This window comes from Mauremys reevesii, linkage group 1 (genome assembly GCF_016161935.1).
Source record: "Mauremys reevesii isolate NIE-2019 linkage group 1, ASM1616193v1, whole genome shotgun sequence".
NCBI lineage: Eukaryota > Metazoa > Chordata > Testudines > Geoemydidae > Mauremys > Mauremys reevesii.
Genome location: NC_052623.1, coordinates 255,104,976 through 255,177,064, shown reverse-complemented (window position 1 = coordinate 255,177,064; position 72,089 = coordinate 255,104,976). Strand labels below are relative to the sequence as shown.

Here is a 72,089-nt window from a genome sequence, read left to right as displayed (position 1 = left end):
GATGAAAATTCAAAGTAGAGTAGTGGTGGGAAATTGAATTTAGATGTCTAAGGTGAACTTTAGTTATAAGCTGGGGACGCACTAGTAAGGAGAATGGAGGGGGAGAAGGGACCTGGAGGAGGGGTTGGAGGAGGGATGAGACTATGAGGTGGCAATGAGGATGACTTGGAAAAGTGCTGTGGCAGTGCTGTGCAAATAAAGGCGCAGGTGCTAGGGCATTAGGGGTGGGTATAGTAGGGATAAGGAAGGGCGAGTGTGAGACCTCAAGTATTAGTATTGTAGTGTTTTGGTCCCATGTTTAAGAAGGAGTGCTCCCATGTTTAAGAGGTACAAAGAAGGGAAAGAAAATTGGGGATGAAGGAAGGAAAGAAATGAAGGAGAAAGGAATGGAAGGGAAGGGAAAGGAGAGAGGAGGAGGGAGGAGAGAAGGATAAGAGGAAGGATAAGAAGAAGGATATAGATAGGAGATATATAAATAATATAGGAGAATAGGATAGGAAGGAGAGAAGGAGAGGAGAAATTATTGTTCAGGGAAGGAGGACACAGGATATAAATTCAGGAAATTAAAATTCAGTCAGGGAAATTAAAAAAGGACCAGGAGGACATCAGGAGAAGGAGTGGGAAGAAAGGAAGGAGGGGGGGAGGGAGGAGGGAGGGACTAAAGGTAGATGGAGATATAATTTTATGATGTTATGGGAGGAGATAAGTGTTAGGCTGGTTAAAATAGTCAAATAAATGTCACAATACACTGGTAAATAGGTATATGGGTCAATGGTATAGATATTTCCAGAGGGGAGGGCTGGAGTTGAGTCTTTTGCGCATGGGCGGGGGTTGTCAGCTGGAATTGAATTTGGAAGGGGGGGGAGGAATTGGGAAGATTCTGGGGGCGGGGGGCCTGTCGCTCTTCTGTCGTGGGGGGCCTGGGGCAGGGGTCGGTGGGGCAGTGGTGGTGTGGATCGCTGGCCTGCATCTTGTCTTGTGGTCAGGCAGTATAGATGATCTCTGATTCTATGATCAGCTAGCACTGTCTACCCTGGGGGTTAGCTTGGTGTGGCTACATCTCTCAAGGGTGTGGATTTTTCACACCACTGAGCAATGTAGCTATACCGATGTAAGTTTCTAGTGTAGACCAGACCTTAGTTCATAGCTAGCTGGGGTGTAAACCTACCCTGCATTGGCCTGCTGCATACTAAGTGGATCCTGCTGCCATACATGAAAAGTTACATAGTGCGCTTTGAACTACTCTACTTTGAAAGGGGCATAGATCAAAGTGCACCACAGAACTTTTAGTGCATGGCAGCAAGGACTTTTAGCAAATGGCAGTCTACCGTGGGGTAAACTTACATCCCAGCTTGCTATGAACTAAGTTGTGTAGACAAGCCCTTATCTGTGTTATAGTAGCACCTACAGGTACCAACCAAGATCAGGATTCCACTGTGTTAAGCTCCGTACAAACACACAATGAGATAGAATAGGGGTCAGCAACCTTTCAGAAGCGGTGTGCCGAGTCTTCATTTATTCACTCTAATTGAAGGTTTTGTGTGCCAGTAATACATTTTAATGTTTTTAGAAGGTGTCTTTCTATAAGTCTACAATATATAACTAAACTATTGTTGTATATAAAGTAAATAAGGTTTCTAAAATGTTTAAGAAGCTTCATTTAAAATTAAATTAAAATGCAGAGCCCCCCAGAATGGAGGCCAGGACCCGGGCAGTGTGAGTGCCACTGAAATCAGCTCGCGTGCCGCCTTTGTCACGCGTGCCATAGGTTGCCTACCCCTGAGATAGAATCTCTGTGCTGAAAAACTTATGATCTAAATTGAAAAGACACACAAAGGGTAAGAGGGGAAATAGAAGCACGGAGAAGTGACGTGACCTCTCCAAACAGGGCTGGCTCTAGGCACCAGGGCAGCAAGCAGGTGCTTGGGGCAGCCAACGGAGAGGGGCAGCATGTCCGGCATTTTGGCAGCTGGTCCGAAAAATGAAGTGGCAGCGGTAGAGCTGCCGTCGAAGTGCCGCCGATTGCGCTTTTTTTTTTTTTTTTTTTTTTTTTTTTTTTTTGCAGCTTGGGGTGGCAAAAATGCTCGAGCCGGCCCTGTTTCCAAAGTAAAACAACAGGTCAATGGCAGAGCCAGGAATAAAATCCAGATCTCTTCGACTCCCTACCCACTAGACCACCATGCTTCCCCACAGAAATCAATGGAGCTATACCACTTTCACCAGCTGAGAATCTAACCCTGACTCTTGAAGTCCAAAACTATAACATTCATTGATCACCTCTGCACTGCAACCTGGTCTAAGGTTACATAGGAAATTTCCAGTAGAGCAGAGGATTGATCCCAGGTCTTTAGAGTCCCAGACTAGTTGAATCCAACATCAGTTTTGTGAGCACAGATAATGGCCATTAGGAAGTTCAAAGAGCAAATTTCTAGCCAATGTCAACACTTTTATAGCCTTAAAAACAAACAAACAAACAACAACAAAAACAGTAGACCCAATATAAATTTGCCAATTACTGGCAATCAACCTTACAAGTACAGGTAGGGCATAATTTGATCACAAGAGCTTGAACCAATGAGTAATCATCCCACTGCATTCTGAACAAGCTGCAAGTAATGAAGCAGCCGTACAGAGAGCCCTATGAAGAGAGAAATGCAATAATAAAGCTTCTTGGACACAAGGGCATGTGATGAAATTTTGAGGTCAACCAGCTAGAAAAAAATGAAAGCTTTCATACCACTTCCAATTCAGACTCACGATTTTCCATTGAAAAGACAAGTTTAAGGGGGATGCTATGACTCTTATTCTGATTAAATATTTCCAAATGAATCCCCTGAGTAAACAAAGAAGGTATCACCTTGTATAAACAACTTCTCCCCAGCAGCAAAACATATGGCTTCACAGGACTCTAACACATCCAGCCATCAGTATCATTCATTTAACTAATCTCTCAGCAACACTTTTTTTTTTCTGATGAATTCAAAAAGTTTATATCCAGGTTTCCGATTTAGAATGCAGACACATTTGATAAAGGGATAGTAGTAATTACTGATGTATATTGCACCCTTGCAAACTGTGAGGGTTTCAAGCTGAGATTTTCAAAAGAACTGAAAATCTTAGTTAGGTGTCCAACTAATTAGGCACCTATCTCTCTTTGGCTCCTTTGAAAGTCCCAGGCTTAATAACCTTTTAAAAAACAGCCATGTACAATTTTCTTTTCAATTGGTTTGTGTTATACCCTACATAGGTGCTTAATAACAATAATAAATAAGTGAATTATGGCAGTGCATAGGGGCCCCAACTAAGATCAAGGTACTATTGTGATGGGCACTGTCCGTAAACATAGTAAAAGAAAGATCCTGGTCAGGAGTAAGGCCCTGCAGCTGTGCCTTCTCAGCCTCTGACAGCCTAACAGGTCAGCTATGCTGCCTGATTGGCTAAGGAAGCTAGCAGGCCAGTTCTTAAGCCCAGCAGCAGCAGTAGCTTGCTGACTGCTCAACGCACATGATTGTGGATTCTCTACCTCCCTGTGCTCACTTCACGCCAAGTCCTGCTCCTCCTTTGCTCCTCCACTGCTCCAGCCTAAACCCTGCCCTGCACCCAGCCTTATTCTAGTCCTGTCCCAGACCTGCTTCTGCCTTGAAACCAGCTTTACTCTCAACTCCAGGTAATCCAATGTGATCGTTGGCTCTGATTCCTGACTCTGCCTCTGTCTCAACCCTTAGCTCTAGCATTAGGACACTGACCTCAGATTTGACCCCCGCCTCTGACTCTGCTTTGACCTTGGGCTCTGGCATTCATATTCTGGCCACTAGGCCTTGTGACATTGCACTCCATATGTTTTATGGAAATATGCTTATGAGTGTGAATATGATGCAACTGGAATATGCTTTATGCAAAAGGTCTCTTGTAAGGTATCATAACAAAGGCTATAACCTACTGAATATATTCCTCCTATTTGTATGTCTGTATCATTCTTGTATCTGAAGCTAGAAATATGAAGTATAACTCTGAAGTCCTATTGTAATTATGGAAAGTGTGGCCTATTAATGGTGGTTTAGAGTCTTGATGACTCCCTTTGACTAGGACAATTGGTGGTAAATGGCTCTGTTTACTTACAAACCTTCCTGTGTGCGTGTGGGCCAGCCCAGGAAGAATAGAGGCTGGGGTCTCATAGGACATGTGATCATGTCACCTGATACTGGAATCCATCTTAAATCTGGTTCTTTTACATTGGGGGGGACCCAGAGAGCCAAAAGATTTCTGCCTTGTGCCAAAGCTATAAAATGGGGTGGAACAGAACAAAGGGGGTTTCCAGTCATGAGAGCCCCTGTTTTCCACCTAAGATGTCCCCTGTTCCAGGGGAAAGGATTGGGCCCAGACTAGGAAGGAGTCTAGTCTGTGAAAGAAGCTTATTGGACCATCTCTGAGGGTGAGATATTATCTGTAATCAGTTTCTTAATGTATTAGCCTTAGACTTGCGTAGTTTTGCTTTATTTCGCTTTGTGACTTACTTTGTTCTGTCTCTTATTACTTGAAACCACTTAAATCCTACTTTTTATACTTAATAAAATCACTTTTGTTTATTAATTAACCCAGAGTAAGTTATCAATACCTGGGGGAGCAACCAGCTGTGCATCTCTCTCTGTCAGTGTTTTAGAGGGCGGACAATTTATGAGATTACCCTGTATAAGCTTTATTCAGAGTAAAATGGATGTATTTGGGGTTTGGCTCCCATTGGGAACTGGGTGTCTGGACACTGGAGATAAGTGACCTGCTGAACAGTTTTGGGTTAAAGTCTGCAGCTTTGGGGGCATGGACCAGACTTGGGTCTGCGCTGCAGCAGGCTAGCGTGTCTGGCTCAACACGGCAGGGTTCTGGAGTCCCAGGCTGGCAGGGAAAACGGGCTCAGAGGTAATTCCAGCACATCAGATGATAGTCCCAAAGGGGATCTCTGTGACCGAACCTGTCACAGGCCTAAATGTCTATGACCCAGTCCCCTGACACCCTGCCCCAAAAAGCTTATAATCTAAATAGACAAGTCATACAACAGGTAGGAGAAGGGAAATATTTTTATTTCTATCTTACATGTGATGAAATGTTGACTCTGTTGCAGTGGTGCTGGAACAATTTTTAGTGGGGGTGCTGAGGGCCACTGAACCCACTGTATATGATGGAAACCACTTCAAGCCAGGAGGTGCTGCAGCCCCTTTAGATCCCCTAGTTCAAGAATCTATGCTCTGTTGAATTCAGTGGCAAAACACTCAATGACATCAATGGGGCACGATTTCACCCCCGAATCATGCCACACAGGAAGTGTGTGGCAGACCTCAGAACTGAATGTGGACTTCCTGAGTGTAAGACAAAGTTAAGTTTCAGTCTTTACTTCTATTAACACTAGGAGTTCTAGACAGATTTCTCATCTTCCCTCTAGGCATATTCTTACCTCCCATTAACTTCAGTAAGAGCTATGCATATGGCTTTAGGCTATGTTTACATTGCATTGTAAGCCTGGGCTCAGACTCCAGCTCAAGCCCAACCCCCCTTTCCATCTGTCTGACTTGGGCCAGTAAGCCCTCAGGAGCTGGGACCTGGGGGCAGGATCCAAGCCCAAATCCCACTGGGTCCAAACTGCATAACTTTGCAGGGTGGATTCAGCCTGGGCCTAGGTGCCCAGACTCATATCCTGAGAGTCTCCCAAGACTATCCCACAATCCCATGGGTCAGTGTTCCTTGGCCTTTCTATCCCAAGAATAGCCAATCAGCTCTCAGGAAAGGGAAGCAAACCCCCTGGTTCTAGTACAGCTGTTTGGCATTTATCTCTTCCATTTCATTCTGACCACTGAACTGCAAACAAAATGAATCATCCCCTGCATTAGCTATGGCCACCAACAAGAAGTAGTCCTTTGCCAAGCATGCTGCTACCTGGTCACAGCACCACAGTCAGATTCTCATAAATCTCTGGTGCTAGGTGAGCAAGATGCTCAACTTCAGTAAGAGCACCAGAAATGATCACATGTACCAAAAAATAATGGACAATCTGAAAGCACTGGGGATTAAATGGAACAGTGACCAGAGCTGGGAGCCGATTAAGCAGACCAAGAGCAACTACTGGAAAGCCAGGGGTGAGAACCGTACCTTTGTGAACTCCCCATCATCCTGCCTCTTTTACAAGGACTTTGACTAAGTGTTGGATACAATAGCCCAGTCAACCAGGATGCCAACCTTCTGACCCCCAAGATCTAGTATAGCACTAGAGGGGCGCCAGCAGCTTCCAAATCAAGTGACTCTGGTGTCCCGTGTAGGTCCCCCAGCGGGCTTTGGCTTTTGCAGCTCATCCTGGGCCCATACCCAAAGGAGCTGTTTGATGACCCCCATCCTGGAGGATCAGCTTGCCTCAGAACTGCCAGCAGAAGATACAGAAGGAGCCTGGTATGTGGTTGGTTTCATGTCTGTTGTTTAATATATGCAGGGGAGGGATTTCTGAGTTATGACCCAATGTATTGTTATTACAAGCCATGGGTAGCAGTTAAACAAGCATTTAACATTAAACTTTTTACTAGATACTTGCACATTAGTACAAAGATTTGGTGGGGTGTTACTCTTTTAGTACACCACATCGTGCAAATTGGCCATCCCACAGCATAATGAATCATCTGCTGTATGCAGGGTGTGGGAAAATGTAGCACATGGGTGACTAAAGTACAGCAAAGATTTAGCGAATTGGGGTTATGCAGTCCAGAAATGTGCCAGGGAGGAGAGAGGCTGGCTATGCAGCTCTTTGAGAGTCCATATTGTCATGTGTGTTTGCATGTAGTCCATAGGTAGACGTAGTCAGAGCAGGCTGTATCATAAGCTGTAGCTGTACCCAGTAACTGCAGGAGTGCAGAGTTTTCAGCAGCTTACACAGAGGCAGTAATCCATGTGGACTTTAGCGCAGCATCCTGTTGATTTTTCCCTATGAATTTTGACCCAATCACAGCTCATAGCTGCAAACTTCTCCTGTAGCAGGAACTTCAGATAGAGGTAGTCACACCCTTCCAAGAAATGTATTTTTTAAGCTCCCCTCTGTAGGACATCAGCCCACTCCACTAATGGATGTGTTGCTCAGTCATCATAAACTTGAAAACCTCTGTGGCATACACAGCTGGTTTCCAATCAGTAGCTTGGAACAGAACGTTCCTTTGACATTCAGGAACCTCTAACATTGTCATCCTCCAGAAGGTGGAATGCCTGAAAAGACTGAGAAAGCTTAGGAAGTAAACACTCACACACACCAAGGCTAAAATGGTCTGATTTTTAAACACATAGCATTTGTAAATTTCACCTTACCATTCTATGCTCCGGCTTTTCACTCTGCTTAACTGTTATGTGCATAGAGCACCTGGGATCGTAAGCACTGCTCTGAGAATATATTGAAGCTGAGTTTTTTGAAAGCTTTTTTTTTTTTTGCCTAGCGATTCCAAATGCAACTTTTTCTGAGAATGTACTTAACCTTTTTTGAAGTACTGAGACAATAATGAATTGTTTGTCTATTTTCAGGCCTCTCCAGCTCTGCAGCCCAGCCACAATCCAGCAAGAGCCAGGGATTTTGAACAGTCATGAAGCAGTCCAAAAGGATGCCTGTCCATGATGAACTTATGGTGGCTATCTTGGATAGGGCCAACAAGCAGGTACAATACCAAAGGGAAAAGGATTCACGGCCAGGGAAAAGGCACAGCCAGGCTGCAGAGTGCAGGAGACACTTGCAGTGCAGTTTCTAGACCAGGAATGGTGACTGAAGGAGGAAGATAGAGCAGAACGACATGTTTGCTGCCTGCACTAATGGCCACGGTCAGGCTCCTGCACCACACCCTGAGTCCCCTCCACAGTTCCTCTCCACAGACCAGGAATGCATTGGCAAATACTATGGTTGGGTGGCCCCTAAAAGCAGGATTTAATGCTAATTGGACAGGGCACACATACCCGCTGCAGTCTTCCACTCTCATTTAGCACCAAGTGCATGCTAAACATGGTAGAAAGGGAAAGTATAATATGTGCTTTGTTTCATTACTAGTTTTGGTGTTTTAATGGCAGCTGGCCTGCCTGACAATTCTTTAATATTGTTTCATTTTCTTTGTTTTTTGTAATACAGCCATGTTAACATTTGTCATTAAGAAAGTTCATTACCTTCACTGTATCATATCATAGTTGGAAGGGATCTCAGGGGGTCATCTAGTCCAACCCCCTGCTCAAAGCAAGTCCAATCCCCAGACAGATTTTTGCCCAGATCCCTACATGGCCCTCTCAAGGATTGAACTCACAACCCTGGGTTTAAGCAGGCCAGTGCTCAAACCACTGAGCTATCCCTCCCCCCATAAAATATAGATAATAAGGCACATCTAGAAAGCTGTATCCAAACACAATTTCTCAATACATCTTTTCAGATCAATCCATAATGAAAATCCACAGTTCGTGTCACACAAGGCAATGTTCCCCCTACATTACCTAAGCAATCATCTAAACCATGACTAAAAATTCATGACAATCACATTCCCTCCCCCCACATTAACACTGTATGCAGAGAGTACTTCATTTACTGTTAATGTTGCTGTACAAATAGATTCAGCAACATACCATTCTCCCTCTTCCATTGTTCATGCAGGGCCAGAATGTGGGTGTACAAAGCCTCCTGATTCTATGACAGAGGCTCTTTTTGGCTGAGTGTACAGTTCAGGACTCCATTACTGTCACAGGCCCACTCAAGGGCAAATGGCTCACCTTTGGAGTCACAAAAATTGTGAAGACTGCAGCAAGCCACAATAATGCAGACAACATTGATGACAATGAAATCCAACTATTCCATCAACAGTGCCAGCAGGCTTTCAATCTGACAAAAGCACAACCACTATTCTACACCTACTGAGAATGTGATTAAACCCTCTTTCGCCAAGGCCTCTGATATCAGAGTATGCTTTCATAAGCAAAAGGGCGTACCCGGGGTCCCCCAGCACAAAGGTGGGGACAGTAACTCCATTTATGACCATGTCATGTGGTGGCGATAGTGTCCCAGTCTGTCTAGGAATGTATACTCCTCATCAGCAGAGAACCCTGGCATCAGAAATTTTTCAGTTCAGCCCATTCTGGCATCCAAAAACTGGCCTCTGTGGTCAACAAGGTACTGCATAACAATGGAGTGTAGTATCACTTACAGTTTATGTACTCATGTGCTCCTTGAGAAGGATAAACTATGGGCACATGGGTCCCATCAGTGACCCTGGTGCAATTAGGAAACCCCATTCCCTCAAAACCAGCAGTGACTTCAGGGACATTGTTTATGCCCACCACCTCTGGGTATATCACACATCTCAGAAATCTCCACCACTACAGCTGACTTGCTAACACCAAACTGTTTAGAAATGGACCTGTTGCAGTCTGGGGTAGCCAGCTTCCAAATTGCTATAGCAACCCGTTTCTGGACCAGCATGGCCACCCTCGTGGAAGTGTCCTCCCACTGGAGGATCAGGGCAAGCTGCTCACAAAACTCCATAAATGTCACTTTCTTCGTGCAAAAGTTCTGTAGCCATTGCTGCTCATCCCAGGTCCACACAGTGATGTGATCCCACCAGTCTGTGCTTGTGGCCCTGCTACAGAAGGACCGGTCTTCATCAGGGGCACCAGCAGCTATACTAAGAGTCTTGAGCAGCATCAGCCAGTTCAAGTCTGCTATGTTTGTTTTGTCATCATCCTTGTCCTCTTCTGACAGCTGCCTTTGGTAGGTTAGAAAACGCTGTCAAAATGTCCACCACAGTCTCATGCTTGCTATACCAATTTCCTGACAGAAGAGTGAAAGCACAAGCAGGACAAGTTCTTCAAATGGTATTGCCTCCATGTTGCTGGCTTTGGCTGCTTGGAGCATAAAGACCCAAAAGACAGGTTCAGCTGGATGTGTTGGCAGGCTGTGACAACTTCCTATAAAGTGCCACAGGATGGACAGACAAGTTGTCCCACCGTGCATAAAGGGCTAAAGTGGCTACAGCTGGAGAGGGCACTAGGAAGCCTGGGATAGGCTGGTTTGACTCAGGTTTGTGTGGTGCAGTGTGGACATGTGCGTGTGAGGTCCAGAAATTCTAACCTTAGGGTCAATATTCAGGGTGGACATTCAAGCACAGGCTTACAAACACTGAGTCTGTGGGCTCCAGTCCCACAGACCTGGGATTCCATTGCAGCAGAGACATACCCTTAGAGGTGAACAGACTCCTTAATTATTAACCAGTGATGTGTGATATTTTGAGTACTGAGCTCTAAATCTAACAAAGAATAATTATTCATATTTTCAAATCTGAAGGGTATAGTTTTCTTCACTCTTAATGAAAGATGTACATAAAGTTTGTATCCCTACAATATATTTTAATAAATCATGTATATTTGTCTGTATAAAGATTAAATGGAGCTTCGTCTAAGATTGTACAGTTCTTTGACTGGATGTGCTGTGCTATGCTAGGAATCTTAACACTGTATGTAGTGCCCAGAAAATTATCTGGACATAGAAAAGTAAAGAAATTATTAAAAAAAACTGACATTTTTTCTTGTATTACAGTGTACTAAGTCCTACACAAGTTTGCTAAGGAAACAGAAAAAGTAAATGTATATGAATTAATATGCATAAATGTATATGCCTTCATTTAACAACTTCTTCTTACACACACATGAATATCCTCTATATTAAAAATTCATAACATTAACAATTTGTTCTTGTCTATTCATAAAAAAATTGCAGGAGGAACACTATCCGTTTTTGCATTTTATTAGAAATCAATTATAAATTAACTTGACAGTGAGAGATTAAAAATTCCGTACTGGAAAAAAGTTCAATAATGAACAAGTTAACTGTTCTTTTTCATGAAGCACAAGAATCCAAGTAGCAAACTAGAGCAGACTAGTGGCCGTTTAACTAAGCAAACTGCTACCAAAATTATTTTCAACCTGTACCTAATGAACAATGAATAGCATTGAAAAATAGATACAAGTCATGAAATAGAACATATTTCATCACTATAGAAAATGCTTTGTGGTTTTTAAGAAGTTTATTAATGTAATAGTATAAAGCCTTAATTCCCCTAAACAGTGGATTCTTTATTTAAAACGATTGAACCCTCTGAACTGAGCTGTGGAACTGTGTTGGACTTTTTAAAAAGTATCAAATATGCACAAAGTATCAAGAACATCTAAATCTATGATGAAGCACCTGTAAGAAATTAACTTGTTTAGTAATTGGACAGATTCAAGCCTAATAATATGTTTACAAGTTAATAATTAGTTAAAGCCTTTCTTTTAGAGAGACTTAGGAAACCAGAGCTCCTGTGGTGATAGGGTTAGTGAAATCCTCTGATACTGCTGCGCATGATATGTTATGCAAGATTATACTGTCCATGCCATTTGAGCAAATGAAGATTCTACGAAACTAACAAGTGTGTTTAAAAAATAATCTCAGCATGTTCTACCAAGTGTGAATTGAAAATCAAGGAGTTTCATATCAAACAAAACCGAAAAAACAATTTCCGTTCTATGTTGTGCATTCACCGTAGCCCTCTGTTGAATGTCAAAGGTTGCCTTTCATAGACTAAAGGAGCACCAGTATTAATGAAGTAAGCAACCAGGTTGTTTTTTCCCCCACCCATAGCCTGATCCAAACCCCACTGAAATCAACGGGAAGGCTCCCATTGACTGCAGTGGGCTTTGGAACAGGTCCTGTCCCTTTATAGCTACTTTTTTGCGTGTGCTTTTGTAACGTCCTCAAAATGACACACAATATTAACAAGCCTGGCTCAAGTTACCAAGTCCCCATTGCCACTTGTGGGACCGGCCGTCCCCAGGCCATGCCAGAGCTAACAATGAATTGATTCATGCCAGTGAATCGTCTCCAAACTGGAGCGTGTGCTCTTCTGCTGGAGGGGCAGTGCCCTACCCTGATAGCTGGGAGCAAGGGGGAGCCTGCGTCTGCCTCTCTGCCAGCCAACATCCCTTCTGCGGGTGCTGCGTGCCTGAGCTCAGACTGTGCATGTAAGGGGTCCCTCCCGCCCCCCAGGAAAGAAGGGGAGTGTCATATTTCAATCCCCCCCCCGCCCGGCCTCCCCAGCTCCCGCTTGGGTGGGGGGAAGGAAAGCGGGTGAAACCCTGAGGGGACTGGGATGTGCCAGGGCGCGGCACAGAGGCAAGACGCGTCCTTGGGGAGAGGCTGCTCCGCCCGCGAGCCCCTGGGAACGCGCCGGGACACTGACTCACCCGGGACCTTGCCGTCCCGCCCGGCGCGGCTGCCACCTGTATCCCTCCCAAGGCAAGCGCCCGCGCTCTGCTGCCATTGGACACAGCTGCCTACCGAAGCCTGCTAGGCACAAAAGGCGTTGCTAAGTGGATGCTTATTTTGTTTCCCTCCTTTTCTTTTTCCCTCCCCCCCCCCACCCTTGCTGATGAGAGACTTGGTTCACTTGCAACGTGTCAATTGCACCGGTTCTCTGTCTGCTCTTCCTCTCCCCTTTCCTTTTTTTTTCCCTTCCGGGGATGGTGACTTGGTAGCTTTTTAGTGCCATCCAGAAAACCCGTCCCAGGCAAGCAATGGCTTAGAGGAGAGGGAAGGAGGCAGGAGAAGAAGAAGGAGGAGGAGAAGATGAGTTTCCACAAGGAGGATGGTGTGGGGAGCCTGTGTCACAAGGCGCTGCAGATCATCTCAGAGCTGTGCCTGGGGGGCCAGGTGGAGCGGGAGAAATGTTCAGGCATCTTCTTCCCCTTGGAGACCACCAAGCAAGGTATAGGCAGCACAGGTACAGTGGACTCTCTGCTGAGCTCTCCTCTCCTGCTCGTCTCTAGTCTTCTGCTGCTTCCCCCCCCCCACTTCTTTCCACCACTCTCTTTTTCCCCTTATCCCCCTCACTCTGCTCCTTGCCTCAACTTCGCTTCCTTAGCGCAAAGGGGGGAACACGCGTGTGGGACGGTTATCTACTAATAGCAGCGGCAGCAGGTTGTGTGGGCGTTTGGAAAGTTGAACTTTTTCTTTGCTTTGCCTATGTAGTGGTGGGGGGGGGCGGGGAGAGAATCCACGTTAAAATAACAATAACCATAAGCAGTTTTTCTTCGAGTGCTCAGGACCGCACTCAGCACAAGCACAGCAAACGCTGGTGCCCAAGAGCCTCATTTGCTATGTATGGTGATGGTTATAGAGCAGAGCCCCGGGAAGGTTCCCATGCTGTGTGGAGGGGCTGCTGCTGTAGCGATGCTGCAGGGCGTGAGGACAATCACCACAAAGGAAAGAAAAATGCTTGGGGGGGGGGGGGGGAGTCAGGACCTTGGATCGGTGAACAGGGAGTGGAGGAAAGAGAGAGAGAGACTCATCCCCCAAAGTGAAAGCCCAACAGTTGGTTGGATTTGTGCAACAGGAAATATCCTGCCTTGTATCCCGTTTCCTTCCCTTTCTTTCTAGTGCTAGTCCCCCCGTTCTATCCCCCCCACACACCCACACTTGAACTTACATTGTTCTGCAACGAAATTTTTCTTTCTTAATGCTGGAGAACTATTTTCTCCTGTTGCACCCATGTAGGGAGGGGGAAGAGGCTGCTGGTTTAGTGTTATAAACAATGGTTAGTAATGTATGTTCCGGGGAAAGGAAGTGTTATTGTACATATATGATTTACCCCACGTCTCCCCTTCTCTGTTCTCCCCAGTGGCCCTTATTTTTCCTTGCACAGGGTTTCAATCAGGCAGCCACCAAATCAACAGATTGTACGAATCGGAAGCGCTTCAAACGAAGGCTTGCTCTGCATAATATTGCTCAAGATTTGGGCGGGGGGGGTATGGAGAGGAACTCTATTCCCAGAGCAGAGACACGGTGTTTAGATGCTTTTTAATGTGTATACCCGATTCCTGTTGAAGTTTTAAGTATGAAAAAGGCATATCGGGTTAGAGTTATGGGAGAAAAATATCCTGGGGGACCCCAAACCAATCCATCGATATACCTTTGTGTGCACTTTCGGCTCTTTCTGGATGACCCGCTGTTGCAGCGATCTCTTGATGATGATGCAAAGTATTGCTGCCATAAAACCTGGCAACACCAAGGCGTTTTATGAATGAACGGAACAGTTATTTTAATAAGATAGTCTCCATTTGTCCCATAGGATGAGTCCCCGTTTCAGGGAGAGCTTGTTGTTAAGGATGTGTATTTTATGGGTTTGCTGAGCATGTACAAATGGAAACCTGTAGATTCAGTGGAGTGCTTTGGGGTCAGATCTGTTCTAGGACCCATCAGGGAAGACGTGAAGAAAATTAGGGACTGATTTAAATCCTCGGAAGCAAGATAATCTATCAAAGGTGAAATTGTCTCGTTTTGCCTAGTTAACGCAGCTCAAGTGGTACCATGTTTGATCACTTACTGTTTGTACCTAGGCACATCCAGGTTAGGGAATGAGTTTCGGATTCATTTCTGGATTGTCTCGGGGTTTCTGGCTCAGTTCAGCTATTTGACCTTACTTTGTCATAGTACATGATTCCGTTGCCTTTTCTATAGTAGTGTTTTTAAAGGGAGCCTTTAAAAAATTAGCTCATTTTTGGTGCTTTATTCTTGTGCGCTCGCAGTGAGACCTGAACAACAGAGAAAAATAATAAACATGTAGTTTAAAAATCTTTATGAAAATCGATAGCAGTAGTATAAATGTACCACCTGTGTTTGTTTTGTCTTTTAATGCCCTAAGTCTTTAGTGCATATTCAGCAGTAGGGTGGAGTTTTATAGCACTCAACAATCCCACCTCAGAACAGAGCAACTCCTCACTTAAAAAGAGAGAGGAATGAGGATCTAATTTATTTCCAACTCCTGTTGACAAAAACAAAACAACCATAACAACAACCACCCTTCCAGTTCTTTCTCATAGGCTAAGGCACCGTGTGCCAAGTTTTATTCTAAGGTGCATTTACACAGCTTGAATATAGGGATCCATAAAGAAATCTCCCTGACCAAGTTAACGCTAGCTGGCGCCTCTGGATCGTTTTATGTGGTTATTTACCTGAGGCAAGAACAAAGGAAATGATTCTGCTGCTACTGGAGTTGTGGCAAAAGTCTCAAAGTTTTCAGTAGGAACAGAATCCAGCAGGAAGTTTATCTGCATCGATTGGGGGGTGGTTGTGTGTATTTCAATGTGTCTATGTGCGCGAGGAATACATACAATATATTACACGCTATAAATGGGTGGACAGATTAATAGATTGGGTATGCAGAAGTGTTCCTGGTGGATGTGATTGATTATTTTTCATTTGGTTGAACTACACAGTATTCCCACTAGCATTTTTAATTAAATATAGTACATTTTAGCATATTTGTTATAATCAAGCATATGTTAATTATCTTGATCCAGATTGAATCATATCAAATGGAGATGTAGTTGGTGTTGAGCTTCAAAATCTTCCAGTAGGGTTGCTTTACTTATAGTAAAAGAGCACCTTGTGCATTGTATATTCATTTTTGAGGGTCGTTATTAATTTTATTATAACAAACATAAATGTAATATAAAGGAATAAGATATGAAAGATACAAAGGTGCTCTCCAAGGTACTGATAAGGCAAATTATTATGTTTATACGTTTAAATTCAGCACCTGTTTAGATATTAGATTGCATACCTTAATTTTTAGCATTTCTTCAAAACCAACAATCTTATCAGTATTTTAAATTCATAATGCTTAACCAACTTGCAACTGCCAAAAGGCCTGGGATTTTAAATTTTGTATTTTGCAGCAATAACAATTTGTCATGAAGTAAAAGTGGCTGAGGTGAGAATATAAAATTGCTTGTTCATAAGATTCCTAGAAACACATCTTACATAAAAATAATGCTAGAGGATGTATTTTCTAAAATATAAGGATATTAGATTATTTGATGAATGCTTGCTAAAATTTTAACTTATCTTCAGCAAATACATTGTCTTGAGTGTATCTACATCATTTTAATAAGCTATAGAATCTTAGGGCATCTTCACATGAAAAGCAATAAAGAGTGTTTTAAAATAAAGGCATTCTTTTCTGTTGTATGACATTTTCTTCATTTCTCATAAATATGTGGATGTGTGTTTTAAAATTCACTAAAATTTTTAAACTGTTCCTTACATTAGATGAGACCACTAATGCACTGATAAAAGATGTGATCCAGCATTTCTTCTTCAGACAAAACTTCCACTAAACTCACTGGGTGCTGGAATGCAAACCCCTAACTCTCAGTGGTGAACAGTTACTCCATGAGTAGTGCTATTAAAGTCATCGGGATTACTTGTGTGAGAAGCTGCTCATTACTGTAAGGGGTTCACAATCTGCCCATGACCACAGAAGAGTTTCATTTGAAGAAAGGCAGCAGGATCAGGCCAAAAGTTAGATAGTCATACCTAAGTTCTGCCACTCTTGTCATATAGTACCATATTCAGAGAGTAGTACTTATAAATAGTCCCACTGATATCAGTGGGACTACTTGCCAAATAAGGTACTACTCAACATGAGTAAGGGTGGCAGAATCTAGTCCAAAATTATTAGAGTGTCACATAGGATGCTTAAGAGATCATATTAGTTGGCTCATATTGGTAAAATCACATCAATGAACCACCCCAAATATGGAGTAGTAGGCAGTCTACGCCAAAGAGAGATGAATGAAAAAGTTATTTCCTCCTCCTACACGTTTTTTTTATCTCTCCATTGAAGAATGGGAAGTTTTTTCTGTAGCCATGTATACTTCTACATGAATATCAGTGATCATTAAGATTACTATCAATTGTACTATAACTTAATTTGTGTTTGAAAGTAACCATGTCTCTACAGACAGAGTAGTTATATTCCTTAGCAGTGCAAGACATCATTTGTTGATACAAGACATTGCTTACACTATCTGAGCTTTTGCCTTTATTTTGTTTAATACAGTGAGTGCCATTTATGAATGACCATACAAACTAAAACCTATATTAAATGTCTGTATTCTGTATTCTATTATACTTGAAAATCAATGGTCAGTGGTGGTCTCTCTTCAATTATTGCATTTGACCATGCAATTTTATTGAGATAATATTTTCTTTCAAAGCTAGAACGTGAATGCAAATTTCAATTAATGACTGATTCTTGAAGAAGCATTTGCATTTATTTGCAAACACTTCTTCCTCTTCAAACCATTGCCATCAGATGACGCTCATCAACTGCATTTACACTCAGATTAAATTAAAAACAATCACACTAATTAAACCCCTGTTAGCAAACATAATTTAATATTTACTGACACCAGGAAAGTAATGCAAACACACATTTGTTCTTAAAATAATAACAATGTTAACATATTTAAATATATAAATACTTGAACACAGAATATTTAAACAGCAGTATGTACATCTGTGCACATGAGTATAATGTGCTGAAGGACTGAGCCCAGGGACCCTCCACCCTTTCCAGGTCCCAGGGCTCAGGGGTCCAGCCCAAACCCAAATGTCTACGCAGCAATTTTTTAGCCCCAGAGCCTGAACCCCACGAGCCTGAATCAGCTGACCCAGGCCACCCATGGTTTTTTTTTTATCCCTGTGTAGACATACCCTAGAGGACTCTCAAACTATTTAATAGGACATTACCCAGTTCCTATAGACTACACTGTATAAAGACACACTGTTAAGTAGAGTCTGAAACAGTGAAAAAGGGAAGTCTTGTGGGTGCTTAGGTTGAAGGGCAGTCTGAAAATACCAGTGATCAAATGGATATGTAACTTGTCTGCTGCTCAGGATGAAATATATTTGATGACTGGATTGTTATTCTCTCAAGAGATAATGAATCACACATTCATATATATCCCAGTGTGTCACCAAAAATATGTGCAACCATCAGGTCCATTAGCAGTGAGCAATAACGTAAAAGTACTTATTGAGCAAATTCAGATGCCAACAGAGTGGGTTAACAATATGGCCACTGGAATAAAAAACAAGCAAATTTGAAAAGAGTCAAAAGATTTGAGTAAGGCCATCAAATGTGGGTGTTAGTGTATTAGAACAGCTAAGGAGGTCTTGTCTAGATTTCTAAATGTAAGAGTGTTTTCAGTTTTGGATGTGAGCAAAGTATTTTGGCAGGTCTAGTTTACTAGAGAAACTACAGAACACCTTCAGTTTCCTGAGATATACTAAAGTATAATGTTTCCAATCTGTGGGGGTCTGGATGGAGTGGAAGTAATTGTTGATGATTTGCTAATTTGGGGGAGAAATAGTTAACACAATGATCAACAATACAATTGTGTAATGTTCCACAGTTTTCCAAAGGAAAATTAAACAGCAAACATGCTAGATTTAGTCTAAATGAGGTTAGTTGTATAGGACTCATGCTCAATTACAATGGAGTTTGATTGTATCCAGGCAGTTGTACAAATGGAAAATCCTACTAAGGTGATCTAATTTGTCATAATTAAGTGCTACACTCAGAGTGCTGGCTGTGGATAGTACTGAATGGCACTTGGGTGATTAGCAAAAGAGAAATTTGGGCACTTAAATAAAAGTTCTAGAAACACTGTAATTGAGATTAACAAAGACCCCTGGGTCTCAGTGGAAACTCACATGGGTTGAGCACTGTCCTTCTATAAGATAGCCACGCAGTGAGATATGTTTCGAAAGCACTGAAATATAACCAAACTGCATTCAGAATGAAAAGGAAATGCAGGCAGTATGTTTGGTAATGGATGATTTTATGAGCTGAAATCAACTGAAGTCAATATGGACCATAAATTGTTGGATGCTCTATTACAGAAATTATTGTGCAAAGCATTGCCTAGAATCCAGAAAATGATCATGAAATTTCTAGAGTACTTGTTTAATGTGAAATACTGGATGATAATGAGCTTTTCGTAGTGGATGTATTTTCAAGGGTACCTATAAACAGTGAAAGCCAGAAGCTAGAGGAAGAAGAATTTGAAGTAAATACTACTCAGGCACTCTGCATTTCCAAAAATAAATGCGACAAAGTCAAATGAGAAATACAAAATGGCCCAATGATACAACAGTTTGAAGGAGTCATTTTAATTGGAAAACCAACAGAAAAATGACAGGTACTTTCAATCTTAAACTCTTATTAGCTCGTGGAGATGAAATCATGGCAAATGATTGGATGCTGTACAAAAAATACTCTAGGTGAAATCCTGGCCCTATCCTGAAGTCAATAGGAGATTTGTGATTGACTTCAATCTGGACATGTTTTCACCCATAGTTTTAATACAGCACAATATGAGGACAGGAATACTAAATGCAATTCACAGCACTTATAAGATATTGTGAAGCATAAGAACAAAACTTGAGATGTCCTATTCTAGATACCATTGAAGATAAATGGCTGAATGCAGCTGGGCGGAGAGGACTGTCAGGGAACTGGTTACAGGTCCCTGATTTCCTGATCCATCTTCAACCCAGAGCAGGTTATAGCAGCCATCTCAGAATACAGACACCCATGACTTTTTCCATAACAGAATTAATGTACATCCATCTGCATCCAAAAATTAAATTAGGCTCTTAATTTGTCCCTATCTTTAAGTCTTAGTTAGGGACAAATAGCACACTATTGACATATAGGGAATGCAATCCATTCCTGTTGACAGATTCAGCCTTAAGTACTAAACTTCCTTGATGGGCATGCAAAGAGACTCCTGTCTGAAGAAATGTCTCTTGATATTTTCTCTTATCAAATCAAACTTTCTGTGAAAAAAAGACATTATAGGCGACATTTCCAGTCTGATACATAGGATTTGGAAAGCTCAGGTTTAGTACTATTCCACAGCTGGGCTTGAATGAATTCTGGCTTAATATGACAGCAGGGTAATTTTAATAATTGCTTAGTTGAGTGACCATCAGAACTGAGGAAATGAGCTAATACTATCTGTACTTTCTGTTATCTTCTATGATATTTAGATTTATAGCAATAATTTCAGTATTTGGGGAATGAATTTGCTGCTCAACTTCCTAGGAAATGCAAAACTGCATTGTTATTAATTAAAATATTTTATGGTACCATTACAGCATGTGAAGCCATTGAATATACTTCAAATACTCCTAAAATTACCTCTCATATAATTTTTTTTCTTTCTATTGAAGGTCTAGAAGTCTGATTTGATTCTTTTGGGTTAACATGATTGGATATATTTCCTGTGAAGTTATTAGAATTAGATAAAATCTGAAATAGATGAGAAAAACATTTAAAATATTTACAATTTAAAGCTGTTAAAACTAAAGAGGCTAGTACTAAGTTGTGAGTGGGAGCCTTGATTTAAAAAGTGTTTTCCTTCACAGAAAAGTTGAAATATTAGAAAAGCACTGCCTCTGGCTAAGACCAATAACTCACGTGTTGGATTTTATCAAGAGCCTCAAAGGAAAGGATTTGTACAATTCTGTGACTGCTTTTTATTTGTGATTCCATCCACCTATTCAAATAACTAAACTTTCTCATGTTCCTAATAAGGGAACTCAAAAAAGTAGTTACTGGGGAATTCTCATTGAATGTGGGTGTTTCTAGAGAGATTCTGCTGGGTTTAGGCTTGACAGTATTCAGCATTTTTATCAATGATTTGGAAATAAATATAACGGCTGATAAAATTGGGGGATGGCACAGACTAGTGGAATGGTAAATAGCGATGAGGACAGGACAGTCAGACAGAGCCACCTGGTTCTCCTGGTAATCTGGACATGTTCAAACAAAATGTGTTTTAGTACAGCCAAATGCAAGATCATACATCAAGGAGGAAAGGATACAGGCCATAGAATTATAGTAATGTAATACTGGAAGGGACCTCGATAGGTCATCTAGTCCAATCTCTTGCACTGAGGCAGGACTAACTATTATCTAGACCAGTGGTTCTCAAACTTTTTGTACAGGCAACCTCTTTCTCACCACAAGCCTTTGAGTGTGCCCCCCACTGCTTACAAATTAAAACACATTTTCATATTAACCCTATTTTAAATGCTACATTTATAACGCTACTGTTTAAAATGAATTTACATTTTCACATTGCTTTTAAATTAAGACCAAAACACATTTTATCAAATTAATGTTATAAACAGAATATATATTTTTTTAATAATTACTGTTTAAGACAGGAGGGGTGTTGCAAAGAAACTTTGTCAATATCACTTTTTGCAGCAAACTGTGCAGCTGGGAAGCTGGGAAAAGTGATATTAACAAACATGCAAATACCACATTTCACAGCAGACTCCCATGCCTCCCTTACTACTGTGTAACATTTGACCTTTGCAGTGGGAGAGGAGGTTATGGAGGGGAGGCTAATGCAAATTTTGGGGTGGGTTCATCACAGTCTGGGATGGGGAACCATCTCCCACCCCTCTCTACATAAAACTCAATGTGTTTAGTTTATCAAAAAGATTGAGAAACGACTTGATTACAGTGTATAACTACTTTCATGGATAGAAAATGATGGGCCTCTTTACTCTAGTGGAGAAAGGCATAACAAGAACCTATGGCTGGAAGCTGAAGCCAGACAAATTCAAATTAGTTACTGAAACTGAATGGCCTGTGAAATACCAGAGATCAGACTAGACAGAGGATCTAATGGTCCCTTCTGGCCTTACAATGAATGATTCTCATTGAAATTTCAGAGTAGCAGCCATGTTAGTCTGCAAAAACAACGAGGTGTCCTTGTGGCACATTAGAGACTAACAAATTTATTTGGGTGTAAGCTTTCGTGGGCTAAAACCCACTTCATCAGATGCATGGAGTGAAAAATACAGTAGGCAGGTATATATATTACAGCACATGAAAAGATGGGAGTTACCTTACCAAGTTAGGGGGTCAGTGATAATGAGGCCAATTCAGACAGGGTGGATGTAGCCTATCCCCAACGGTTGACAAGAAAGGGTGAATATCAACAGAGGGAAAATTACTTTTTGTAGTGCTAATGAGGGTGGATGTGGCCCATTCCCAACAGTTGACAAGAAGGTGTGAGTATCAACAGAGGGAAAATTACTTTTTGTAGTGACCTAGCCACTCCCAGTCTTTATTCAGGCCTAATTTGATGGTGTCCAGTTTGCAAATTAATTCCAGTTCTACAGTTTCTCACTGAAGTCTGTTTTTGAAGTTTTTTTTGTTGAAGAATGGCCACTTTTAAATCTGTTATTGAGTGTCTAGGGAGATTGAAGTGTTCTCCTACTGGTTTTTGAATGTTACAATTCCTGATGTCTGATTTGTGTCCATTTATTCTTTAGCGTTCACCTGCATGTCTACCAATGTGATATATGCCATCATGTGCCAGAAATGCCCCTCTGCCATGTACATTGGCCAAACTGTACAGTTCCTACGCAAAAGAATGTTCTGCTTTTTTATTTTTAAGAACCCTTTTTATCTTGATTTGGCTCAGTTTAAACCCCAAGGTTTTTCTGGGCCTTTCCAATTTTCTCAAGGCTCTAAACCTTTCTTTTTTTTCTTTTATTACTGTAATCTCTTTTCATGGTATATGGACATTGAGCTCAATATTTATTATTGAAAGATATGTATCTGGAAATCATAATTATAATCTTTAAAAAAACAAACTTCTCAAATTTCAGTTGTACTTCTAATCCCCCTAAGGAAAGAATGAGCTACGTACCATTTCATAGAACCACTGTGTAGTTCAAGGATTTTTTTCTTTCTGTGATTTTTTAGCAAACTTGTATTTAAAGTGCTCAATGTGCTTCTCAGCTGGTTCATTTTAGCTGCATGGAGCCTGAAGCTTTGGATGCAAAGTATTAGCTGTAGATCTGTCAACCCTTGTTGTAACAAGCAGTAGCAGCAATTGCTTAAGGGACAAGAATTCTCCACAAGATTTAATTGAGGCCGATTGAATAATTTTAAAACATGTGAAAGGCCCTTTTCAAAAGAAAAGGGGTTTGAGAATTTTTAAGTCTATATTTTATAATATAACATGGTACTGAAAAAAATCTAACTGAAGTGTGTCTCATATAATAATGCTCCTAATCAGGACTCCTACTGGCACTACGAAAGGTCAGCCTTCCCCTGAAATCTGAATCTGTTCACAAAGTTGAGAGAGATGAAATCTGTTTGCTTTGCTTTGGTAATGTCATTGGACATGTTCACCCATGTTGGTAGGCCAAATCAAATGCAGGATAGCAGGGCTAGGTAAAGTGCAGCACATGGTCTACAATTTGCTCTGTGGTGAGTCTCATTTTCAGTACAGAGGGATAGCCCATGGAGACTCCAGGTACCACCACACTAAATGCCATCTTGATCTGAGCAGCTTTTGGATGTTAGCCTGTGCTGGTCATATCTCCATATTTGTTAAAAAAAAGAGAGCAGCTGAATCCTGTTTCCTAACGTGACCAAAGTTTGGAAGATGCTGAACAACTGTATATATCTGCCAGGGTTCAGATGATGATCTATATTAATGTGTACTCATAGAAGATAACTTCTGTGATTTAATTTTTTGAGTCAGATACATTCTTGGTTTTACTCCACTGAAGCTCTTGCCAGGGCCTAACCCAAAGCCCACTAAAATCAATGGAAAGACAGGCGACGCTTCCTCTCAATGATTAGCACTTGACTCCTCATGTACACCCATTCATTTTAGTGTGAGTAAGACTGGCTGAAACTGGCCATTGGTTGAGCAACAAAGCAATAATTAATAGAATTTTAGTGAAATTGTTATTAGTGGATAAAACTTGAAAAATGTATATTTTTTAGATATCTGCAAGAGTGAAAATGTTCATCTGTCATATCCTGAAAGCTCTACACAAGAGAAATATCTAAAATCTTCTGCTTCCTTAGTTGTGTCATGTTTCTTTTTCTCTGTACTTGACTGTCTTGATGATCTTTGTTTTTGATTGTTTGCAGACATCTCAGTCAGTCTGCTAGCAGTAGTCGTCAGCTTCTGTGGGCTTGCCTTGCTGGTAGTCTCGCTATTTGTCTTTTGGAAGTTGTGTTGGCCATGCTGGAGAAGCAAACCTCTTATTTCTAATACCAGTAATATCCCTCAAAGCACCTGTAGTGCTCCTGCTGAGGTTTTCGAAACCAACGAGAAAAAGGAAATTAAAGAAAATGGGAAACCTTCAGTGAAGGTACTTGAGGCTGCAATGAAAATTAGCCACACTTCACCTGATATTCCAGCCGAAGTCCAGAATGCATTGAAAGAACATCTAATTAAACATGCACGCATGCAGAGACAGATCACTGAGCCTGCATCCTCATCAAGGTAAGGAAAACTCAATTTTATGGCAATTTATAGAGTAAAGATAAGAGCCAGAGCATTTCGTTGTGAATTAAGGCCTCAAAATTGGAGCATTCTCAGTCCAGTGCTTACAAGTTTTCGGTAAAACTGTCATATTAAGCCAAAGCATCAACATTTCTGCAAAGTTTTCAGTAAACAGCCATAATGAACACTCTCTTATTTCATTATTTATAAATGCAAAGATCAAGTCTATGTCTGTCACTATTGTACTTAAATATGTATTTGTACTTGTGACACATTTCCATACAAACTTTCATTTAAGGAAGGATCTTTTACGGCAATTTGCCAGAGCCAGGCAAGCATATAGGACGTCTCCAGCTTTCAGGTACAATCAGTATGCATATTTTTACAGCTCCATCAACTGAAAATTTGACTCAGAAAATAAATTACAAACATGTGGTTGATGCACATTTCTTTAAGATGTGGATTGACATTTTAAAAGGATTAAAAATTCCACACTCAACAAAATATACCTCTTTGTGAAATATTCTTAATACATTACACCTATAATACAGGGATTTTTTTTTAATAAATCTGAAGCAGCTCCGAAAGCGCTGGTACAATTTAGATAATACCAACTGTTTGTCCATCTCAGGTACTGGATTATGTCAATATGCGGTGAACTAAAGATATACTGTGACATGTAGCAGTACCTGTAGTGTCAAAGAATTTTTTGTGACTTAAGTATTTAATGCACAGGAGACATTTAAACAGTGAAATACAACATCACTCACTACATCTGAAATAATTTAGTAATGCTTTTTAGACACAGGGAAAATGAAAACGGGGAAGAGATATGCTGTGAATCATGACATAAATGAAACTAATAAATGCTAAATATAAAGTATTTCATTTTTGCTCAATAAATGATTTGTACTATGTACACTTGAAACTGAAGCAAAAACACATGAACAGTTCAGGCAAATGTTGAAGATGACATCTTGAGACAGAATCTGTTCCCCACAGTCAGGGGCGGCTCCAGGCCCCAGCACGCCAAGCCTGTGCTTGGGGCGGCATGCTGCGGGGGGCGCTCTGCCGGTCGCTGGGAGGGCGGCAGGCAGGCCGCCTTTGGCGGCTTGCCTGCGGAGGGTCTGCTGGTCCCGCGGCTCCGGTGGACCTCCCATAGGCGTGCCTGCGGAGGGTCCGCTGGTCCCGTGGCTTCGGTGGAGCCGCGGGACCAGTGGACCCTCTGCAGGCATGCCTGTGGGAGGTCCACCGAAGCCGCGGGACCAGCAGACCCTCCACAGGCACGCCTGCGGGAGGTCCACTGGAGCCGCAGGACCGGCAGAGCGCCCCCCGCGGCATGCCGCCGTGCTTGGGGCGGCGAAATGTCTAGAGCCGCCCCTGCCCACAGTGGCCTCTTTATGCCCAGTATATATGTACATAAACAACCTTATATTGACCTCCTGTGCATAGGGATTTTCTGGGGGAGTATTGTGAATGGGATGGTGAGTGGCTGGAGTGCTTTGTTCTACTACTGTTCCAGGCTGTGAAACAGCGATGTAAGGCTGTCAGAAATCGAAACATTCCTTGGGGAAGGTCTCACTCACACCAGGAACTGCACAATTGTCTTAAACATCCTTGAATTAGGAAGGTGCACAGATGGCTTAAAGCCATCTTTTTCTCCCACTTTGTCTGGGCTCCAAGTCCAGTGCTCCACTTCCTAAGTGGCGGAGCACAGAATCTGACTTGTTACATGAAACATTTTTAAAATGCTGGAGAGACATCCATGAAATCATAACTGTCATTCTGGCCAGAGAGTGACCAAAGTTGGTATCATTTAACATGATGAGAATATTACATAGAATAGTTTGATATTAAGTGGAGGGTTCTTGTCCATGCCATCACTTCTCATGCCCCAAAATCTCCATCAGGTAATGTAAACCTCCAAGAAATATCAGTCAATGAATAGATAGAAGAAATATCTAGCTGCAAAACAAACCCAAGTACTATGTGTAGTATCATATAGGAAAGGAAACAGCTCCCAGGATCCTGATCCAAAGCCCATTGAAGTCCATGGAAGTATTCCTGTAGATTTCTAATGGGCATTGGATCAGACCCTAAAACCATAAAAAGTCTTGGAGCTGGGGACAATCTTAAGGAGTATAAGCAGTGATTTCTCCTCTTCTCACTGGTATCAGCTGGTAGTGTTTCCAGGGGGTCTTTCTCTCTTGCTCATTCCAGATTATCAAGGGGAAAACTTCACTCAGATTGGCCTTTCATCTCTCCTGGCTTTGGAGCTGCCATTTGACAGTGGGATCTTTGGAGACATAGCCCTTTTAGGGTTCCCCTCAAAGCTGAGTGTCTAACATACAAAATACTTTCTTGTGTATTTTTAGAATCAGATTCCCCCATAAAAGCTTCACAGTAGCCTTCCACATGGTCCATATCTTTTCCCCATACCTACACTTGTTTCATATAGCTGTTTGTTACTGCTCCTTGAACCTCTCACATTCAGTAGTGTAATTATCATGATCCAAAACTTTATATATCAGGAGAGCAGACACAAAGGTCAATTCTCTGGATTGCTCAGTCCCTTTTGTGTCACTCTGAGAATCTGGCTACAGCTTCCTTGTTGGAATACCTGTAGTGGTAGGAGAGTCCCTAGCAGGCATAGAAGTGGTGTAGCTGGCTTCTACACCACTCTCAGCAGAAGCACTATTCAGCAAGGGCATGTCACAACAGAAAATGACCAGAATGCATTGCACTCAGACCATTTGCCAACTGAGCATAGCCAGTCAGTAAAGTTTGCCAGGTGGCTAAAGTTAGAGTAGCTCCTAGGCTTCTCTAACCTGTACTGGAGCAGAGAATTAGGGAGTGTAACCAACCCTTAATATCCCCCATTACCTATGCTGAACTTAGATTTAGAGCAGAGGATCTGGACAAGAGTCTATCATGCAAATAAGATACATTTTTGGTCTTCTCACATTAGTTAATTATTAATAAAAACAAACTGCATGATATTAACTAATTATAACTATAATCATATAATAAATTATTCAAAACCTAACAATGTATCTGATCACAATTTCCGGATAGTATTTTTAACACAGAGATATGTTCAGGAAAATGATGTTTCTCAGCTTAACTGGAACATTTTATATCATTGTCATAGTTTGTAATAATATGAAGAAGGTTGGCTTATTAAAAAAAGTCACTCTTCAGTGTCTTAATCCCAATTAAGCAGTAAAGTATAACAGGATGAACATTTCTGCACCACTGTTGCACCTCTTGGGTACGTTTTGGCTTTGTACCTTCATCCACTTGAGAACTACACTCACTAGCGGCCCAGGAACAATTTACATTTTCAGAAAGGAAAAAACAACTTTTTAAAAATCATTTTGAGCTATTTATCGTAACATAGCCATCCATTCTGGGGTTCTTAGTGGGACGTAAGTTACAAACACCCTTACCTACATTTGTTTTCTAACAAATTTCATCTAACTTCATCTTTTAAAAAAGTTCTTGAATTGTTTGGTCTCTTTCTTCCCCAGGATGCCAGAAGTCCTTTCAGAAGCAGCTTGTGGCCCTCTGGCCATTTGCAATTTTAGATTAACTACTGAAAAATCTAAACTGGGCTTATTAAACAGCCCTTGATTTAATTCCCTATAACAGCAGGTGAGAATTGAAACTATCCAGAAGTACAAGCCATAGCATCTCTAAAAGAGAAGTTGGTCTCATGGTGGAAAATATTAAGTTCCTCTTTCCTCCTTTGTGACACTCCCAAATCAATCCCACTTCAGCCCAGCTTCTTTCTTTCCTCTTCTTTTCTTCCTCCAGCTCATCCACTGAGATTAACTAAACAGGAGTTAAATTTAAAGTAGCTTTTGCAGTAGAGATTATTTACTTTTTAAGAAATTAATCAAACTAGAGAAAGGAAGGGGGCAGCTGAAATCTGCAGGAGGCAGCTGAAATCTGCAGGAGGCAGCTACTGCCTAGTGGGGTGAATGTAAGACTATGAGGAGACTCAGATTCCATTTTTAACTCTGCACTAACTCACTGTGTGACCTCGAGAAAGTCACTAAGGCCAAATCTGCAAAGGTAGCTTCTAACTTTGGATCCCTCCATTTTTGGGTGCCCAAGTTGACATGCATACAAACAGATATTCAGAGGTGTTGAGCTCAGAACTCCCACTATAGTCAACATAGAGATAGCAAAAATAGAAGAGTTCCAGAGGCAGAAACGAAAATCTTTAGTAGCATGGAGAGACTTTGCTATGAGGAGATATTGAAAAGCCTGGGACAGTTCAGTTTAGAGAGGAGAGGAATAAGAGGGGAGATAATAGAAGTACACAAAATAATTCATGGTAAATTGGGTGCATCTATTTACCCTTGCTTATAATACAAAACCAAGGGAATTTTCAACAAAACTGAAAGGCGACAAATTAAAAGCTGATCAAATGGGGAAAAAATGCAGGGCAAAATTGACCTATGGAACTAATTACCACAGTAGGATTCAGACTACGAGTCTAGGATTGAAAAAAGGACTAGACATTTATTTAGATAATTAGAACATCTTAGTTACATTAGATATGATTAAAAATAAGAGAAAGAAACCCTTATGCTTAATGGCTGGAGCAACCACTACCAGACTAACTTACTGCCTTACAAGTTCATTTCAAGTCCCCATATCCTTGTATCATACAGAAGGAGAAATAAGAGTGTCCAAACTGTCTGCTCTATACTAGTCATTATTTTATAATTAGTTTATAACGTGAATGTGCTTTCTCTGTGCAAGTTAATAATCCTATATTGGGTTAAGTAAACTCTAAGGCCAAAGGCCAAATTATTACTCTTTATTATTTGTACTACAGTAATGCCTAGAGGCCCCAACTGAAAATGAAGCCCCATTATACAAAGAGGCCCTGAAAAGCTTACAATCTAACTGGACAAGATAGATAAAGTTTGGGAGAAAAGAAGTATTATCAAAACCCACCCCAACCCCCATTTTACAGATGAGGAACTGAGTCACCATGATCTTAAAGCAGGGGCGGCCAAACATTTTGGCCTGAGGGCCGCATCGGGTTTCCAAAATTGTATGGAAGGCCGGTTAGTGGAGGCTGTGCCTCCCCAAACAGCCAGGCGTGGCCTGGCCCCCACCCCCTATCTGACCCCTCCCCTCGCTTCCCCCACACGGTACCCCCGAGGCTTCTGTCCCACCCAACCTCCTGTTCCCTGTCCCCTGACAGCCCCTGAAACCCCCATCCCTGACTGCCCCTCACTGCCCCATCCAACCCCTCTCATTCCTGACTGTTCCCCCCAGGACCCTTGCCCTATCCAACCACCCCTTCTCCCTGACCGCCCTCCGCCACCCCATCCAACCCCCTTTTTCCTTCCTGACTTCCCCCGGGGACCCCTGCCCCCATTCAACCCCCCTGTTCCTCACCCTCTGACTGCCCCGACCCCTATCCAGACCCCCGCCCACTGACTACCACCCCGAACTCCCCTGCCCTCTATCCAACACACACACACCCCCCGCTCCTTGCCCCCTTACTACGCTGCCTGGAGCACCGGTGGCTGGCAGCGCAACAGCTGCACCACCAGAGCACCAGGACAGGCAGCCGCGACGCCCAGCTGGAGCCAGCCACACCACCACACAGCACAGAGCACTGGGTCAGGCTGTGGATCTGCAGCTGCGCTGTCGGCAAGAGCTCGCAGCCCCACTGCCCAGAGCATTGCACTGGCGGTGGAGCGAGCTGGGCTGCGGGGGAGGAGGAACAGTAGGGAAGGGGCCAGGGGTGAGCTTCCCGGGGCAGGAGCTCAGGGGCTGGGCAGGAGGGGGGTCCCGCGCGGCCGTAGTTTGCCCACCTCTGTCGTAAAGCAAAGTACTTAAGCACATCCTTAGGTCCATCCATACTCAGCAAAGTACTTAAGCATGTGCTTATGTTCCATTCCAGGGATTAATTTAAGCACGTTTAAAGTTAAGCATGTACTTATATGTTTGGCTAGACAGCCGACTAAGTGATTTGCCCAAGGTCACACAGGGAGTCTGTGAAAGAGCTAATAATTGAACTCATATATTCTGACGTCCAGTCCAGTGCCTTAGTCATAGTGTCATCCATCTGTTCTTATTTCTTTGGATGTGGTTCTTACTGAGTTAACAGAAAGCATTGTCATGTTAATCATTGTTATATAATTACTATTATTATTATTACTGGAAAATATGTAGAGAGTAAACATTTATGACACAAAGTTTTTCTCATCTGATTTGAAGATATCATGCTTGTTTGAGGGATGTGGAGGCCAGTTTTAAGCACTTTCAAATCTACTGATAAAAAAATATTATATAAGAGCTAGGTATTATTATTGATGATGGTGCTTTTAGGAGCAGTAGTGAATCAGAGTGCATGGACCTGCACTCTCTTGTCACTGAAAGCCCTAGTAGAGGTGTGAGTCTGTAACTATATGGCATCTCCACAATGTGATTGGCTGAGATCCTTGCACTTCAGTATAACAGTCATTAATCCCTTTGTTATTGCAGAAAAAAGGAACATAACTATGTTGCCATGACAACAGTGAAGCACCTTAATAATTAAAAGAGTAATTAGCTGTCTTGTTGAAAAGTTGTGACTCAGAACATTCACTAGGTACTGTGTAATTAGGGCATTGGCTTAGTAGAGTAAAAGTGCTACTGAGCCTTGGTTCCCACAGAGAGCAATCTTACAGCTGTATAGTTTTATCAAGTGACACTTAAAACAGTGACTAGTTTCATTGGAGGATATTACGGAGTGTGTGTGTGTGTGTGTAAATGTTTTTAATTTTGAAAGGACTCTTGCAATGTAGAAATTACATTTGTTTGAAAAACGTTACCTATTATTTTTACAAATACTACCTCAGATGATTATAAATGCAAGAGATCAAAGAAACTTTTTTGTATGTTTCCATTTTGCTTACTTTGTTCCTCTGACAGCAGTTTGTTTCACAGTTTCTACTGCATAGTCAGATTCTCCTGTTTATGTAGATTTTTTCATACAACATGGAGGAGAAAAACTTTTTTTTTAAAATCCCTCCAAATTTGCAGGCAGAGTCGAGGACATTTGTGGCACCTTAACTTATATTTAACTTATTTTTTTAATTGGATTAGAGTTCAGTTTGAGAGTTTCTTTCTGATGCAGAAATGTGTGTGATCAGAAGTGTGTTTTATGCATATAACTTTTGGGTTTGAAACACTTAGATTTCTTATAACCAGTTCAAATCCAAATTATGGCTGTGTTGAGAGGACTGTTCCCTGCACTCAACACCCCTAAGGCATCCAGAATGGAAAATGTTCTTGTTCATTATTTAATGGCTGCAGATTGCCCCCTTGGTGCAGCACTCAGAGGATCCATAACAGTTTTGTTCATTGTGCACCTCTCCCATGCAGCATAAATAAGAATATTTTCCATGAAATTACTCACAATCATTTTCAAATGGAGAATTTGTTTTCCTTGGTTTAAAGAAATAAACATACAGCTATGACTCCTCTTGGTTTCAGCATGCTGAACTGTGGGGGAACTGAGCAGTAATGCACATTTATATCTGGCATTAATAAGTAATAGATTGTGCAAAAGTGAGGAAATTCTGACAATTAAATTGGTTTTTAATGGCAACTAAGTATAAGTGTAGTCATAGGAGCAATCTGAGTTTGTCACAGCACAGCTTACAAGGGTGGTAATATATCAGGGAAATTTTATAGTGGCAGAAAAATGGAAGGGACATTTAGGTTACACAAAGTCTTCACCAGATTAAATATAGTAAGTATATTAGCCTACGTTTTATACTACTGTAAAACACATAATAGGCCAGATCCTACTCTTTTTGAAGGCAATGGCAAAATTCCCACTGTTATTGTAGACAGCATAAGGCCTTAAGTATCATGAATGTACTATACTGCAATCCAAATTAGGAGGAATTAAAAATAATTTCTTTTGGTATCATTAAGCGAATTCATCTTCTGACACACTGTAGAGTGAATAGGAAAGCAGGAAAAAATGGAACATAAAAATCTCTAATAAAGCTTTAAACTATAGAAGAGCTAGAATTCAATGTTAAATGTTAAAACACCAATCGGAACCCAACTATAACCTCAATCCTGAAAAGATGTAGGCATGTGTATAAATCTTTACAGGATTAGGGCCTCTACTGGTTAAATGCTATACTTTTACCTGCAGCCCTAGTACCTTATGGTCTTTTCAGATCTCGCAAGTTGAGAAGTGTTGAGCCTGTTAAATACTTAGATGGAAAACCTCCAAGGAATGCCCAAGAGTTACAGGAAGTGTTGATGATGAGTGGTAGGCGGTACTTTTCCCTGTGTAACAACACTGTACTAATACGCCAGCACGGTGCTAGGGATCAGTGTTAGAGTTCCTATTTTATGAGATATAAAACTGAAGTCCTGACCAATTCTGATTTTTTTAAAAAATCACATGGCACTTACCATAAAAATGAAGGTATAAATTTACAGTGATGTTTTAGCCTTACTGAAGTTTGGGGAGTCATATAATTTTTACTGCAGTTTCAGGTACACATTTTTCAAAACAAGGTATGTGTTGTATTGCTAGGAAATTGGGTGTCTTTTGGGATAAGAAATTCCATTTTCATGTAAAATTATGTTGTATGGTGTTAATGTTAATTCTTAGTTCAAGACTGGATTTGCACAGCAATTTCTTTGTTTTTAAACCTAAGCTTTTATTTGTTTAGAATTTTTGTTCATATTTTTATTTGGGAAAACCCATACGTTTTCATGGAGATAATCCCAGCTAATTTTTTGTGTGTGCAGGCATAATTCTTTCAGGAGGCACTTGCCAAGGCAGATGCAAGTGTCCAGTGTTGATTTTAACATGGGGACAGATCCGATTTTACAACGGGGTGAAACAACAACCAGCATTGGGCGAATAAAACCAGAACTCTATAAACAGAAGTCTGTTGATTCGGAAGATAAGCAAGAAGATGTGAAAATCTGTGGGAAACTTAACTTTACTCTCCGGTATGATTATGAAAATGAACTCCTTGTTGTTACCATTGTCAAAGCCTTAGATCTACCTGCTAAAGACTTCACAGGAACCTCAGATCCGTACGTTAAGATTTACCTTCTCCCAGACAGGAAAAAGAAGTTTCAGACACGGGTTCACAGAAAGACTTTAAATCCTGTCTTTGATGAAACCTTTCAGTTTCCTGTAGCCTATGATCAGCTCAGCAACAGGAAATTGCATTTCAGTGTATATGATTTTGACAGATTTTCTAGACATGACATGATTGGGGAAGTTATTCTTGATAACTTTTTTGAAGTCTCTGATCTCTCCAGGGAAGCCACTGTGTGGAAAGACATCCACTGTGCCACCACAGTAAGTAATGTGTCCCAAAAGTGTTCAAATTGATGACATTTTCATTTCTCCTTTGTACTTTACGGAAAGCATATACTGTCTATCTGCACAGATTGAAAAAAAAAGTTGCCAGTGTTTTCCTTTGAGCTTGGAAAATAAGATAATTGGGAAGCCGTGAAATGTAATTTAAAAAACTCTTCTGGGAACATAGAGTTACCCTCATGACACACTATACAAATGAAAATTAGATTGATTAATTAAATCAAATACCCCTAAGTGTCACTGTTTAACAGGAACAGTTAATATTTTCCTGTTAGCAAAACATATGTACATTTCCACATTGTCCTTCAAAATGTCATGTACTAATATGCCATGAAAGCACCTTAGTATTATTAACTGCCTTTCACATATTGCGATGTAAATGAAAAAAGAGATGGAGGTTAAGATGATCCAGTGTCTAAAATGATTTTCTAACAGCTGTCCCATGCACAGGGTATCCTACATGAAATATCTACATATTCTTTGTTGCTAATGTCTACTATAGACACTCAATGTTGATGGAGAACAGAAGGACATATGGGGAGCATTTGGAAACAGAGAGAATTGGTTTGCTGTTTCAAGTGAGAACTGTAGCCTATAAAATTCACCTGTGAACAGAAGCAAATAGGTGACATGCTGCAACTACTAACAAACACTATCTCCCAACTTTATCTTTACCAGTCAGAAGGCCAAACTCATCTTTTCCACTTGGAATCAGATAGATGGTTTCAGAAAACAAATCAGTTTTCTCTACAATACTACACTGTTCATAAGGAAACTTCCTGTTGTCTTGTTGTACTGGGGGTATCTACGTCGCTCTGATCCATATGCCTTCCTTATCCATGCTTTTTCAGTAGGAGGTGGGCTGTTGCCAGCACTGCACCCAAGATTTACTGGGTTTAGGAGAGGAAACACAAGCAGGGCTTCTCCCTCACAGGTGGGAGCTCTACGCCATCCTCTTTGTTTTCCCCCTTTCTCCCAGAGGACTCACCCTCTTACCTTGTCTCTGACCCCCATTTATTATTTTCCTCATTCCCCCTTCACATTGGTGGCCTTGGCTCCCTCCTTCCATTTGCTGTTTCCCCCCTTTTCTCTGCCCTCTATTTGTGCCCTTTTCTCACGCACACCCCTGTCTCTCTGCCCTTTTTTTTTACCTCCCTTCATCTTTTCACATCTCCCATCATTTGTGTCCCCTGTGCCCCTGTTTTTCCCCATTCCCAGTCTGCCTTCCATTTTGCGCCTTTTCCAGAATCTCAGAATAGCCAGGGGCTGTTCAGGGCTTCATTTCAGGCTCTCTTCATGCTGCCTGGCACCTCCTCGGCAGTCACCTGCTGCTGACTCTCTTCTACAGCAGCTGCTGCTAATGACATCGCCACCTCAGCCTACTGTTGCTGTTGCACTTAGTGAGACCCTGTGTTGCTCTATAGAGCAGTGCATCCGCACTGACCCACCACTAGAGGTACCAGTGAGCATCAGCATCTCATGCACAGGCTGGAACAACTGTCTCAGCTACCTCCACTGTCTTTTCTGGCTAGGGTGACCAGACAGCAAATGTGAAAAATCGGGACAGAGGGTGGGGGGTAATAGGAGCCTATATAAGAAAAAAAACCCAAAATTGGGACTGTCCCTATAAAATCGGGACATCTGGTCACCCTGTCTCTGACACCAGCCCTGGTTGCTACACTGTGTAGACTTCAAAGGTTCATAGGTAACATTAAAATATTTCTGGGCTGAATATGAAATTAGGGGGTTTTTTTATCATGTTCTTAGTCCTCTTGAGCAGTTTGTTTCATGATGATGATAATGCTTTGCACTTGTACAGCACCTTTCCTCCAAGGATCTTGAAGGGTTTTCTAAACATTCACTAATGAATTGTACAAGTTTAGGATGGTTTGTTCTGTTGGCTCCATCTTCTGTACAATAACCAGTGGAGTTAAAAATTAAATAAAATAAAAAATCACTCATATGCATTTTAATTATTTCCTCCTGAACAAAGTGATCACCTTGACTTAAAGTCTAAGCAAGAGCTGGGCTATGGTGGTGAACTCATGCAATTTTCTTAGAGGAGTGGATTGGCTGAATTACAGACCACAGGCTACCGCAGGCAGGCCTCCTCTTTAATGTGGGCAGACAACTCCTCTTTTCTTTCACCCCTGACAAACCCCTCTCTCCACCCTTAGGGCAGGCATATCAGAAGTGGTGGTACTGGGTACTGTTAGATTCAAGTGGCTGGTAGTACTATGGAGGTTCTAGCTTCTGGGTGCAGTTGAGTGGTGCAGATATAGGTAGGATACAGGGACCTACTTTCTTTCTGATCATAAGTCCAGTACCAATGTGTTTGAAGAGTTAACAGACTGCCAAAATATTTCTTTGGCCTGGCAAGTACATGAAACAGCGGATCTTAAACATGGAAAGGATGATTCAGAATGCTAGCCTTAGACCTGGGTTCAATTCCCTGCTCTTCTGCAAGCTTCTTGGATGATACTGTGCTTAGTCTGTCTCTGTCTCAGTTCCTCATTCTGCAAAATTGAAATGATAGTACAGCCCAGGAGTGTTCTGAGGATAAATGCTTTAAAGATTGTGAGGCAATCAGATGCTATGGTAATGGGTGCCATTTGAGTACCTAAGGGAATATCTACCCTACAATTAAACCCCTGTGGCTGGCCCATGTCAGCTGACTTGGGCTCTTGCGACTTGGGCTATTTGGCTTTAAAACTGCAGTGTAGATGTTTGGGCTTTGCTGGAGCCTGAGCTCCGAGACCCTACCAGGTGCGGGGGGAGGGAGGGGGAGAAAAGAGTCTCAGGGCCTGAGCTCCAGTCCAAGCCCAAATGTCTACACTGCAATTTAACAGCCCTGCAGCCCCAGCTTGAGTCAGTTGACACAGACCAGCCAGAAGTGTTTAATTGCAATGTAGACATACACCTACAGATAAGGCCCTGACAAATCCACAGCCATGTTGGTCAATTTCACAGTCATAGAATTTGAAAAAATTGTAAATGTCATGATTTCAGCTATTTTTAAATCTGAAATTTCATGTTGTGGCAATTTTAGAGGTCCTGACCCAAAAAGGAGTTGTGCGGGGCATTGCAATATTATTGTAGGGGGGTTGCAGGTACTGCTACCCCTACTTCTGCGCTGGTGCTGGTGGCAGCACTGACTTTAGAGCTGAGCGGCTGGACAGCTGGGGCTGCTGGCTGGGAGCCCAGCTCTGAAGGCAGAGCTGCTGCCAGCAGCAGCATAGAAGTAAGGATGGCCTGGTATGGCATTGCCACCCTTACTTCTGCGCTGCTGCCTGCAGAGCTGGGCCCTCAGTCAGCAGCCACCACTCTCTGGCTGCCCAACTCTGAAGGCAGCGCAGAAGTAAGGGTGGTAATACCAGGACCCTCCTAAAATAATCTCATGAGGCCCCCCCCCCAGCTCCCTTTGGGGTCAGAACCCCAATTTGAGAAATGCTGGTCTCGCCCATGAAAACTGTATGGTAAAAGCACACAAAAGACCATATTTCACAGTCTCTGATGCATGTTTCATGGCCATGAATTTGGTAGGGCCCTACCTATAGATGACAAAAAAGCATGAGTATCAACTAGCTAATATATTTGTTTTAGTATATTAAATATCTGAAAATTCAGTTAGTCACACAAAAGGTAAAGAAAAACCAGCTGGCTCCATCTTCTAGCTATAGGGTGACCAGACAGCAAGTGCGAAAAATCAGGACAGGGTGTGTGTGTGTGTGGGGGGGGGGGGGGAATAGGAGCCTATATAAGAAAAAGACCCAAAAATCGGGACTGTCCCGATAATATCGGAACATCTGGTCACCCTATCTAGCTAAGTCTAATAGGCCATTTGAGACTCATACTGCTGATGATTTCACAAGCAAATCAGACTAAGTAGAGAAAATATCATACTATAATATCTGAATAAGTCAAACATCTTCCTCTCGAATGTGGAAACATTCATGATGTCAGCAGCAAATGGGACTCAAATGATCTTTTAGACTTTAATTGAAATTACAGCTGAGGTACAAATATTAACATCCCTTTACGTTTCCAATGAACATTCAGGGCTTTAAAACTTAAAATCTCAGCTTTCCATTGGCATAGGCCCTGATCCAGCAAAGTACTTAAGCATGTATTTAACTTTCACATGCTTTGACTTCAATGAGTGCTTTAAGTTCTTTGCTGAAATGAAGCCCAATGGCATTGCTTTATTATTATTATTAATTCTGGTGGGTTTTGAGAGATTTTACGTTTAAATGTTCGTTGGTCCTTTAGAACAGGCAAAAATGCAAACCCTTTACTTGATAAACCAAAATGATCTCATCATTCTAAACTTCTTGGACATCTTTTTGAGCAGACTAGAATGTCATACCAAATGGTGCTACTGGGAGAGACATGCTAATATGCATGTGGCTGAGAATTATTGCTGTTCTTGGCTGCTGACATTAGTACAACTCTCCTCAGCATTGAGAGACAAAACCACCTAATTATAATGCTTAGTTTAGTATGGTAGTATCTTGTTTGGTGTTAATGAACCACTATTTTACAATTGCAAATCAGAAGTGTGCAGTTTAGGAAGTAGCAGCTGTGTTCGGAGCTTCAGTCGTTCAGCAAGCAGCTTATAACTGTAAGCACAACTTTATGAACAGTATTGTACTAGTGCAAATAGCCTGTTTTCTAAGTGGCTACCACTTAGAAACCATTACCATTACCACTTAGAAACCATTACCAGTGAACACGTCAAAATTAAAGTAACTTGTAGTTATGTATAACCATATTGTGCCTTCATAGACTTTTTGAATCTTTGAATTATTAACCACATTTTTTCAGTAGTTGACTATTCTTTTTACTGGCAAAATAAAACGATACTATTATAAATCACTAACATATACAAGCTGGAATGTGCTACCATGAACTTGTGGTTTGGGTTGATTTGGAGTTTATTTTAGCTATTTTATATTCCTGAAAATCAGGTTAGTGTTAACGATTTCCAATTCTTACGTCGCAGAAACTGTAAGACTGAGGGGCCAATTCTGCACTGGGTTAAGCAATGCTTAAGTGGATGAGATGAGGAATTTATGCTCTAAGAACCTATTCAAAAGTCTAGTGAAGTCAATGGTAAGATGCCAAAAGGTTTTGGATCACGCCAGTAAAGTCCATAGGATTTGGGTCATGTCTTGAGAAGTAGGTGCTCAAACTGACTCAGCAGACATTGAGAGTAAACTTTACACCCTGAACAGGTTATTTTTACTTGTGCACTTTTGTGCTCCCTTTAGTGCCATGAATGTGGAATGAGAAAAGCCATGCTTGGGTACGTGAATGTGCTTTAGTGGAAATGGATTTCACCACAAGCTGGCCTTCCTGTACTAGTGACCAGCAGATAATTTTAAAAATTGAATGTCTGGAGCAGGAGTAAGGACCTTCCTCAGCTCATACTACTCCAGTGCTTGGGGGACATCACCCATAGACATATATCTCTGATACTTCTTCCCCCCTCGCCTCACTCCCATCTTCCCCATGTTTTGGACAGGTTTGTTTGTTTTGTAGGGGTTATTACCTCTGGCCAATGGGTCCGGGTATGCTTCCTCTGTACTGGGAAGCATGCTTAGAGATTTACCGACACTCTAGGTAACTGGGAGCCAACCCAAGATCTGGATCTGGGGACTGGTGCAACACTCACCAAATAAAGGGTGAGTGGTATCTCCTCAGACTTTCAAGCCCTCCCAGGACCACCTCCCTCCCACAGACATTATTCAAATATTCATGTCCTGTTCTGCAAGTAGAGTATGGCTAAGAATTCCTTTAGTCTCCTGTTCTACATTAAAAGACACCTATATGGGGATAAGATTTCTGGTGGCAGAGGGCTCTTGGTTCTAGCAGACAAAGGCATAATGGTATCCAATTGCTGGAAACTGAAGCTAGACAAATTAAGACCAGAAATAAAGTGAACATTTTAATAGTGGGGGTAATTAGCCTTTGGAACAATATACAGTAACTCCTCACTTAAAGTCATTCCGGTTAACGTTGTTTTGTTGTTACCTTGCTGATCAATTAGGGAACATGCTCGTTTAAAGTTGTGCAATGCTCCCTTCTAACATCGTTTGGCAGCCGCCTGCTTTGTCCACTGCTTGCAGGAAAATCAGCCTGCTGGCAGGTAGCTGGTGGGGGCTTGGAACCAGGGTGGACCGGCAGCCTCCCTATCAATCAGCTCCCCGCTCCCCTAAGTTCCCTGTGCAGCAGCTGCCAGCAGGCTAGCAATTGCAGCTATCCCTCCCCCCTTTGCCATGTGCTGCTCCTGCCCTCTGCCTTGGAGCTGCTCCCCAAGCCTCCTGCTTGCTGTGAGTGGCGGGGGAGGGGGGGGGGTGTGCTAATGTGAGGGTGTCCCCCTCCCCCTTGCTCCTACACCCCACTTACCCCTTCTTCTCCATATAGAGCAGGGTGGGGACATGGAGAGAGAGAGACAGAGATAGCCTGGGGCAGCAGCTGCTCTCTCAACTTCCTTATCCACTTTAAAAGACAATGCACTTAAGAGTGGGTCAGCTTCTTAAAGGGGCAGTGAGCATTTCTCTCTCTCCCTCAGACACAAGGTGTGTGTCTGTCTCTGTCTGCTATGCTATCTCCTCTCCCCTCCATTCCTGCTGCCTTGTAGAGTGAGAGGCTACATTAACGTGTTAACCCTTGAGGGCTCAGGCGAGTGCTAGTTCATCATTTAGCACAGGGGTTCTCAAACTGGGGGTCGGGACTCCTTGGGGGTCATGAGGTTATTACATGGGGATCGCGAGCTGTCAGCCTCCACCCAAAACCCTGCTTTGCCTCCAGCATTTATAATAGTGTTAAATATAATTTAAAAAATTAATTTATATGGGGGGGGGTCACACTCAGAGCCTTGCTATGTGAAAGGGGTCACCAGTACAAAAGTTTGAGAACCACTGATTTAGCAGCAAGGCATTCCCTGGGAAATAGCCCACCCTCTTCCACCTCAACCAAGCTTCACAATCATCATAGCTGTGAACAGTATTAAATTATTTGTTTAAAACATATACTGTGTGTGTGTGTGTGTGTATCAAGAGTAGGCAACCTATGGCACGGGTGCCGAAGGCGGCACGCGGGCTGATTTTCAGTGGCACTCACACTGCCTGGGTCCTGGCCACTGGTCGGGGGGGCTCTGCATTTTAATTTAATTTTAGATTAAGCTTCTTAAACATTTTAAAAACCTTATTTTCTTTACATACAACAATAGTTTAGTTATATGTTATAGACTTATAGAAAGAGACCTTCTAAAAATGTTAAAATGTATTACTGGCACATGAAACCTTAAATTAGAGTGAATAAATGAAGACTCGGCACATCACTTCTGAAAGGTTGCCGATCCCTGATGTATATATGTATATGTATGTGTGTGTGTGTGTGTGTGTGTGTGTGTGTGTGTGTGTATATATATATATACACATACACACACACACACACACACATATATATATATGTATATATATATATATATATATATATATATATATATATATATATATATATATATATATATATATAGTCTGGTGAAAAAAATTTCCCTGGAACCTATCCCCTCCTATTTACATTAATTCTTATGGGGAAATTGGTTTCACTTAACATCGTTTCACTTAAAGTCACATTTTTTCAGGAACATAACTACAACGTTAAGTGAGGAGTTACTGTACATAGCAATATGGGAGATTCTCCATCACTCAAAGTCTTTAAATCAAGACTGGATGTCTTTCCAAGAGCTATGCCGTCGTTCAACCAGGAGTTTCTGGTCAAAAGCATGAAATATATTCATCTTCGTTCTAAAATTAACTTTAATGTAGTTTTCCTGTCTCATTGTGTAGACCAGCTCACTGACTCTCCCATTCCCCCCAACTATTACGGACATATTCCTTTGAGAAAAGATAATGTGTGAGTTGGAATCTTCAGCCAGTCACAGAAATTTTATAACAGATGTCTAACTAACAATATGTTATGTACAGAAATTTGTTTTGAACACCTGCATTAATTATATTACAGAAAATATTGATTTTATTATGTCATTTTCTCTTACCATACACAGTAGAAATTAGTTATATACAACAAACACACCTAGTTAATATTAAATGAAATCTATAAGAAATCCAATGCATTTTGCAAGCATAAGCATGTGTACACATAGTTGTCAATTTAGAAATGGAGAATTTCAAAGGTTTTATGTAAAATTTCTTAGTATGCCCAATGATATCAAGATATATCATTTGATAGAAAGAGTAAAATGTGCTGAGGTTATCCAGGATAATGATGCATTCTTGAGGCTGCAGATATATGGAAGCTCTAGGAGCATCTTATGTTATAGATCCATGGAACCTGGTTCTTATTCAAAGCTTTTGAGAGTGTCCATATACTCCCTTAGAGTGCCTAAATGTATTGCCATCCCTTTTCCAAGGTTAGAGTCACAGACTTCACTCAATCTGTTGTAACAAGGTTCAAGAAAACGAAACCAGTATGCACATAAAACATGCTCATTGTATCCACTAATTTAAAAAAATGAAAGGCAGTCAATAAAGAAACAAATTCATCCTTCCAGCTGCACTTTGATGGTTTTTAATATAAAGAAATATGCAAAGAACCCCAGTCGAAGAAATAGTCTACTCCATCTTCAATGAGAATTTGGCATGTGAAGTCCTTGCTGGGTTGGACTCTTATATTTCTAAATCTGTCATGGGGTGCTCCACTCACTGCTTGTCTGGAGCCCCCTCTTGGTCACTCTGGCTCTCAAGATCGACACTGCATGTGGTCATGCAATGTCACCCCATCTCTCTCTTATGTCTGCAGCTCCTCTCTCATCCCAGGAACCACAGGGTTTTCTTCGTAACTTGGCCTTCTGGCCAGGTCACTGTCTGTGCCTCCTCCTTCCGGGGTTTATCAAAGTCTTTCTTTCAGCAATCCTGGGCAGTCTTCCCATTCACTGCCTCAGGTGCTAATCCTTTAGTGGCTGGTAGGGGAACCCCGGCTTTCCCTCTACTCTGGGTTCCAGTCCAGGGGCCCTTAATCCAGCAGTTCTGGGCTTTACTCTCCCAGCTCCCACTGCCTCTTCTCTGGACTGCTTTCTACCACTCCTGGTTTCCCCCTTTTTCTGGGAGCACCAGCTCCAAACCCTCCTCCCTCTTCCCAGGCAGTGATTGCTGCCTCAATCTGTTGCCAGCTTCCTGGCTTTATAGGCCCCACCTCTTCCTGCCCAGCTGAGCCTGCTTGTAATTAATTCCCTGCTCCCTGGCTCTTCCTCCAGGAGCAGCCTGTGGAGTGAATAGCCTACCTGGCCACGTTAACCCCTTCCAGCCCTGTTTAAGTATTCTTGTATAACCTTCCATCCTCTGATACTTTCAAAATCTGATCCATATGCCACCCACATTAGTGATAGTTGATACTATTTACATTTACATTACAGTAGGATCCTAAGGCGTTCATGAGGATGAGCATCTCAGTGTACTGGGTGCTGTATAAGTACAGATGAAGTCTCTGCTTTTTATTTATATAAATGTAGAATCTATTCAGGTTAATCTTTTTGTGCCTCTGCACGTTTGGATACCAAACTACCAGTAGGTAGACGTATGCTATATAGTGGTCTGATTAAAGGACTTGGAGCAAGAGACTTTTGACTCCTAGACCAAGCTATGACAATGACTCCTGTGTTCTTGGATAAGTCACTAACATCTCTGTGTCAACGTTTCCCCACAGGTAAATTGAAGATAGTAATGGTGCAAGATATGCATCCTTTTAGACACAATATTGTGAGTGAAGGTTAAATCCAAGAGCTAAAGCAGTAATATGGGATTAATTATTGTCTGTAAAGCACTTTGAAGTTGAATAAGTGCAAAGTATTACTGAATAGGGTGTAAATGTTTGCAAACCACATTTTTAAAAAAATGGGCAATCACATAGACCTCACTCTAGACCTATTCAGGCTTCACATGCTATTCTTGTAGTTATGGACAGAGGCTAATTGGCATGCTGATGTTGTTTGAGCTATTAGCAGCTTGTAATATCAGCAATCACTTTCTTCAGGTCAAAATGTTAGACCCATCTCCTTGGCCTAGATTCCCACAATAACACTAATCTTCGAGCAGAATAACTAAATCAATAGAGGATGCTGGGAAGGAAAAAAAATGAAATTCATGTGCCTGGAATAAAGGAAGAGAACAAAATATCATCTGGGGGTGGTGTTTTGAAAAGAATAAATCCCACTGAAAGTCAATAGGATTAGTGCGCCTATCTGCCTGAGGCATTTTTGAAAAGCCCATGTGATTTCATGTAATTTTTACAAGGTAAATACCACAATGATGAGCTCATAATACACAGACAGACAAACATCACAATTGTCAGTTTGGGTCCTATGTAGTCTTTCATTGACATGACACTGGTTCCTCTAGTGCAGTTATGATTTTTGTAACATAATTTTCAGAGCAATTCTATTTGGCTCTTGGAGGCCAAGCCTCATCGCCTCTTTAATTTCCAACCAATGAACAAAATAATCTGATTTGTCAATATTGTTTTATTTAGTTCCTGATAGGATATTGGAACATGCAATTATTCTGTAGGTTAAAACTCATTCAGACATTTTTTGGTGGAAACCAGGAACATTCAAATGTCCCTAAAAATCAGAAAATATTTTTTTTTGTTCTTTCCTGTCATTTCAAACTATCTCAGAACCTGATTCTGCCAGCTTTCTGTTAAAATTAAAGTTAGTATTCCAGAGTAAGGTACTGTGCAATGTGAGTAAAAGTGGCAGAATAGGGTCCTAAATAATTTGGGTTTTCAAAATAGCATCTTATAATGTAACACTTAGAGACTCTGTATTAGAGCTCACTGATGCTGCTGGAGTATGTGTATGAGGGAGATGAGAATGTTGTAGGTATTTTTAATGTCATCTTGTGAAACCGAAAAAAAGACCCACTATTTAATAAAATAATAGCTTAAATTAGATTCATTTGGAAAGTGAACCAAAAAGTGGTGATAAAGAAGATGTGTAGAATGGTTTGCTAGAATCTAGATAATGGCATATAAAAGTAGAAAATGGTGCCCTCAAATATTTTTTTCTATTTTATCGTCACACAATATCTAGTATTAAAAAATCATTTACATTCTACTTAATAGTAAAGTTCTGGTAAAGTGACTAAATATTAATTAATAATAGTCTAAATGATTATTAATTCCTTTGGTTTTCATTGTAATAATCTGAATGGTATTAATGTCATCAACAGTATTCTAGGGGATGTCTATTGTAATTCAGTATTAATTAAATGGATCATTATTATTTTAATACTAGCAATAAATCACCAACTAGCATGAATAAAACAATATAAGGTTCCAAGCCCTTGTAACATCTAACTAGCCCATGGCAGTAGTGAACTGAGAAATGCTGCTGAAGGAGTTAATTTGAGTTAGCTGGGAAGTTTGAAAAATCAGAGCAGGAATAACTATGTGACAATACAGTAACTGCTTAGACTGCAGTTATGGTCAGAAATATGATAATGTAAAAATGACAACTTCTTACTTCACAGATCTGCTCCCTGTTTGCTTTTTGTTCCTGTTAGCACTGTAGAACCCGCAAAGCTATTGGAACGTGAGATGGAATCTGTCCCAGCTCTCCCGTCAGCAGAATTACTAAATTCTTATTGCAATATCTTTCCCTGGAGGCATCCAGGTTTCAGGTTAGCTACATCACCAACATGCCTCAGTTGGATTAGAATGTCTGATGATGGTATCAGAGTAGGAATGAACGTTGCTTGATCCCCAGTTGAGTGTGCAGGGCTTGCAGCTACGGAACTGTGTTTTTAATTGTGTACTGAAGACATTTGATATGGAAACCATTGAGAGCAACTGGGAAAACCCATAAGTCTGTGTCTGAGTGGGAAAGAGGGAAGCTTTATCCAGCAACTAAAGTCCTAAGGGCCACGTCGTGGACCATCCTGTGCACTCCACCGGTGAGCAAGTGTGTATGAGGCACCTCCTTACACCTTTGCATGGTTACCAGCATCATGCATAGCAGCATTTGCAGAATTGCTGCTACTTCTCTCACACAGGTAGGTAGAGGTAGAGAATGGGCAGAGCTTTAGTTCTCTCCAGTAGGCCAAATGACAATGATAACAGGACAATGGTAGTCTATCCATTGATTTCAGTGGCCCCTGGATCAAGCCCCCAACTGACAGACAGTGAGCACACAAAACTCCCATCAAACCTAGCAGGAGCTTTATATGTTCAGTGTCACTTAGGAGTGGTCGTAGAGTTGGTCCCTAAGTGAAGGATAAGAATTTAATGCTGTCTAAGGAATCTATATTCTATAATTAAATAATAGCGTTGATATGAATAGTTGACACCTTTATTTTGAATTTTGTTTCTCCTATTTTTGTATTTCTTTCTTGCCTCACCATGACAGAAATGTATTGGCTCGTCATGTAAACAGGGAGCAATAGAAATAAATGTAAGCTGGTATAGTGCTTACCATTGTTTCAGTTCCATGGTTCTGTGTAATGGCTTGTGTTCACAACAAGGAAACAAATAGATAAAAGATACTCAACACCAAGTGGATGTTTTATTGTATCTGTGCTCATTGTTGCTTTTTTTGTACAAGTTATTGCAAGCCTTTGGCAGTGAATCATTATGAGCAGTGTGGATCTGAAAGTAAAGCAGTATCTGTCAGTAAGGTTAGCTCTTAACTGAAACCTTAATTTAATTTAAGAAGAGGAAAAACTCACAACACACTAATGAAATTCAGGAAACTTCACTGGAGTTGCCTTAAAAAAAAAAGAAAAAACCCTGTAGCCATTATGAATAAAATAAAAATAAAATAAAACATTCAGTATAAAAGTCTGCTTCTAAAATAAACTCTGGCAAGCTTAATTCTTGATGTTATAGTTAAATAAATACTTATCTGATTAACTTTGGACTGCAATTCTTTATGCTTGTATCTCTTGAGTAAGAGGTCATATAAACAAGTGTGTTGGAGATACAAAAGTGAACTTTGCAGACAATCTACACCTTGGCTTTATGAAGTCTGATAGCATTGAGATACACTGGTCAGGTGGCTGAGGTAAAACTTAGTGAACTGGTCTGACATAAAGTGATATAGGGTAAAATTTTCAAGAGCACCTAAGTGATTTAGGTGCCTACAACTTATTCAAAGTCAATGGGACTTTGGCTACTATGTCATTTAGGCACCTTAAAAAATGTTACCCAAAGGGTCCCAAACTATTAGAAAAGAATACTATGGGTGAGTGTATAAAATATACAAGCTATGTCTATCCTTATGTACATCCCATATACTTTTCCAAGTATTACTAATACATGGAACCCATACCAGTGCCAAGTGTTTACATGTGCAGTGCTGGGCACAGCTAGACCCTGTGCACAGGCATATATCTGCATCCATGCTGTCCCATTTTTGGTACAGGATGGTAGCACTACCATTACAGGGACAGTATCCCAGGGACCTATGTGTCACAGGAGACACTCTGGGAATCGCCTGGTTTTGTGTTGCTGGTACTAGATGCCACCTTCACACATTTGGTGATGGCACCTCTCACTCACCTCTCCTTTCTACCAAACTGTGTGGAAGACATAGAGCCAAGTCCATGATGATATGGTTCTGCTCCTGCTTGCAGGACAAATGTTCATGCAGGTTCACTCCCTGATACTGCATGGAATAGGTCCAGACATAGTTGAGATGCTGAAGAGAGCTGACCGAGAGGATGAATGAAAATCCACTATAGTCTCATGGAACAGATACGTTGAATTCTGCGGTTGCAGTGGTATGCCCATGGCTGGACTGCCACTTCTGGTTGCGGAAAACCAACACAACATGGTCAGGCCACATCGTCTTGGAAACCTAGAAGGATGACCAGTAGCTGCAGAACTTCCAGCTGAGGAAACATACCTTCATGGAGTTGTGTGAGGAGCTTGCACCAACCCTCCAGTGCCATGCCACTCAGTTTCAGAAACTCATAACAGGACAGGAGGTGGCTACAACACCTGACAGCTACTGGTAAGTTACAAACCAGTTTGAGGTTGAGAAGTCAACTGCCAGGGTGGTGGCTGTATAGGTTTGCCAGGCAATCAATACTGAGATCTACCCACAAGGGATTGCCATAACCCAAGTCTCTGTAATTATAGATGGATTTCAGAGGAAGGGGTTTCTGAACTGTTCAGGGGCCATCGATGGAACATACATCCCAATACTTAACCCACCAAAAGGGGCAAGTGAGTATATGAACCAAAAAGTTACAAGTCATTCATTCTCCATGTCTTAGTGGACCACAGTGGTTGGTGCATGATCACCAATGTTGGGGACTCGGAAAAGTCCATGATGCCAGGGTGCTCAGGGGATTAGGATTGTATTGCAGGGGGAAAGAAGGGACTTTATTCCCCAGAAATGACAAGGTTATATACAGTGTTTCTGGCCTGACATTTATTTTGGGGCACCCCACAGACCCATTCCTAACTTAGCTCATGAAGTTGTATCCCAACATTGCTGATCCAAGAAAAAGAGAATTCAGCTACAGACTGTGTAGCTGCAGAATGGTGGTGGAGTGTGTGTTTGGGAGGCTGAAAACTTGTTGATGATACTGGCGGAGCTCTCTGGATAGCAATGTGTCCTATGCATTTTGCATAATCGTAGTATGCTGTGCCATTCCCAATGTATGTGAGGATAAGGGGGAATACTTCTGGACTGAGCAGGCACAGGAGAGGCAGCCAGATCCCAAACGTGTACACAGCTCCTAGAGGACAAGGGAAATTTGTGGTGCTATTTACTTGCACACCATGGAACAGTGGGGAGCCAGAAGGTGACTTTGGACTGTACCAAGGGACACCAAAGGACACTATGTGATGCTACGGTGCTGCTGTAAAAGCTCAATAGAGCATTGCTATATAGTTGTGTTGTGGCAGCCATTGGTGGGTTTTGATCCCTGCAGCTCATGTTAATGTACCAAATGAAAGCAGACCATTATGTGAGGGTTGCTCCTCAGAGTCAGTACCTTTGGCTGTGGTTTTGGTTTTGAGGGTGTATAAGCACTTCAGTGCCAGCACTAAACAATCTTTTTATAATATGTTAACAACTCTGTTTCATAGTGCTCTCTGGGGAGTACTTAATCATTCTGAAAGTAACTGAAAAAAAGTTCTGTAAGAGTTTTTTTGGGGGGCGGGGGAGTGGCTTCACTCATTCCTTCCTCACAACGTTTTCTGCAACTAGTGATCACAGCACTGATCAGCCGCTATGCAGGAGAACTCCTCTGGTTGTATGTCGTGACTGTTTGATGGGGTGAAGGAGGAAGGGTCGTAAAAGCACTGCTCAGTGTCAGATATCAGTGTTAATTTAGTTTTGTTTCCTTTCTCTGTATTGTCAGTTAAATTATTGACAAAGCCATAAAGATATTTTAAGTAAACTTCTCTGATTTTCATTCAGGTGCATTGGACAGTAACAGTTTTCTCAGAGCTTTGTTCATTGTCATAAACCTGCTCTCTCGCTCTCTCTTTTTGTTAAACATTGGGAAATTCATGGCGGCAGGGCGGAAGGAGTTGTGGGAGGGACAGAAAATTCAGTGTCTTTCTACGGCATCACTGCATTAGAAAGTTACAGAACTGATAGTCATTTGCTGTGCATGCTGCTGATGTGTGGGAAATATCCCATTGATGATACTTGGAAAGCAAGGTGCCTACACAAGTGAAGTGAACAATAACTTTTATTTAAAAGGTCTATGGAACATAGAACAGGAATGATTTTTAACCGGAACTGCGAATGAATCAAAAACTGGATCGAATTCCCTGAGCCATGTGCAAACATTACTTTCTGTGGACCTGTCTCCTGTCCTTCCCCTTCCCCTGACAAGGGGGGAATAGCTGAAAAAAATTATGTGGGGGAGATGAGGCAACATCTTCTGCATGGAGTTTGAGGGATGAACACTGGCTGGGCTACAAGGCATGGCTTAGGCTCATTGTTCCACATCTGTATGCTTTGGGGCGGGGGTTTCTCCTGCAAGGGCTTTTGGGTACCAGTGAAGGATGTTGTGCCAGGAGACCAGCATGTTAGTGTTGGATCAGCAGCAGCCTGTGAGGCACCTGGAAGAGCAGTAGGGGGAGGAGGAGGAGGAGGAGGAGGTGCTGCCTGTTCCCAGACAAGAGCAGTGTCACCAGCAGCAGGTGAGACCCAAAAGCCAGGGCCGCCCAGAGGGGGGGTCAAATGGGGCAATTTGCCCCAGGCCCCCACGAGAATATAATATTCTATAGTTTTGCAACTTTTTTTTATGGAAGGGGCCCCTGAAATTGCTTTGCCCCAGGCCCCTTGAATCCTCTGGGTGGCCCTGCCAAAAGCTTTCCACCACCAATTGTACTAGTGACTGCATGAGTTCATGATCCTCTGCCCACTGGGCATACTCCTGTTCCCTGTGGCATGACTCTAGATTCAATAACTGGTTCATCAGTGCCCCACCCTGCCTAAGAGCTTGATTGTCCCATACCCAAAGAAAGCAAAACTGTTCCTGACTTCTCTTGTGTATGCCAATGAGCAAATGCTCCAGGTATCTCTGCCACCTCTGCTGTCTCTGTAGTGCTGCTCCTGCCCTCCTGGCAGAATAGGTACCCTGGTGGCATCAGAACGTACTGCTGAGTCAAACACAAGGGTAGTGTTATATTTAATTTCTCCTTTGAAGGAACCTAAGAACACCCCCTCCCCAACACACGCACAACTTAACTGTGCTCCTGAAGGCCACAATGCAACTGTTTACAACATCCTTCCTTCCCAGACAACATTTGCAGCCCACAAGGAAGGAGCTGAGGCAAATAATGGTAAGGTTCCTGCAGTACTGTTATTAAAATGTTGTAATGTTTACAGTGTATCAAGGAGCCATTTGGGGTGGGGGTTGGTTCCTTCTGGGAGTACATTACCAGGCATTTATTTGTTCTTGAAAAGACAGGCATCATTTGGAGAACATAGCAGTTTTCGAGGTATTGGGATGGAAAAGAGCAGTAGTTTACCAGTCCCGGGGAGGAGATCTGGCCTCCTATGCCAGTGCAATGTTTCTTCTGAAGGTCGCCTCCCTACATATTGCTGAGTGGAGGGGTTTTGAGAGCTACAAAGGTGGACCAAGCATATTTGCCCTGCCAATGAACCTGAACAACCAGCTTCAATCTCTCCTACACCAAACATTTGCTGAATTATGCTTACAGAACTGAGAGGCAATTCAGGAGGAAGTTGACTGTATTTTAAGCTAGCTGACCGAGTTCCATAGAAGAGGAACAAAGAACCACAAAGAACATCCACCCACCCCCTAACCTTCCCCGCATTACCAGAAAGTTCAGGCCCATGTCCAGCGACCAGCATTGGAAAAGGACAGGGAAATGGAGAGTCATGCTGCAAGTGCATTTTTCCCCCTGAACTTTCAGATTAACACCTCAAGCTTGTTACCTCTCTACTGCTAAGGGACATAGCATTCTGTGTGTGCAACTGGCAAAGCAGATGCTTCATCCACCCTATCTTCCGCTGGCTACTGCAGAGTGGCTCAGTGCAGGGAGAGGCCAGACACCAGGGACTGGGAACAGTAATAAATATTTGAAATAGTCACAGGGAGAATGAATGACTATGGCTTTTGCTGGACAATCAGATAGCTTCCTTTCCCCTGCCATATGTTGGCAGGCCAGCACCCAAGCCACCAACCACCCCCATCCTGCTTCCATGCAGCTCCCATTCATATGGGAATGGAAAGATGGGGGATCAGTGGGATGAGTGGTTTGGGGTCTTTGAACAAACATAAATGTCACAAATCTGTTCTTTCCCTACCTGGGCCCTTTCAAACCCACTCCCTCTCTTCCTCCCTCCTTTTCAGTCTGCACAGCCCAAGGGCTATCAGTCTTAGTGCTGGCCAAGAAAAGCACAGACACAGGAGCACAGTGACTGCTTTTTAATTATCTGTTATAGCTTTCACTAAATACTATACAGTGATGTATGGAATTTCAATAAAATAACTGATTTACAGTTGTGTCTGGCTTGGGGATCATGTCAGGTTGGAGCAGAGAGCTGAGGCAAGGGCCTGTTTCAGGCATGTATCACTGGAGCAAGACGGAATATTTCCAGGGACTGTGGGGGCGTATTGTAACTTACCAGCCTTGGGTTCTGGTTCCTGCAGTGGCTCTGGGTCCTCCCCAGGCTCCTCAGGGAGGGCTTCCTCAATCAGGTCTGCCAGGTAGAAGTGTAGAATCACATGCTCCTCTTCCTCTGTGACTCCCAGGGCTTCCTCCAGGAATTCCTCCAAGGTCCCCACTGCCTGTCATTGGTGTCCCATCGTATGATGAGGCCGGTGGGGTTGAGGATGAGGTCATAAGTCACTAGTCACTTCAGACTCTGTTCTTGTCAGAGCATGGACATGAGCTAGATCCCCCCCCCTGCCCCGAGCAACTGTTTGTCTTTCACCCTTGGTACAGGAGTCTGAGGTGCTTCATGAGCTCCTGGCAGTGGGACAGAGTCCAGTAAACGCCCGCTTCTTCCAGCCTCTGAAAAATCTCCAGGTACAGGTCTGTGCTCCTGTCGGGTGAAGTTGTAAAGGATGGTGTATTCTGACCACACATTGCTAAGGTGTGCTCCAGAGACCAGGCAGCAGCTCTTGTAATGTGCTCCATGATTGCCTGCGCTGATCGATAGAATTCCCCCAGAAAACTGTTCTGAGGTTCTCAGGTCACCACTACTGCTGACCAAGGGTGGTCAGGGACCTTTGCCTAAGGGTGAGGCAGCAAAAGGTTCAATGCAGGGATGACCCTGGAAAACTATTGATACTTGTGACCTTGTACACACCCTTAACCTACATCTCCACTACACTGCAGAAAGAGTATGAGGCTATGCCCCAGCAGAGGCATGCACTTACCCACACCTCTCAGATGTACTAGCTTTCTTGCCCTTTACTCTCTTTCAGGGACATGCTTTAGGGCTTCAGATGTGGACAATAATGGGGTTTTGGCATAACAATGCACATGTAACTATGTACAGTTGCAAGTGTGGAGGTAGCTATATAGACCCACATCTCATGCTAGTCTGTGTGTGTGTGTGTGTGTATGTGTGTATGTATGTTTACATCCTTGCTTGGTCCATTAGCGGGGTTTGAATATGGGACTTTCAGCACTAAAAGTATGAACCTCCACTGCTTGAGCTAAAGAACCCTGTCTAGTAGCTAAGAGCTGTAGTGTATCAGCTTCTAGAGGGGGACAAAAACTCAAACTTTGCTAGTGTTATTTACATATGCACCATTCAAGCCCTCAAAATAGGAGGTGCATAGGCTTTGTGCTGCTCCTCTGCACAAGGACGGATTTCACCTGTATGAATTCCTACCCAGCATACATATTATAATAATACATTTTAATTTTTTGTTCCCATATGCTTCTGAATACCTTAGCAAAATATATATAATTAATACAAATATGAAAGAGGGCCACATGCCATAACAGATCTATAAAAGAATAGAACAGAAATACTAGTAACCTCCATTCCACACTTACCAGAAATACACCTCTCACAAAGATATCAGCCCAGCACATATGGTGCCACCACAATTAAACTAAAAATAGAAAGTCAGGAGACTTGCTCCAAAGGATATCAAAATGGTTTATACTGAACCCAGAGAGCAAGAAAATTCCGATTCATTGGTGGCAATCTGTGCATGCCAGTTCTCTCTAGACACCACTATGGTATCAGTTCCCAGTGACCTTGAGATGGAATCTATAGATTATCTCAGTGAAACCCTTCATTTCAATTCTGGTATCTTGATTCTACAGTGATGGACACATTATAAATGGCATAGATGAGATTAGACACTTTGGAACAGTGTCTATTCAGAACTCATTTGTTGTCACAAGACATAGGGCAAGAAGTTTCCCTCAGGTTGACTGATTCTACTATCTGTTATTTAGTCATTAAGGGTAACACCAACCTCCTGCTCCATGGATGCAGTTCAGTTGCTCTGGAGGATATATGTATAGACAATGCAATGGTATCGAGAGCCTTGCTTCTAGGCATAAACACAACCTTCAGCCTGTGGAGATCGGGAAATCCCATGAGAGGGCTCACTGGGCCATAGTAACCTCTGTGGAGCTGCTCTTCAGCCACTCTGCATCCTGGATGGAAATATCCCTCTCCCCTTCCCCTCTGCTGCCCCAGACATTAAGCCGAGCATTTGGGCCTGATTTACTAATAGTAAGAATCTGAAGCACCCTGGCTCTACAATGGGCCGGCAGTGAAGCCATCAGAGCACAAATGTCAGTGTAATGGGTGAAATCATCTGAGCAGTTATAATATAGCAGAACTCTGTTCATCTGACCTAACTGGGACCGGGGTCAGATCAGATAATCCAAAATTTTCATAATCAGGAGAATGGGCTAAGAGCTTTCTGTCCATTATTTTAAAGATGCAGAGTTGCTTTTAAACTAGCTGACCCCTCCTGGAAAAGCATTAAATCATAGCCCCCTTCTTTATTTTCAGTATACATGAACCGTTACTTCTAGTAACCAGTACCAGTTTTTAAAAATGCAGAAATGATCATTCTAAGTTGCAACAACAGCAATACCAATGGTAACAACTAACAACAATAACAATACATCATATGCATAAAGTATCACATTAAAATACAATACCGTATATAGCACAGTGGTAGGTACTGCAGCACTCATGTTGATAATGGCTGGAAAAAATCTAATAGTTTGTGTTGTTTTAGATGAAAGGGTCTCTTTTTCATTGCACGATCAGAGAGTTGCTTCATCAACAACTGTTCAGTGTGTGCGCTGGTTGTTCAGTTAATATGGAAAGCTGGCTAATGGAGGCTTGGGTGAACAGGAGTCTACTGTACTATAGCTGAAAGCAGCTGCAATTTATTCCTAGCTGATGGTCACTTTAGAGAATTACCATATAAATGTACTGCAATGGAATAAGACTAGTACAACTAGAGTAGGCCATTCCAAATACCCTACTTTTCCTGCGATATCCGTGCTTTCCAGATGCCTCAGTTTTCCTTCTGTGATATATTTAATAGTATGTGGAACAGAAAATACTTTGGAAATTTAGGAATAATGTTTTCCTTTACATTCAAGGTAATCTGCATACTCTCTTCAACGTCCAACATATTGTTAAATGCTTGGTGTTTGGATAGTAATTTTTCAAGGTCATTTTTCATCTACATTGTATATGGAATATTTAAATGGATAAAAAGGGATGATCCAGAAACATGAATTATTATTTATTTACTATTTATTAAGCACTGCAGAATGCAGAGAGGAAGACATAGTAACTATCCCAAGAATTTACAAGTCTGTACAATGAGAACTTTTCCATTTAAGTATAACAAATTATCTCCACATCTGGCTTTCTGAGGGAAGAATTGGGCACAATATGTCCACCTCAAGTATAACATAATTTGTGCTATAATGCTATATCCCCCTCCCCCTTGCATTATATTATCACATACATCTCCACACACTTTCAATGCCAGCTTTTTAATGCATGAATAATTCTAGCAATCGCCTACTGAACCAAAGATTAGACATCATGAAGTCATAACATGTCACTCTCAATTGAATTATGATATTTGTAAGAAACGTTTTAAAAGATCTAAGTTACCATCATCCTCTGGATCTTCCTGCCCCATATTTGTCTGGGTTTTAAACTGTAAGTAGAACTGCCAGGGAAAAAATTCTCAATTTTGAAAAGTCCAAAAAATATGTTGTGATTTTTATTTTTTGAAAATTTCTCCACAAAATATTTTGCCATTTTTACAACTAGCTTATGGCGTGGTCAAATGCTTTAGTAAATTTGAAATTTTGCTTACAACTTTTCATTAAAAGTTTTGAAAAACATTTTCAATTTCTTTCAGTAATTTTTGCTTTGGGTATGGTGCCAAGCACCATGCTCATGCTTAGTAAACAAATAACCATTAACAAAAAAATGATACAAACAGTCTGACACTTTGGGTTACATGAGTATTCTGGGAACTCTGGTTCCATTTGTTTCCATTAGAAGTGTTTAGAAATCTAATTTAAAAGAAAATCTATTTAAGATCGCAAATCATAGCTGTAAACCTGAACATGCATGATAAAGCCAAAGAGAGACTCTCCCAAGGCATCCCCTTGGCTGTGGTAGCCCTCAGGTCAGCCAGGTGGTCATGGGTTCTAAAGGCTATTTAGGAATGATAATACCAGCTGGGCTATGTTGTCTCTTTCTCTTAATAACCACAGGACTAGATGGAAGGATGATGTGTGTTCCCCTTGTCTTTCCTCTGGCCAGCCCACTCCCTTACCTTGGCCAGTCAATCTCTATCCCCTCCCCCAGCATGGACCTTAGACTATGTTAAGAGGCATCTGTAGGGTATTTCTTGGGTGGGAGGGGGCATGGAGGGGATGGTGATATGAAGATAGCTACACCCTCTTTCCATGTGTAATGGGGTGAGATCCATGCAAAAAGAGTACCTTCTGCATGCGGATACATGGGTCATAATCTGGCCCCATGTATGTAAATTAGTATTCATAACTGAAAGGGCTGTATTAGAATAAAAGTGCGGTTATGACAAAACTGTTAAATATAATTTAAGGCTTTTCACCCCTTTTGTGAATGGGTGGGAAAATGTCAGTTTTCATTTGTTTATGTTTTATTCATATTTTCCAGAAGTGTTTTTAATACATTGTAATTTATAAAATTGAAAGTAGTGAGTCATAAAATAAGAGGTATGAGAAGAGGTGAAGTGGCCAATTCCATCTGATGTGGACTGAATGTGAGCAAAAGTCATTTTGTCATATTTGGAAACTTCGTCAAGCAATGAAAATTGCATAGGCACATGCCTATCAACCTATTAATTTTCAAAACAAAACCCCAAGAAAACTATTTTACATGTGAATGGGATATAAGCTGACCTGCACAAAATTCAATCTAAATAAACTTCCAAGACTGTCACTATGTCTATGGTGCTCAGAAAGTCTGTTGAGTCACCAGGTTGAATTATCACCAGGTTGGGACTCACAGGCAGGTACCATCCAAATTTTAAGTTATCTGCAATTTTTGGCTTTTTCGCACACATGACTTTACAGCATGGGCAATCAGTTATCTGCATTTATTAATGGTACGAGAAAGAATTTAAAGCTATTCTGAAACCTACATTCTTAAATTTAGAGCTACAATTAGAGACCCTGATTCAGAAAAGCAATGAAGCCCGTGGTTACCTTTGCAAAAGACTGTACTTAAGCATGTATTTAATTTTAGTCATGCACTTAAATCCCATTGAGGTCAATTAAACTACTCATGAGAGTAATTGTCATCAATGTGAATGAAGAGTCCCAATCTGGCCCATAATTATCAGCAAAATACTGTATCACCATCTACACAGGCATTATTAATCTGGCATATTATGGTAAAATATTTCCATTCTCCTCCACGTACCATAACTGTTTTACCATAAATGGCCCAATAACAAGATATACTTATCAGCCAACTGCAAATGTATTAAGATTAAGTAGCTACAGCACATTTCTCAATACATATATAACTACAGGTATCGATGCCTGAGCCAAAACTCTTTGAAGTCAATGGAAAGACCTCCATTGTATTCAGTTAGTATTGGATTGAGCCTTTAGTTCTTACTATACAACTTTATTTTTGTTCATTTTTTGTGTTTTTAAGGTTTAAAAAGTGTTTGTTGTTGTTTTTTGTTTGTTTATTTCACTGAAGAAAGATAGCTGGACAAAATCTACCATATCTGCTGTCAAATATATTAAGTTTGTAAGGAAATTACTGTACACATGGGTGGGAGAAAGGGTCCATAATTCATATCTCTTTTTTTATCCTTCAATTCTCAAGCTTCATATTTATACAACAGGGCCACGTTATTTCCTTGTTCTATCTCTGGCCAGCGTCTCTCTCCTGCATGTAAATAATATCTCTATGTAATATGATGAGTAAGTTCTAGAGGAAGAAATGTTATTTGGACTTTGTCCATCTTTCCTAGTTTGGTACACCACCTTCCTAAAGGTTGTGTTGTGCCCAGGAAGGAATGAGGTAGTGTAGGGAATGCTACTTGGCTCTTTCCTTCCTTCTACCTGACCAACAGAACACAGAAGAAGGAAATGGTAAAGAGCTTCATGTTGATGACTTTTACAAGTATAATGACCTCTCTAAATGCTCACAAAATGAGGCAATTTTTTCACATCCACACAAATTTTTCATACATTTGTGGAATGGGTTTAAATTTATGTGAATATACCTCACCACCTTACTGCCTGGCTGGGATGGTAGAACACGGAGTCCCTTCTGGAGCTGACATTGGTATCTCTCCATGACTTCTAAGGAGCCATGGCATGCAAGGATCCTACATTCAGCATTCCTTGTCCCTCACTCTGAATGCAACAAGGCTCTGGTCCCACCAGCCTGGAACATAAAGGTTCTGAGCTTGTTCCTGAACTAAAGTCCTCAATCTGCAACACAAAAGCCGGTCACCAAAATATTCTTCCATTTCTAATTATTTTGTATGCTTCAAATTTTTTTTTGAAAAGTTTATTTATAATCTCTTTATAAACACATCTAAATAAGATTCGCTCTTCAGCAAAATAGGTTTCCGCATTCAATTTTTGAATGTTTCTACAGTTTTGGATTGTTTTGAACCATTTGCATAGTACAGAACATTCTAACCATATCTTTCCTTTTCAGGAAAGCATAGATTTGGGTGAAATCATGTTTTCCCTTTGCTATTTACCTACTGCCGGGCGAATGACGTTAACAGTAATCAAATGTAGAAATCTCAAAGCCATGGATGTAACTGGCGCTTCAGGTGAGTATGCTTCTTTTCACTTAACAGCATGGAGTTGTGGTCTGAAAAGTGGCTATATTAAAACAACAACTTCTTACTCAACAAATATGTGTATTTTTAATATGCTGAGTCATATCTGCTCAGTTTTGTGAAAAAAATATGGGTTTTTTTCCTGCTTTTTCTTTTTATTAGCTGTTCAGAGACAACATGGCTCAAAAAGAGTAAAATGAGGATTCTATTTAATCTTTTGCATGATCGACCAAATTGTTTACAAAGTTCCAAACAATTCTGTGCAAAGCCATTGAAAGCAATAGCCATTGAGGGCACTCACTGAATACAATGGGATTATGCAGGTGTAAGAGAGGGCATAATTTGGCCATCCCAACATGGATTATTTTGATGCTGAGTGAGATAAAACACTGGTTAGCTGTTAGAGTTGAGGCTGAGTTTGAAGGACTGTTGGGTTTTTTGTTTTGTTTTGTTTTTAAAGTTGTAAACTTAACTTGATACAGAAAGCACTGTGAGACAAACATGTCAACCAACAGTCTTGTTGTACCAAAGACACTAACAGAATGGACCTGCTCTTCAAAAGACACTCCTTTAGTGGAGCATTAAAAATCTCTATATCCAGTGGAAAGTTTTGATTTAGTTGACATTAAATTGTACTTTGATATTCACCTACAAAGTTTTGGGATTTGTCTGTTTGTTAGTTAATTAAGTTTTGCTTTGTTTTATGGATGGGTAGGACAATGGGGATTACTCCGTCCTCTTAAAATAATAGCAGAAGATAATTAAAAGAAAATTAAGCATTAAAAATATGGGGAGAGATTTTCAAAGGCACACAACTCCCATTGACTTTCAATTGGAGTTAGGTACCTAACTGCCCTCTGCACTTTTGAAAATCTCCTCCTTTTACTTTGTAACTAATATGTTTATTATATGAAACCTTCAAGAGAACTGGTTAAGGTGGAGAGGTCTAAATTAGTGCTACTGGCTGTGTGTGATGTAGGGGTGGGTGTATCTATTCTGTTTGCTTGCACCATTCTTTTGAGTAGACAGGAAATTGAAATTGCGGAAGAGACAGCTCTGGTTGTCTTATGTCACTAATACCTATACAACTTAGGTTTTCATGAATGTTAACCTGCTAAGAATTTGCTGCTTTTTCGCTTTACATTTCAACTGCATTGAGACCAGTGTGTGAAAATGACTTCCTGTTACTCAGATCCGTATGTCAAAGTGTCATTGATGTGTGAGGGTCGAAGGCTGAAAAAGCGGAAAACAACTACAAAGAAAAACACACTTAACCCAGTTTATAATGAGGCCATCATCTTCGATATCCCTCCAGAGAATGTGGACCAGGTCAGCCTCTCCATTGCTGTGATGGACTACGATCGGTAAGTGCAATTTGTTCCCTGAAAATATTAATCTTCAGCAAGTGGTTACCTCATTATTGCAATTGATTTATTATTTTAACTGCCTGGTGTTTTAAGTAAATTCAATGTCACTAAAATAACACTTTTGAATCCTCTGCTGGAGGATTCAAAGCTACCATAGCTTTCAGCATTTACTTCTGTTAATCAGTGTCATTAATGAAGGTAGGAAGAAAATTAAACATGACTGAAAATTGTCTTATAAATGTAACCCACATTAACAGTGTGAGTCTTTGTCCATCCCGTCCCCATCTCCCCCCCCACCACACACACACACACCCTGTAGCTACACCGTGTAAGGGGTTTGTAAGTCTGTAAAACTTCCAGCAAATGGAGTTATTCCTTTAGCTCAAGCAGTAGGAAAAAAATTAGTTCTATAGACACTGGTTACATTCTTGCTAATAATTCAACCAGGGGACTCATTACTTCAGGTCAATTACCTGGACCTGCCTACTTCCTGTCTCCATACAGAGGAGGGAAATATCCCACAACTGGATCACCCACTTACGTTCCGATATGGTCAGAGAGCCATCTCCTCCCATCCTTTCCCAGACAGTTTCCTAGCACAAAGGGGACAACTTCATCCCTATGGCTAAAATAGCATGGGGGTTGCAAGTTACATTAAAGATGGATTGACAGAACAGTGCTTGAGCAGAGCCTACTTCACTCACACCTACTATTACTCATGAGCTCCAGAGACATTCAAAATTATGGCGGTGGAGGGGAGAATCAGCAGTAAAAACTGAGTTAATGATATAAAACCTGTGGTGAATTTTCCCCATCCTTTAGTTCCTACCTCACCTTAAGACAGTGGCTGTGAAGGGCTTAGGGAGTGAATGGTGCAGTGAGTTATACACCATCAGTCCTTCTATAGCACTCTTCATTTGACGATCTCAAAGGCTTTGTCATAGGGGAAGATAAGTATCATCACCTGTGTGAGGGAAGAAATGAGAAAGAGAGAGGAAGTGACTTGGTCAAGGTCACACAACAGATCGATGTCAGAGTAAGAGCTATTAAGCATTTAGCTGGTGTTAAGATTTTTGCCTGTCATAGTTACACCCCGGAATGCCTTGACAAAAAGCGTAGATCAAACTTTTATGTTTCTGTACCTGAGGTTCTAATTATTATAACAGACTAAAGATGAAAAATATACCTTAAGATCACCAGTTACTCTTGGATCCTTCATTCCTCCAATTCCCACTCATCATCCCTCTCCCCACAATTTAAAACACAACAGCAAAATGTGTAACTAACTAACCGGTGACACTCAAAACCTACTGACAACTATATGCAAGAAATCAATGGATCACCACACTTACCTTCGTAGAGCTGGTAACCACCCCAAATACACCAAGAAATCTGTTAGCTACAGCCAGGTACTTAGATACCACAGAATATGCTCCAAGGAGAAAGTTTGGGATACACACCTTAACACACTTAAACCACCTTTACCAAACAAGGACACTCCACCAGAGAAGTAGATCATCTCATGGAATGGGCCACCCAAATACTCTGAGAGAGCCTGCTCCAATGCAGAAATAACCCCCGCCTTCTGACTGCACAACCCTAGTTGTCACCTACCACTCCACTGGAACCCATACAGGGTATCATCAAACAACTCCCCGCAGACCAGGACACACCAACTCAAAGTGCCACCAGACCCTGCCAGAACAACAGATGCAAAACCTAGTGCTACAATGATCAATACCCCCCACAACACATCTTTCAAGATCCACGGGTCTTACACATGCCTATCACAACATGTGGTGTACCTCATCCAGTGCACTAAATGCCCCAGTTACAATTCTATGGGTGAAATCTGACAATCACTACACTCTTGAATGTACTCACACAGGAAAATGATAACAGACAAAAACACTCTATCACCTGTGGGTGAGCACTTTTCACAAAGTGATCTCTCTATATCAGGGGTCAGCAACCTTTCAGAAGTGGTGTGCCAAGTCTTCATTTATTCACTCTAATTTAAGGTTTTGTGTGTCAGTAATACATTTTAACATTTTTAGAAGATCTCTTTCTATAAGTCTATAATATATAATTAAACTATTGTTCTATGTAAAGTACATAAGGTTTTTAAAATGTTTAAGAAGCTTCATTTAAAATTAAATTAAAATGCAGAGCCCCCCAGACCGGTGGCCAGGACCCGGGCAGTGTGAGTGCCACTGAAAATCAGCTCGCGTGCTGCCTTCGGCACCCGTGCCATAGGTTGCCTACCCCTGCTCTATATCTAACATCTCAGTCCTCATCCTCAAAGGAAACCTGCACAACACTTTCAAAAGACAACTCTGGGAGCTTAAATTCATAACTCTGCTATCACTAAAAATCATGGACTGAACAGAGACATAGGATTTGTGGTTTATTACAACAATTTATAACCCACTAACAACATCCCCAATTGCTTTGCTTCCCCTTCCACCCTGCCTTCCTTTATCCCTGTGATTGAAGGGGTATTAATGGACTACTTCACCTTGAATGGTCCCTTGAAATGTGTGTTAACTACTGGTGCTAAACAATCTGTTCCACCTTGTATTTAGCTGTGACAATAAGTAAGTTTCCCAGACCTGAAGCAGAGCTCTGTGTAAGCTCAAAAGCTTGTCTCTCTCACCAACAGAAGTTGCTCCAATAAAAGATATTACCTCACCCACCTTGTCTCTCTAATATCCTGGAACCAACACAGCCGCAACACCGCACACTCAAAACTATGGTCATTTATTTGTATGTTAACCCTGTATCCAACTCTTTGCCTGTTCTTTTGGGTTGTAAGTAGAGCCCTGCACCAAATTTGTATCTGCATCCGATCTGTGAACATGGTCCATGGATATCTGCATCCACGGATGCAGATATCTGTGAATATAAAGTGGACATCCACAGATTTGCAGGGCTCTAATTGTAAACTTCCCAGGGCAGGGCCAATTTCTTCACCAGTGATTTTATAGCTCCTAACAAAATGATGCCCCAAACTTGACTGGGATATATATGATATATAACAATAATGATTAATAACAATAATGTGCACACTTTGGCCATCTTCAACAACATTTTGCGCTAAACCAATCAAACTGCATTATGGTTCAAAGATGTTAATAAATCTATCTGCATTAAAAAAAGCTTTCTCTGCCCTTCTGTAATCCTCAGAGTAGGACACAATGAGGTGATCGGGGTATGTAGGACAGGACTTGATGCTGAAGGACTTGGAAGAGATCACTGGAATGAAATGCTGGCTTACCCCCGTAAACCTATTACTCACTGGCATCCATTGGTAGAGGTAAGAAGTAGAGTATCTCTATAGCCAACTTGTTGCTACATCTCTCTGCATTTAATAACTCATTTCCAAGAGCCTCTGAGAATCACGACATCACTAAGGTGGGGACTTGTGGAAGAACCTCCACAACACTTAAATCTTGCCTAAGAGTTGTGTGTGGTGGGGGAGAAAGGGTTGAATGGCCAAACAGGGATGCCTGCCCATACCTTACATACTGCAGAAAGGCACTTTCCACTGCCCTGCAAAGGCTGGTATGGAGATCCACTTTGGGGCAGGCCAGGGGTCAGAAATTGACCCTGGGCTTCAGAGATGGATTTTACTTCCTCAGCCTTCCTGCACGCCACTTGAATAGGACCTGAAGTTTCTTATGTTTGTGGACTGAATTTTCTCTAACTAGTGGACAGTCAAAAGAAATCTACGACTCAGTTCATGTCTAAAGAATGCTTGTATTGATTTTGCCGTTATTATAATCAGTGAGGTTCTGATTTAAGAGTTTACTTTTGATCTGAAAGTGTTACTTCAGAAGTTGTCTTGCTCTGCTCTCAAGGTTTTGAGATAAAGTTCCTTCAAATCTTTTTAGGGGGCTACCTATTGTTTATTTTGAGATTACCAAGAGTTGCTTAAAATTACTTGGGAGTGGCAAATGTAAATATTTCAAGGGCAGTCATTTTCTGATCTGAAATCATTACCATTAAAGAGAGTTGTGTAACTAAAATATTGAGTATAGATTTCTCCATTTAGTAGGCCAAGTTGAGGCTACACACCAGTAGCCATATACAGAGATGCTAAAACAGTCACTTATTTGAACCCTCTAATCCTAATGCAGGGGAAATTATGTGTGTAACTGTGAACATTGAGAAGATCCCCTTCCATGTCTTAGGACCACATCCTGCCGGATGCATAACACCCATTGGAGTCATGGCTTTAGGGCTGGGAGGGTGCAGGCTGTGTTCATTAGGCAGCAGGCCAGGATTGGGTTCAGGGGGACAAATGTTGTTCACCCCTTCTCTTCAATCAAGCCTTGCAGATAAACCAGTTGAGAGCTGATGCAACCTGAGGCAGCACTGACTATTTCATGGCTCCCTCTACTGTGGGGAACCACCCTTAAAGAAGCATCCAGGGCTGTGGCAGCTGAGGAGTATCTACTGGAGCTACATTCTCAGGGAGTGTATGAGAGAGAGGAAGCTGGAGCCAGAACAGTTCAGAGGGCACTGCACAGAGGTTCCTGGCCTCCTCCTGGATTCTCCAGCATATATGCACGGTTTGGAGACAGAACTGCAGCTCAGTAGATGGTGAAGCAAGCCACACCCAAATGGAATGATTCAGGGAGAGTCCTTATTGGGTCCCCCCAAAAAAAGTTTCCTTACCATGGTTAATTCTCCAGGAGGGTGTGTCCTGAGGCATAAAAATTAGTTCAGATTAAGTTTTCATTTTCTAAAAATTTCCTTTTCATTGGGGTACAATTCAGCTCCTTCTTTTGGAGAGGGTCCTTAAGACTCTCTCATCCTCAGAAATAACCATGATGAGTGGAGAGATCTGATGATGATTGTAAAACTAAAACTTTTCTTTCAGTTACCTGGCCAGGCAACCAGTTTTGATAGCCAGGGGTCTTGTTCATCACCAAAACCACCACCTACACCCTAGGGCACAAGAATGGATTCATCACATCCAGTGTCCAAGCTCCATGTCCATCACACCTACATTAACAGAAGGTTTGGCTTCCTCAGATGAACTGTATCCATATTTTTGTATTAAAATAGATTTTCTTCCTGTTCTAAGTCTTATATTACAGTTTATAATAATTTCTTAAGAATGAATTTCACTTGAGCCAAAATATTCCTTCCTTATGCAAAGATATTCATTTTTCTCTCTGTCATAAAGTATTGTTTTGATACAACCGATTTCTTTGCAGATGGAAGGGAATAAAAAAATACATATATACTAGCACTTGAAAACAAATGGAGCTTATGATACTATTCCTTTTAAGGTAGCAAAATTGTCATATACAGCACTTACTTTGTAACTTGCCTCTAAATTATAAATTTTGCACTAAATCGTATATGACCATTAAAGAAAACCTTTAAAGCTATTGATGTACTAGAAAAAGATAAGTCTAACAACATAATGTCCAGTTTCTCTATGATTGTCTTGAATGTTACTTTGCTCACTGTAGACCTGCACCAGAGCCCACTGAAGTCAATGGAAAGGATCCTATTGAATTCATTTGGTTTTAGTTCAGGTCCTATGGACCATATCCTGCAAATGAATGCATGTAGTTGAACCCTTTCAACAATCCTACTGACATTATGGAGATAACTATGCAGTATTTTATATCCAAGCTATTTTGACTGGATGCCTTGTTCGCATGGGATTGGTTCTGTTCTGGTCTTATGAATTCAGTAGGACTGGATGAGTGTTTTTCTTAGAATCAGGCTTCCAGTGAAAAGACTTGTGATTATGAATTTGAAATTTGCCTTCTGTCAATATAGTGAGGTAGAAACTTAAGTGTTACTACTTCACAGAACATTCCTGCTCATAAACTCAAGAATATTCAAGGAAAGAAAATACAAAATGAGCATCAGTTAAAGCTAGTTGGTTAAAAAACTGAATAAATACAGTAACTCCTCATTTAACATTGTCCCACTTAACTTTGTTTCAATGTTACATCCCTCCTCAATTAGGGAACATGCTCATTTAAAGTTGTGCAATGCTCTCTTACAACGCTGTTTGGATGCCTGCTTGTAAGATTCTGTGGAAGAGCAGCAACTTCACAAGGGAGCATTGCAGAAGTTCTGCTTCTCCGCCAACCCCTCTCCCTCCCAGCGCTTCCCCCACCGCCAAATTTGGCAGTGCTTAGGACTTTATGGGAGGAAGGGGCAGGAGCGGGGAAGTGCCATGTCTCTGCTCCTCCTCCTCCCTCCCAGAAAATCGTAAGCGCTGCTAAACAGCTCTTTGTCGGTGCTTAGGACTTTCTGGGAGGGAGAGGCAGGAGCGGGGAAGCGCTGCATCTCCACTCCTCCCTCTCTCTCCCAGAAAGTCCTAAGCCCTGCCAAACAGCTGTTTGGCGGGGCTTAGGACTTTGGGGGTGGGGGAGAGATGTGGCATACTCCGGAGAGGTGGAGTGGGGGTGAGAAGAGGTGGGCCTGGAGCATTCCCAGCAAAATCTGAGCCTGTTCTCCAAGGAAGCTGCCGCTGCTGCTGCAAAGGTGCTTCCTAGCGTCCTTGCCTACAGCGGGCTCTGCCTGTGTGGGGTAAGCCAAGGGCACTTCCCAACCACAGTACAGTACAGTACTGTACAGTATACAGTATAATGCCTTTTGTCTGCTCCCCAAAAATTTCCTTGGAACCTAACCCCCCGCATTTACATTAAATCTTATGGGACAATTGGATTCGTTTAACATTGTTTCACTTAAATTTGCATTTTTCAGGCACATAACTAGAACGTTAAGTGAGGAGTTACTGTTGTAGCACGTTACTTTGCAGTATTGATCCAAGTCTCAATAAAACTCCAGTTTAGCTCAGTGAGAGAATTTATACTGAATAAGGACAGAGAAAAGGCTGCAGGATTGGGCCTTGGACTTTTAAAGGTAAGCTGCAATTGGAAAATTAATTAGGGATGTTCCCTTTTTTTTGTTTGTTTGTTTGCTTGTTTCTTTTTGACATATAAAGAAAGCCAGAAAGGTTTTAGTTTAAAAACAATCCAAAAACATTTTAAAATTAGAAATGTATGTTCTGTCTGTGCAGAAAAACTCTGTAATGATGGGAGAACTACCAAATTCTGACATGCCAGGAGTCAAGAGAATGAAAACTGAGAGGAGGGGATTTTTACTCAGACTTAAACAAATTTTTTGGGTTTGGTTGGCTTTGTTAATACCTATTTTATTTCAGTGACTAACATTTTGGATAAATGATTTATTTACAAAAATCTATCACCTCCAGCTTTTTAATTAAGATGTGATAGCTCCCAGTAAACATACTCTGAGATGTTTATCATTTCCTCCAGAAAAATCACAGAAAGCTAGTCTTGACATTCTAGTAAAACCAAGCATAAAATAATCACAACATAAACACATAGGCCTTCTTTATATATTACTGAAAACAAAAACAAAAAAAAGGGACCAACGTTTGAAAAAATTCTTTGCAAGTCACCTTTGCTGAATCCTATAGAAACTGTTTCCTTCTAGAGATTTGGTCCTCTTGTCCCATGGTATTTTAACCCTCAAGATTGTATTTTAATAAATAAATATATATACATACAGCCTTGCAAATTTTTATTCATCCTCTTGCCCTGGGTGAGTAAATTTTTTAAATAGGGGAGTAAACTGTAATTTGGTTTTCATCACCATCATCATCATGAGATTTTGTGCCTGGGCTTGTAAATTTTCATGATAGTTTTGCAAGGCTGATATAGAGACATACTTATATATCTGGAGATTCAAAAACTATTTTGAGTATACATCTATCTTAATATAAAGTATTATAGGAAATGGGGTTTTGTGCCCCAAAAGTTACTATTTTGTAATGTGGTACTGTAACAGTTGACTGAATATTCTTTGCACTTTTTTGCATCTAATATCCAAAAAAAGCTAACAAGTTCACAATCAAATGTAGCACTAGTGTTCAGTAATGAACAACATCTTGTTTATAACTGTTTCATCATTTTCTATTAATATCATGTATGTGTGATTATAAGTGGCAAGATATTTAAATGATCACTTTCATAGATTTAAATTATTATCCAAAACCAAAGGAATAATAATCCAGTTTGTGCCCTCTTTTTTTTTTTTGTTCAGAAAATTATTAATAATGGCTTATGTTTCCAAACTTGATTTGTGGGTGCTCTGCCTCTCTGAAAAACCAGGCTGCTTAATTAGGTGCCTACATATGAATTGAAATGCTTAAATTTAGGCATCAAACTTTAAAAAAAAAGCCTAGCTGTAGATTATAGATGGTTTCTCATATTGTGCCCTTATCAGTGATGTATTTAAGTAATGTAAAGCGGTTTATTTTTTCATTGATCCCTTGAGTATTGATCCTGCAAAGTTAAGCCTATGCTTCATTTACCATGTGAGCAATTGCATTCTTTTCAAGGGGATTTCTCACAAGTTATACATGTGTGTAACTTCTTGCAGGATTTGGAGCCTTAGACTATACCATTTTTTCTAAAGACCACCATGTTTAGAAGTATACACCTCGGGCATAAACGTTCACTCAGAGTGAAAACTTAGGAAAGAAAGTCTCAGTGAATGAATAAATAACTTTTCCTTCCAGCTTTTAAGAAACATAATTGTGCTTAATTTGTAGACAAGGTGCAAAAAAATTGAAGAAATGTTTTGATTGCCTATATTTGCATATTCAAAATGTCATAAGTATTATTTTGATTTAAACACAATCAAATTTAGCAAGTGATGTTTGTAAAATATATTCCAATAACATCTGGCAATTTGAAAAACTCACATTTCTAAAAGCCTGAATTTATGTTGAATTGGCTGGGCACAGTAATTATTTTTCATAAGAATTCTTTTTGTACTACATAATTTTTAATACTTTCAGAACAGTACATGTACTGTATTTACATGATGGATTAAGTGGCTCCAAAAAAGTTGTTCAGCTCTTAAACATATTTACAATAATACACTTTAAAATGGAAAAGTCCAAATGCAAATTTCTCCCATGAGCCACTCTGGTCTCTTGGGTAAATAATGAAGTGTTTTCCCACCATACTAATAAGTTAAAAAAAAACCCACAAAACACAGTTTGAACAATGATGAAGCTGTCAGTAGGTCTATGCAAAAAGTTTGAGTGGGACTTGAAAACCAGGGTTGGGTTTGGGTTTCTAGTGGGGCTGCAAACAAACATAAGCAGATGTTCACAAATAGTCATTAAAGCTGGGCTGATGCAGTTCACAGGACTGTAGATCTACAAAACTCCACTGATTTGTCTCTTCCCCTCCATCATCCCAACAACTGGCCACTTTTTTTCCGACAACCTTTTCTCTGCCAGGTTTGTATTCAAGCAGAAGTGATCTGATGCTTACTTTCCTCTGCACTGCCTCAAGAAGATTTCTGGCCTTAGAATCTATGAAAGCCCTTCTCTCTCCTCCTCAATAGGTGAAGGATGGCTACACCCATTATTTTCCTTCTTCAGAAAGCTGCCATAGAAAGCCTCTGACCTTTCTACAGTGTATCATGATCATCAGAGGTTCAGGAGGCAGCATTACTCTCACTTCCTTCCCTTCCAGCAGGCAGCCGGAGAGGGAAATACACTGTCTCTGTGCTGCTAGATGTTAATATATGGAGATATACCTATCTCATAGAACTGGAAGGGACCTTGAAAGGTCATTGAGTCCAGTACCTTGCCTTCACTAGCAGGACCAAGTACTGATTTTGCCCCAGATCCCTAAATGGCTCCCTCAAGGATTGAGCTCACAATGCTGGGTTTAGCAGGCCAATGCTCAAACAACTGAGCTATGTTGAATAGCAGGGCAGGGACTGCAGTTACCCATAAATACATCAGGTCACACATTTTCCATCAAAATGGCTTTTTTGACTAAATGGAATTTTTCCACAAAAATTTCCATTTTTGTTTAAAATTATGCTCTGGATGCCCCTAAACATCTGACTGCTAGAAGCTAGGCTGGCAACAGGAGGTTCATCACCCAATGAATTGCCCTGTTTTGTTCATTCCCTCTGAAAAATCTGGCACCAGCCATTGTCGCAAGACATGATGCTGTGCTAGATGGATCATTGGTCTGACCCACTATGGCCATTTTTATATTCTTATCTGGTTTTCATTAAAAAAAACAATAAATTCTAAAACTTGAAATACTCTTGATTTTCAGTGACCAAACCCCCAAATTGTTCAGTTTAAAACCAAAAGATTCAGAAGTAACATTTCAATGAAAATAAGCAGTTTTAATTTTCATCAAAGTTTTCCTCAGGAAAAACAAAATTCCTAACCACTTCTACCCATAAGGCTTAGCACTTTGTTCAGTTTCCAGGGAATCTTTACCCAGTCGTCCTTTACTCTTACTTTTGTACTTTCATTTATTTTCTGTTGGCTTTTATTTTACCTATTTGTAAGCCTTGACTATCACTTTCTAGGGTGATGATGATCTAATTCCCAACTTTCACAGTATTTAGCCTTTTTTAACCCATTAACTAAATATGTACCTAGATGGTTTATGGGATATAAAAGGTCTATGATGCTGCATAAGTTTCATTGGTAGATTTATACTTTACACATAAACGTTTTAAATCATTTTTAAGAGCAAAAATGTTGGAGAATTTGAGAAATTATATTAACACTCACTAGGGACTTATCTACATGGCAAATTACTGCCCAACAAACCAGGGTGTTACTCTACAATTTGCCATGGAGTAATATGACATGTAGATGATGCTACAGTACACTGAAAGTCCCAGAGCATGGCTTAGTCTACAGTAACTTGCCATGTGGGAAGCCATAGCAGCAATACATATATAACAGGACTTTTTTTAGTGTTTAAATAGCTACATTTTCAAAGGAGTTCAATAAATATGCCAGCAAGATTTGAGAAAGTATTTATCTGAGCCTGCAAAAATCTATGTTTGAAAATACACTAGTACACACACAATATATATGTAATCATGATTGTTTAGCATTTGCAATGCAATAGGATCCAGAAGGCCAATCTAGCCATTGGTGCTAGATGCTGAACAAACACTTAGGAAGCGAGAGTCCCTGACTCAAAGTATACGTTTTTTGTGCATTCAAATGAATGTGCTTGAAAATTCTATTGGCATAAATTATGACCTAAATGTGCATTGCTAAGTAGATTGTGCAGCAGCTTTTGAACCGGAGATAATTTAAAGTCAGTCAAATAAGCCAGTGATGGGTAGAATATTTTCTATGGCAGGGATGTTATTGAATATTTTAGAGAGAAAATGTTCTTGGCTCCTCATTCCTCTTATATGAAATAAGACCCAGTATTGACCTTTTGTTCACAAACTCACTTCCAGTTGGCTTATGGGGATCATTCAAAAATCTAAGCACTCAACTTCCAGAAAATTGTAAAACTGCCAAACATGATGGAATACAGAGCTATTGAAAACATAGGATAATGACCAGGATGAGATCATAATATGAAGTGCACAACTGTTTGGTACAACTGCAAAGTCGGTGGAAAAAAACAGTTCTTTAGAGCAGGTAATTCTTCTTGATGGGCCTGAATGCACTATTGAGGCAGTGATGAAAAGGGAGCCTAGAAAGGTTGAGCAGGGGGGAAACAGAAGCAGCAAGTATAGAAATGAAGTGGGATGCTGAACTGTCTTTTGTCATGTTCATGACAAATGATACCTTACATTAATATAGTACGTTTCATCCCAAAGCACTATATAAAGTGAACTCAATTCTTATATACAGAAATGCCTTCTCTCATTTCTGGATTGGAAGTTGGAAGCTGTTCAGCACCACCCAGGAAAATAAGGGCTATTGAAATGAAACTATATGAGGGATTTACATACCAAAGGGGAAAATGGAATTAATATCTCCTATCTTGTGAAAAGTGCTACAAGGTTCTTAAAGACAGTAAGTGCTCAGGGCTTTGGTTTTATGTCTTACCTGACAGACAGCACCTCCAACACTGCATGCTGTTGCTGGGACACTTTTTCATTACTGACTTAGAGAATATCTACCTACTATCTTCCATTCAAATACAGACCAAGCCTTATGTTGCACAGGGCTCAATCCTCTAGGCTTGATTGGACCTAGGAGGTCACCAGACATCAGAAGTTTAAAACAGCATCACAGCTGCTCTTGTCAATTAAGACTTTATACCACACCATCAATGGGGGTACTCATACTGTGAACATTAAGCATGAGTTTTAGTGCTTTGCTGGATCAAGGCAGAGTGCTCAGCACCTGGCAGAGTTGAGTCCGACATTTGTAAAATCTGATGAAATCACCATCCAGGTAAGCTTCATTGAAGGTCTTGTTTACCGACA

At 41.1% G+C, this 72,089-nt stretch overlaps 1 protein-coding gene and 1 long non-coding RNA gene across 2 annotated transcripts; both read left to right on the top strand.

The window, feature by feature from the left end:
- The first annotated feature begins 3,518 nt into the window (after positions 1-3,518).
- LOC120395264 lies at positions 3,519-7,794 on the top strand. Its single transcript, XR_005592550.1, has 3 exons — positions 3,519-3,667; positions 6,306-6,432; positions 7,543-7,794. It is a non-coding gene; the product is annotated as an uncharacterized LOC120395264 (long non-coding RNA).
- A 4,776-nt stretch (positions 7,795-12,570) lies between these two features.
- Positions 12,571-64,800, top strand: SYT10 (synaptotagmin 10). The gene is made up of 7 exons (XM_039496458.1): positions 12,571-12,800; positions 23,847-24,204; positions 32,998-33,562; positions 58,296-58,416; positions 59,618-59,789; positions 62,979-63,108; positions 64,678-64,800. Exons 1-7 carry the CDS (start codon positions 12,647-12,649, stop codon positions 64,747-64,749), a joined length of 1,572 nt encoding a protein of 523 aa, XP_039352392.1. The 5' UTR covers positions 12,571-12,646; the 3' UTR covers positions 64,750-64,800.
- The last annotated feature ends 7,289 nt before the right edge of the window (positions 64,801-72,089 follow it).

Bases quoted from the DNA above. Each gene is read 5' to 3' on its own strand.
- SYT10 (XM_039496458.1), top strand. From the start codon at position 12,647: ATGAGTTTCCACAAGGAGGATGGTGTGGGGAGCCTGTGTCACAAGGCG. The intron at 24,205-32,997 runs GTAAGGAAAACT...TTGTGTGTGCAG, and splicing joins GAGCCTGCATCCTCATCAAG to GCATAATTCTTTCAGGAGGC. The intron at 59,790-62,978 runs GTAAGTGCAATT...TGTAATCCTCAG, and splicing joins GCTGTGATGGACTACGATCG to AGTAGGACACAATGAGGTGA.